General features: G+C 48.1%; 3 protein-coding genes across 3 annotated transcripts in view; all 3 read right to left on the bottom strand.

Moving 5' to 3' along the window:
- LOC137560880 (E3 ubiquitin/ISG15 ligase TRIM25-like) overlaps window positions 1–14,319 on the bottom strand; it is a 16,811-nt gene extending 2,492 nt beyond the window's left edge. Inside the window, exon 1 of the mRNA XM_068272037.1 lies at window positions 14,245–14,319. The gene's annotated coding sequence lies outside the window, so the exon portion shown is untranslated. The remainder of the gene's footprint in view (window positions 1–14,244) is intronic.
- Window positions 14,320–32,589: 18,270 nt separating this feature from the next.
- LOC137560879 (E3 ubiquitin/ISG15 ligase TRIM25-like) lies at window positions 32,590–52,661 on the bottom strand. The gene is made up of 2 exons (XM_068272036.1): window positions 52,584–52,661; window positions 32,590–34,811 (listed from the first exon to the last, which is right to left on the bottom strand). Exon 2 carries the CDS (start codon window positions 34,705–34,707, stop codon window positions 33,370–33,372), a length of 1,338 nt encoding a protein of 445 aa, XP_068128137.1. The 5' UTR covers window positions 34,708–34,811; window positions 52,584–52,661; the 3' UTR covers window positions 32,590–33,369.
- Window positions 52,662–66,023: 13,362 nt separating this feature from the next.
- On the bottom strand, window positions 66,024–68,813 carry LOC137560878 (E3 ubiquitin-protein ligase TRIM11-like). The gene has a single exon (XM_068272035.1). The coding sequence runs from the start codon at window positions 68,811–68,813 to the stop codon at window positions 67,239–67,241; it is 1,575 nt and encodes a 524-aa protein (XP_068128136.1). The 3' UTR covers window positions 66,024–67,238.
- Window positions 68,814–72,089: the final 3,276 nt, after the last annotated feature.

Here is a 72,089-nt window from a genome sequence, read left to right as displayed (position 1 = left end):
CCCCTCTCAGTGAAGGAAGACTGAGAGGGGCGGGGGAGAGGCGGAGATACGCGCTGACAGACGCGCGTGGGGCAGGGCTGCTGCGGTTAGCCCTGCCCCAACCAGGAAGCGCTCCCCCGCATTACGGAGGGGATTTGTGGGATCAGGGACCCCCGTTAAGCCGCGGGATAGCGGCGGTTTAGCAGGGGCACACATGCCCCTGCTATCTATGAGGTCTGAAGCGAGATTTATTCTCGCTTCACTCTCTTTAAGGCAGGTGGAGTGTCTTATACCTGACTCCACTCAGGTATGCCAGTAATCTTGGAGGCGGTCGCTCTCTTGTAGAAGAATCACATGCACTTTAACCCGTGAGGTGGGGGAATCCACTTCGGGTTAGGTGTACAGAACCCCCTTTACTAGACCGTAGAGGGGGCACCCGAAATGCGTAGCCTGTGCTAATTAAATAAATAGGTCTACTCAAAGCGAGTTGTCGTCTTTGAGGTAAGCCACCTCAATCTTTTGATTTGAGTGTTTTTAGCTGTTTTATACTTCCTGGGCGCCTCTTTTCCCTCTTTTGATACATGGTTGATGACATGACCAAGTTACAGCTTTGCATATTTGCTCTATGGAGGCTTACAAACTTTCAGACCATGAAGTGGATAGAGACCTAGTAGCATGAGCTGTAATGTCCTGCAGAATCTGCTGCCCTGAACTGCTGAACTAATAGCTTCCCTCAGCATCTAGCAATCGTGCATTTTTGAAACCTGAAGTCCTTTTGTGCCTGCAAAAGCTACTAAGAGGTGTTTTGAACATCCAATTTTGTGACCTCTAGATATGCAAGGATTGCTCTTCTAACATCTACAGTATCTAATCTAGTTTCTTTGTAGTTACCAGGGGAGTCACACAAAGAAGGAAGAACCACCTCCTGGGTCCTATGGAAAGCTGACCAAACCTAGGGCAAGTATGCTGGATCAGTTTTGAAGATAACCTTATCTGGAAATATCATTATGTATGGATCCTTTACAGAACGAGACTGTATGTCTCTGTGGGTAGAAGTGATGGCTACCAGGAAAGTTGTCTTTAGAGTAAGTAGAGTGAGGCCTGGGATAAGGGCTCAAGGGGTGGACCTGTGAGAAAGTTTAGTACCAAAGCAAGATCCTACAGGATGGAGTCTGTGTAAACCCTCTTCCGAGATGGTGGATGCCATAACCGCCCCTGATCCAGAGGTGTATGATCCCCGCACCATGTTAGAGCGGAAGCCACCTTCCCGGGAAAAGGGAGTCTCTGGAGAGATCCCAGCATTGAAGAAACCATCTTTGGAGTGTGTGTGTGAATGATACTGGGCACACAATACCGATACGATCGTAGAGATTATTGGACCCAACAGGGAGAGAGACTTTCTCAGGGATACATTCACCCCCTGTCCTGAGAGTTGGAATTCTGGAGATAAATCCAGCAGGTTTTCTTCTGGGAGAAAAAGTAATAATCCTGAATAGAATCCACCAGAAAGCCCACTCCTTTGTGCTGCGATCAGAATGGATTCCTCATAATTCAGCAACCAGCCCAGATAAGAGGAGCTGAATCGTGAGCACATGATCTAGGTATGGAATCATCTGGAACTGTAACTGATTAAGATGGGCCGTCACCTGACTCACCTCCACCACTATCGGAGGAGGGACCCAATCAGCATGCTTTTAACTTGGCTAAGCCCCTCCCTCACACATACTTCTACCCAATCATGACTTTCCTACTTTATTTCCCAGCCTGTGCTCTTACTGTAGCCAATCACATTGCACTTATAGTCATGGCTGACATTTGGTTTCACATCTCACACATATGATGTCAGATCTCACACATGCTCAGTCTCTACCAACACGAATACATTTTCTCTACTTTGAATGGGTCTGCAGAGGAATGGTGCAGTGCTGGATAGTGTACTGGTTAGAGATATCATCTTTGATATAGGAGACCAGGGTTAAATACTGGCTGGAATCAACATCTGCTCCGTAAGGAGTCCTTGGGCAAGACTCTGCAACGCTCCAGGGTGGCATACTGAGCGTGCCCTTTGTGGCGGCAATTGCTTTGAGCAGCAGAGGAGATGGATGAGGCCCCTTTTCTCGGGAGGTTGAGCCAAGCGCATGTCGGGCAGTTCTGCCTCCCGGTCACGAGCGGCTTCTGGCTGCAACTTCATGCAGGCAAACAGCAGCATTGGTGACACCAGGCATGTCATGTGACACACAGGGGTGTTACCCAAAAGCAAGACTATTGCATGTCACCTCTGAGGACGCCCCCACTGGCTCGCATGTAAACTCCATAGAGGTGACACTTCTCAATGGTCCATGCAGAGCTCTACCAAATACCCAGCTGGTGTACAGGAGCAGCTGACAGCCGGGAAATTTCACCCTCCCTAGGAAAAGGGGCCTAAAAGTGGACACTTCAACCCAACTTTATTTACAAGAGACACAAACACACAGACACACGGGAACATGCTGCTCACTGTCACACACATGCAGTGCTGCCCATAATTATTCATACCCCTGGCAAATTTTGACTTAACCACTTCCCGACCGCCCACTACACAGGGGCGGCGGGGAAGTGGAGCCCTGCAGGACGGCCTCACCCACAGAGGCGGCGGTCCATTTAAGGGCATGGGCGGAGCGATCGCGTCATCCGTGACGCGATCCTCCGCCGGCGCCTGTCACCGCTTGCTCGCCGCAACATCCCGCCGGCTATACGGAAGCGCCGGCGGATGTTAACCCCGCGATCGCCGCATACAAAGTGTATAATACACTTTGTAATGTTTACAAAGTGTATTATACAGGCTGCCTCCTGCCCTGGTGGTCCCAGTGTCCGAGGGACCACCAGGGCAGGCTGCAGCCACCCTAGTCTGCACCAAGCACACTGATTTTCTCCCCCCCCCCGCCCCAGATCGCCCACAGCACCCATCAGACCCCCCCCTGCCCACCCCCCAGACCCCTGTTTGCACCCAATCACCCCCCTAATCACCCATCAATCACTCCCTGTCACTATCTGTCAACGCTATTTTTTTTTTTATCCCCCCGCTGCTCCCTGCCCCCTCCTGATCACCCCCCACCCTCAGATTCTCCCCAGACCCCCCCCCAGACCACCCCCCCCTGTTTACTGTATGCATCTATCCCCCTGATCACCTGTCAATCACCTGTCAATCACCCATCAATCACCCATCAATCACCCGTCAATCACCCCCTGTCACTGCCACCCATCAATCAGCCCCTAACCTGCCCCTTGCGGGCAATCTGATCACCCCCCCACACCAATAGATCGCCCACAGATCCGACATCAGATCACCTCCCAAATCCATTGTTTACATCTATTCTCTCCTCTAAACACCCACTAATTACCCATCAATCACCCATCAATCACCCCCTATCACCACTTGTCACTTTTACCTATCAGATCAGACCCTAATCTGCCCCTTGCGGGCACCCAATCACCCGCCCACACGCTCAGATTGCCCTCTGACCCCCCCTTATCATTTCACCAGTGCATTAATTACATCTGTTCTTCCCTGTAATAACCCACTGATCACCTGTCAATCACCTGCCAATCACCTATCACCCATCAATCACCCCCTGTCACTGCCACCCATCAATCAGCCCCTAACCTGCCCCTTGCGGGCAATCTGATCACCCACCCACACCATTAGATCGCCCGCAAACCCGCCGTCAGATTACCTCCCAAATGTATCGTTTACATCTGTTATCTTCTCTAAACACCCACTAATTACCCATCAATCACCCCCTATCACCACCTGTCACTGTTACCTATCAGATCAGACCCTAATCTGCCCCTTGCGGGCACCCAATCACCCGCCCACACGCTCAGATTGCCCTCTGACCCCCCCTTATCAATTCACCAGTGCATTAATTACATCTGTTCTTCCCTGTAATAACCCACTGATCACCTGTCAATCACCTGCCAATCACCTATCACCCATCAATCACCCCCTGTCACTGCCACCCATCAATCAGCCCCTAACCTGCCCCTTGCGGGCAATCTGATCACCCACCCACACCATTAGATCGCCCGCAAACCCGCCGTCAGATTACCTCCCAAATGTATCGTTTACATCTGTTATCTTCTCTAAACACCCACTAATTACCCATCAATCACCCCCTATCACCACCTGTCACTGTTACCTATCAGATCAGACCCTAATCTGCCCCTTGCGGGCACCCAATCACCCGCCCACACGCTCAGATTGCCCTCAGACCCCCCCCCCCCCTTATCAATTCGCCAGTGCATTAATTACATCTGTCCTTCCCTGTAATAACCCACTGATCACCTGTCAATCACCTGCCAATCACCTATCACCCATCAATCACCCCGTCACTGCCACCCAACAATCAGCCCCTAACCTGCCCCTTGCGGGCAATCTGATCACCCACCCACACCAATAGATCGCCCGCAGATCCGACATCAGATCACCACCCAAGCGCAGTGTTTCCATCTATTCTCTCCTCTAAACACCCACTAATTACCCATCAATCACCCATCAATCACTCCCTATCACCACCTGTCACTGTTACCTATCAGATCAGACCCTAATCTGCCCCTTGCGGGCACCCAATCGACCGCCTACACGCTCAGATTGCCCTCAGACCCCCCCTTATCAATTCGCCAGTGCAATATTTACATCTGTTCTCCCCTGTAATAACCCACTGATTACCTGTCAATCACCTATCAATCACCCATCAATCACCCCCTGTCACTGCCACCCATCAATCACCCCCTGTCACTGCCACCCATCAATCACCCGCTGTCACTGCCACCCATCAATCAGCCCCTAACCTGCCCCTTGCGGGCAAACTGATCACCCACCCACACCAATAGATCGCCCGCAGATCCGACATCAGATCACCACCCAAGCGCAGTGTTTCCATCTATTCTCTACCCTAAACACCCACTAATTACCCATCAATCACCCCCTGTCACTGCTACCTATCAGATTAGACCCCTATCTGCCCCTAGGGCACTCAATCACCCGCCCACACCCTCAGAATGCCCTCAGACCCCAGCCCTGATCACCTCGCCAGTGCATTGCTTGCATCCATTCCCCCCTCTAATCACACCTTGAGACACCCATCAATCACCTCCTGTCACCCCCTAGCACACCTACCCATCAGATCAGGCCCCAATTTGCCCCGTGTGGGCTCCTGATCACTCGGCCAAACCCTCAGACCCCCTTCCGATCACCTCCCCAGTGCATGGATTGCATCTATTTTCCCCTCTAACCACCCCCTGAGACACCCATCAATCACCTCCTGTCACCCCCCTAGCACTCCTATCCATCAGATCAGGCCCAATACAACCTGTCATCTAAAAGCCCACCCTGCTTATGACCGGTTCCACAAAATTCGCCCCCTCATAGACCACCTGTCATCAAAATTTGCAGATGCTTATACCCCTGAACAGTCATTTTGAGACATTTGGTTTCCAGACTACTCACGGTTTTGGGCCTGTAAAATGCCAGGGCGGTATAGGAACCCCACAAGTGACCCCATTTTAGAAAAAAAAGACACCCCAAGGTATTATGTTAGGTGTATGACGAGTTCATAGAAGATTTAATTTTTTGTCAAAAGTTAGCGGAAATTAATTTTTATTAGTTTTTTTTCACAAAGTGTCATTTTTCACTAACTTGTGACAAAAAATAAAATCTTCTATGAACTTGCCATACACCTAACGGAATACCTTGGGGTGTCTTCTTTCTAAAATGGGGTCACTTGTGGGGTTCCTATACTGCCCTGGCATTTTAGGGGCCCTAAACCGCGAGGAGTAGTCTAGAAAACAAATGCTTCAAAATGACCTGTGAATAGGACGTTGGGCCCCTTAGCGCACCTAGGCTGCAAAAAAGTGTCACACATGTGGTACCGCCGTACTCAGGAGAAGTAGTATAATGTGTTTTGGGGTGTATTTTTACACATACCCATGCTGGGTGGGAGAAATTTCTATGTAAATGGACAATTGTGTGTAAAAAAATCAAACAATTGTCATTTACAGAGATATTTCTCCCACTTAGCATGGGTATGTGTAAAAATACACCCCAAAACGCATTATACTACTTCTCCTGAGTACAGCGGTACCACATGTGTGGCACTTTTTTACACCCTAAGTACGCTAAGGGGCCCAAAGTCCAATGAGTACCTTTAGGATTTCACAGGTCATTTTGCGACATTTGGTTTCAAGACTACTCCTCACGGTTTAGGGCCCCTAAAATGCCAGGGCAGTATAGGAACCCCACAAATGACCCCATTCTAAAAAGAAGACACCCAAAGGTATTCCGTACGGAGTATGGTGAGTTCATAGAAGATTTTATTTTTTGTCACAAGTTAGCGGAAAATGACACTTTGTGAAAAAAAACTATTAAAATCAATTTCCGCTAACTTGTGACAAAAAAATAAAAACTTCTATGAACTCACCATACTCCTAACGGAATACCTTGGGGTGTCTTCTTTCTAAAATGGGGTCATTAGTGGGGTTCCTATACTGCCCTGGCATTTTAGGGGCCCTAAACCGTGAGGAGTAGTCTTGAAACAAAAATGACCTGTGAAATCCTAAAGGTACTCATTGGACTTTGGGCCCCTTAGCGTACTTAGGGTGTAAAAAAGTGCCACACATGTGGTACCGCCGTACTCAGGAGAAGTAGTATAATGCGTTTTGGGGTGTATTTTTACACATACCCATGCTAAGTGGGAGAAATATCTCTGTAAATGACAATTGTTTGATTTTTTTACACACAATTGTCCATTTACATAGAAATTTCTCCCACCCAGCATGGGTATGTGTAAAAATACACCCCAAAACACATTGTACTACTTCTCCCGAGTATGGCGATACCACATGTGTGGCACTTTTTTGCACCCTAAGTGCGCTAAAGGGCCCAAAGTCCAATGAGTACCTTTAGGATTTCACAGGTCATTTTGAGAAATTTCGTTTCAAGACTACTCCTCACGGTTTAGGGCCCCTAAAATGCCAGGGCAGTATAGGAACCCCACAAATGACCCCATTTTAGAAAGAAGACACCCCAAGGTATTCCGTTAGGAGTATGGTGAGTTCATAGAAGATTTTATTTTTTGTCAAAAGTTAGCGGAAATTGATTTTAATTGTGTTTTTTCACAAAGTGTCATTTTCCGCTAACTTGTGACAAAAAATAAAATCTTCTATGAACTCGCCATACTACTAACGGAATACCTTGGGGTGTCTTCTTTCTAAAATGGGGTCATTTGTGGGGTTCCTATACTGCCCTGGCATTTTAGGGGCCCTAAACCGTGAGGAGTAGTCTTGAAACGAAATTTCTCAAAATGACCTGTGAAATCCTAAAGGTACTCATTGGACTTTGGGCCCTTTAGCGCAGTTAGGGTGCAAAAAAGTGCCACACATGTGGTATCGCCGTACTCAGGAGAAGTAGTATAATGTGTTTTGTGGTGTATTTTTACACATACCCATGCTGAGTGGGAGAAATATCTCTGTAAATGGACAATTGTGTGTAAAAAAAATTAACAAATTGTCATTTACAGAGATATTTCTCCCACCCAGCATGGGTATGTGTAAAAATACACCTCAAAACACATTATACTACTTCTCCTGAGTACGGCAATACCACATGTGTGGCACTTTTTTGCAGCCTAACTGCGCTAAGGGGTCCAAAGTCCAATGAGCACCTTTAGGCTTTACAGGGGTGCTTACAATTTAGCACCCCCCAAAATGTCAGGACAGTGAACACACCCCACAAATGACCCCATTTTGGAAAGTAGACCCTTCAAGGTATTCAGAGAGGGGCATGGTGAGTCCGTGGCAGATTTCATTTTTTTTTGTCGCAAGTTAGAAGAAATGGAAACTTTTTTTTTTTTTTTTTTCCTCTCAAAGTGTCATTTTCCGCTTACTTGTGACAAAAAATAATATCTTCTATGAACTCACTATGCCTCTCAGTGAATACTTTGGGATGTCTTCTTTCCAAAATGGGGTCATTTGGGGGGTATTTATACTATCCTGGAATTCTAGCCCCTCATGAAACATGACAGGGGGTCAGAAAAGTCAGAGATGCTTGAAAATGGGAAAATTCACTTTTGGCACCATAGTTTGTAAACGCTATAACTTTTACCCAAACCAATAAATATACACTGAATGGGGTTTTTTTTATCAAAAACATGTTTGTCCACATTTTTCGCGCTGCATGTATACAGAAATTTTACTTTATTTGAAAAATGTCAGCACAGAAAGTTAAAAAAATCATTTTTTTGCCAAAATTCATGTCTTTTTTGATGAATATAATAAAAAGTAAAAATCGCAGGAGCAATCAAATAGCATCAAAAGAAAGCTTTATTAGTGACAAGAAAAGGAGCCAAAATTCATTTAGGTGGTAGGTTGTATGAGCGAGCAATAAACCGTGAAAGCTGCAGTGGTCTGAATGGAAAAAAAGTGGCCGGTCCTTAAGGGGTAGAAAGCCCTAGGTCCTCAAGTGGTTAAAGTGGACTCAAATTAAAAATGCAAGATTTCAGAAATAAAATCTATTTTCTAAATTCTAATAATAAATAGCAGCCTTTTTTCAGCTGCATGATGACAAATATAAAATATTTTACATTTAGTGGAGGAATCCCTCCCTTCCTTTCAAATTACCGGGACAAAATACGGCAAACTGGTGGAGTAGGTGGTGTCCAGCAAAGGAGGAATTGCTAATGGCTGCCCCCAGTATAATCCTGGTTATGAAAAGAGAAGGGTGAAAAGCATGCACTGAAATGCTCATAGGGTTGAAGGAGTGTTTATTTATCTTTGTATGTGTCAGAGTGGTGCAACTAAATATTTTTAATTTAAAAAAATGTTTGGTTTGGGTCCACTTTAAATTTACTTTTATTCAACTAGCAAGTAATTTTTTGATGGGAAATAAGATAGGTGTCTCCCAAAAGATAATAAGATGATGTACAAGAGGCATTATTGTGGAAAAAAAACATTTCTCAGATATTATTTACATTTGAGCATAAAGTGTCCAGTCCAAAAATATTCATGCCCTTCTCCTCAATAATGAATAGAAAAGCCTTTATTGGCTACTACAGCAATCAAACAGTTCCTTATAATTGCAGACCAGCTTTTTGCATATCTCCATAGGTATTTTTGCCCATTCATCTTTAGCAATGAGCTCCAAATCTTTCAGGTTTGAGGGTCTTCTTGCCATCACCCTGATCTTTAGCTCCCTCCCCAGATTCTCGATTGGATTCAAGTCAGGACTCTGACTGGGCCACTCCAAAATGTTAATGTTGTTGTCTGCTAACCATTTCTTCACCACTTTTGCTGTGTGTTTTGGGCGATTGTCATGCTGAAATGTCCACTAAGCACAAGGCCAAGTTTCTCTGCAGACTGCCTGATGTTGTCGTTGAGAATCCTCATGTATTGCTCTTTTTTTCATGGTACCGTTTACTGCGATTAGGTTCCCTGGTCCACTGACAGAAAAAAAAACCAAACAAACCCCAAAGCATTAGGTTCCCACTACCATGTTTGACAGTGGAGATTGTGTTCTTTGGGTTGAAGGCTTCTCTTTTTTAATGCCAAATGATGGAAACATCATTGTGACAAAACAATTAAATTTTAGTTTCATCTGACCATAACACAGGAGACCAGAAGTCGTCTTCTTTGACCAGATGAGCATTTGCAAAGGCCAAGTGAGCTTTTGTGTGCCTTATCTGGAGAAGTGGCGTCCTCCTTGGTCTGCATCCGTGGAACCCAGCAGTGTACAGTGTCCGTTGGCTTGTCTACCTTGAGACATTACCACCAGCAGAGCCCAGATTCACCAGGATGGACTTGGTGGTGATCCTTGGATTCTTTATCACCTCTCTCACTATCCTCCTGGCCAGCACAGGTGTCACTTTTGGCTTCCGACCACATCCTCTGAGATTTTCCACAGTGCGGAATATCTTGTATTTTTTTAATAATACTTTGCACTGTAGCCACTGGAACTTGAAAACATTTAGAAATGGCCTTGTAGCCCTTTCCTGACTTGTTAGCAGCCACAATGCACAAGCTGCAGGTCCTTACTGGGCTCCTTTGTCTTATGCTGGGCATACACGGCACGTTTATGCGCCGGAATCGGGCCAGCGGCTCGATGCCGGCGCGTCACCGCTCGTCCGCGTGGATTGATTCATGCTCCGGGATGAAGCCGGGAATCGATCCATGCGGTGATCGGACATGTCGGAAATTATCAATCGAGCCATCAGCGGCTCGATAAGAAGAATCTGGGCTGTGTATGCCCAGCATTAAGGTGCATACACACATCCAATTTTGATTGGCCAATTACTGACCAATTTTACCACCTCCATGTAGTATGAGGTCCATATTTTGAATACAATGAAGAGACTGTGGGTAAGCTCTCATGCTACATGGAAGTAGTAACATTGGACAATCATTGGCCAATGAAACCATGATGTGTGTATATGACTTTAGCCATGACCAACTGCAGAGAGCTGCTGTTTTTCACATGTTGAGTTGATTAAAACAGCTGTTCCCAATTAATCAGGGTAATTAGGATGCTTTAGAACAGCTTGGACTATTTGGAATGGTACAGAACTTGGATTTTCCCGCAGATTATGACAGTTTGTGATGGCTATGCATAATTTTGGACTGGACACTTTTTGCTAAAATTTAAATAAAAGCTGAGAATTTTTTTTTTCCATAATAATGCCTCTTGTACATCCTCTTATCTTTTGGGAGACACCTATGTCATTTCCCATCAGAACATTTTTTGCATAATAAAAATTTGAATAAAAGTAACTTTAAGTCAAAATTTGCCAGGGGTATGAATAATTATGGGCAGCGTATTTATAGTTCATATTTCATACACCACACACACAATCTATACATTAAGCATTAGTAAGTCCCTGAGCACACGGTCGCCTTGTCTGCAATGCAGGTGACCCCCATATAGCCATCACTCTGCTACTTCCATCCCCTGTGCTGATATCTCCCATATGACTGTCCCTCCCCCCATGTGTGTCTGTCACTCTCTGTGTCTGTCCCCTACCCCCCCCCCCCCTGTGACACTGACCCCCATATGGCTGTCACTCTGCTACTCCCATCCCCCGTGCTGCTATCTCCCATATGACTGTCCCTCCCCCCATGTGTGTCTGTCCCTCTCTGTGTCTGTCCCCTACCCCCCCCCCCCCCTGTGACACTGACCCCCATATGGCTGTCACTCTGCTACTCCCATCCCCCGTGCTGCTATCTCCCATATGACTGTCCCTCCCTCCATGTGTGTCTGTCCCTCTCTGTGTCTGTCCCCTACCCCCCCCCTGTGACACTGACCCCCATATGGCTGTCACTCTGCTACTCCCATCCCCCGTGCTGCTATCTCCCATATGACTGTCCCTCCCTCCATGTGTGTCTGTCCCCTACCCCCCCCCCCCCTGTGACACTGACCCCCATATGGCTGTCACTCTGCTACTCCCATCCCCCGTGCTGCTATCTCCCATATGACTGTCCCTCCCTCCATGTGTGTCTGTCCCTCTCTGTGTCTGTCCCCTACCCCCCCCCCCCCCCCTGTGACACTGACCCCCATATGGCTGTCACTCTGCTACTCCCATCCCCCGTGCTGCTATCTCCCATATGACTGTCCCTCCCTCCATGTGTGTCTGTCCCTCTCTGTGTCTGTCCCCTACCCCCCCCCCCCCCTGTGACACTGACCCCCATATGGCTGTCACTCTGCTACTCCCATCCCCCGTGCTGCTATCTCCCATATGACTGTCCCTCCCTCCATGTGTGTCTGTCCCTCTCTGTGTCTGTCCCCTACCCCCCCCCCCCCTCCCTGTGACACTGACCCCCATATGGCTGTCACTCTGCTACTCCCATCCCCCGTGCTGCTATCCAGCACTCCCCCATGACAGAGCCTCTCCCTCTCTGTAACGTCTTTAGCCCCCCCCCCCCCGTCTCTCCTGTGTGTCACACCCCCAACCCCAAAGCCTGTTGTCTCTTCCTTTTAGCTTCACTAGCACCCCTATATGGCAGTCTCTACTTCTCAGCAAACTCTGTCACACTCGCAATTCCTACCGAACCCCCTGCCCCCCCAAAAAAACCATGGGTGGCTGTTTCTTCTTTCTGTGTGTCACCTTCCCTGTTGCTGTCTCTCTCTCTGTGTCACATCCACCCCCTCCCATGTCCTTCGGTGTCACTCACACCTCCTACAATGGTTGTTCCCCCACGTTGCTGACTCCTATTCTCTCCCCTCCCATTCATATGACAATCCCTCCCTCCCTCTAGTCTGTGATTTCATAAACTAATGAGTCAGATGAATTTCTGTACCGACTCCACAGCCCTGAACACTAAACACTATAGCAGCACTATAACACACCCCACTAGAATACACTGCAATATACAGACTTACACTATACTATATTACACCCCAGTATAACACACTGCAATATACAGACTTACACTATACTATATTACACCCCAGCATAATACACTGCAATATACAGACTTACACTATACTATATTACACCCCAGTATAATACACTGCAATATACAGACTCTATTATACCCCAGTATAACACAGCACCCTGTATTACACCCCACTATACTATATTACACCCCACTATATTATATTACACCCCACTATATTATATTACACCACACTATACTATATTACACCACACTATACAGTATTACACCCCACTATAATACACCACACTATAGCACATCACACTATAACACACCTCACTATAATACACTGCAATATACAGTCTTACACTATACTATATTACACCCCAGTATACAGTATTTCACCCCAATATAATACACCACACTATAGCACATCACACTATAACACACCCCACTATAATATTAACATTACAGTATATAGTCTTACACTATACTATATTACTCCCCACTATACAGTATTACACTCCACTATACAGTATTACACCCCACTATATTACACCCCACTATAATACACTGCAATATACAGTCTTACACTATACTATATTACTCCCCACTCTATTATACCCCAGTAGAACACAGCACCCTGTATTACACCACACTATACTATATTACACCACACTATACTATATTACACCCCACTATATTATATTACACCCCACTATATTATATTACACCACACTATACTATATTACACCCCACTATATTATATTACACCACACTATACTATATTACACCACACTATACAGTATTACACCCCACTATAATACACCCCACTATAGCACATCACACTATAACACACCTCACTATAATACACTGCAATATACAGTCTTACACTATACTATATTACACCCCAGTATACAGTATTTCACCCCAATATAATATACAATATATAGTCTTACACTATATTATATTACTCCTCACTCTATTATACCCCAGTAGAACACAGCACCCTGTATTACACCACACTATACTATATTACACCCCACTATATTATATTACACCCCACTATACAGTATTACACCCCACTATAGAGTATTACACCCCACTATAACACACCCCACTAGAATACACTGCAATATACAGCCTTACACTATACTATATTACACCCCAGTATAACACAGCACCCTATATTACACCCCACCATATAGTAGTACACCCCACTATACAGTATTACACCACACTATAATACACTGCAATATACAGCCTTACACTATACTATATTACACCCCAGTATAACACAGCACCCTATATTACACCCCACCATATAGTAGTACACCACACTATACAGTATTACACCCCACTATAATACACTACAATATACAGCCTTACACTATACTATATTACACCCCAGTATAACACAGCACCCTATATTACACCCCACCATATAGTAGTACACCCCACTATACAGTATTACACCACACTATACTATATTACACCCCACTATAGCACATCACACTATAACACACCTCACTATAATACATTACAATATATAGTCTTACACTATACTATATTACACCACAATATACAGTATTACACCCCACTATACTACATTACACCTCAGTATAACCGCACCATATATTACACCACACTGTATTACACTACAATATACAGCCTTACACTATACTGTATTCTCCTGCACTATAATGCACTACAATCTAACACTATACTATATTACACCCCACTATACTATATTACACCCCACTATACAGACTTACAGTAGGCTATATCTCACCCCACAATATCACCCTCCCCCCAGCAGTATAGAGCCCAGCAGCAGGCAGGGCACAGGCTGTATACAGTATATACCATAGAGAGCTATGCAGACGTCACACCACGAGGCTGGAGCTTCCCCAGTGACGCCTGTGCAGAGAAAGCCACGCCCACAGCGTAATGCCCCGCCCGCCCCAGCGCCGCTGTTTTCCTTTACACGCCAGTGACGTCGTTAGCTACGTCGCCAGTTCCTGCGCTCCATCACATGGGACGCATAGAGCTGTGTGCGCTCTGCTGCCATCTAGTGGCCAATATGTGTATTTTATATGCAAAGTTTTTGTTTCTGGCCATTCAAAGAGCATAGAAGTGAGAAAGACCCTCAGATTCCCCATCTTGTTGCCACAGCTTGTGAAGGGATGAATATGAAGGTTAGGGAAGCATATAAGGTCAGATATTACTGGGGATAGCATGTTACTATACAGAGGGGAAAGCAGGTTAGTGGATTACTATTCCTCATAGAAGTACATTACATCAATAATAATTCCCAATATGATTACATGTTAAAAAGAGAGGAGCTGTGCAAGGAAACGGCAAATTTGCCACAATCAGCAGCCGTTCTGCCATAGGCACCCATGTGAATAGCGGCTATGGGGGAAACTTAGGCACCCGCTAAATATTAGCGCTTGCGCCTGCTACTTGTAGCTCTATTCTGCATTCTGGGTCTCCGCAGCGCCTGATATTTAGCAGTTGCAAAAATTCCACCCAATGCCGCCATTTATTTGACAATAGTAAAATACTGGTAAAAGGTACCAATACTTATTCTCACCCTGAGCTCTCCCACTAACAATGCCTAACCTTAACTTTTTGTGGACCGCCCATAGTAGATCCTACGCCGCACTTGTGGCTGTTCTAGCCTGATGCGGCGTAGGATCTACGCCAGCTGCTATTTCCACTCCCGATACGATCGTGCGCACCCGAGATGGGAGATCAAGCTGTCATATGACAGCTGACATCTCCCTTAAGTGATCAGCAGCCATCGCGTATGGCTGCTGATCATGTGATCACTACGATCGCCGGCGGATCGTAGTGATCACTGGGACAGCTGCGGCGGTGGGGGGGGGGAGAAGAGAATCCACTCAACTCTCTGCCGTTCCCCCAACGGTCGGCGCTCCCGTACAAGTTGAGGCCAGTGCAGTTGCTTGTCCCTAGCTGCGTGCACCTTCGCTCCCGCACATGTTGCTGGAAGCATACTGCACAGGCGCAGTACAAGAAAACCTCATACTGCACAGGACGCTCTCGGCGAGGTGGCCAGGAGCGAGGACGCACGCGGCAAGGGCTGCACAGTGGCCTGCTGACCGATACAAGGAAACTGAGCCGCAGCGGGGTATGGAGGATGGTTTTGTTGCGGCGAGGGCATAGGATGTCTGCAGGGGCCGGTAGAAGCCCCAGATAAGTTTGTTTTTAACGCCTATAGGTGTACCTGAGATGAAAACTGCCTCTGGTCACACACAAACCGGGTGTTTCCTTAACCCCCCCTGGCTGTACAATTAATCTGCCAGGGAGGCAGCGCAGCACTATTTTATTTTTATTTTTTTTTAAATCATGTAGCTGGCCTAGCGCTAGCTACATGATAGCCGCTGAGCAGCAGCATCCCCCCGCCCCCTCCGACAATCAGGCCCATCAGGAAATCCCATTCTAAACGGGATTTCCATTAGGGCTTCCCCCGTCGCCATGGCGACGAGCGCAATGACGTCACCGATGTCGTGACGTCAGAGGGAGTCCCGATCCACCCCTCAGCGCTGCCTGGCACTGATTGGCCAGGCTGCGCAGGGGTCTCGGTGGGGGGCACCCTCTAACGCGTCAAGCGGCGGCGAGTTCACGCAGCTAGCAAAGTGCTAGCTGCGTGCAACAAAAAAAAATTATGTAAATCGGCCCAGCGGGGCCTGAGCAATCCTCCTGCGCGGCATAGCCCGAGCTCAGCTCGGGATTACCGCCAAGGAGGTTAAGCCCTTTGAGGCAGCTCGGCCCCTTGTCATCTCCCCGGGTTGCTCGTCCCCCACTGGATAGCCCGGTAGTCTATAATAATCTGATCTGAGTCTAGCCGAGTCCTGCTTTGTCATGCCTTCGTGGCCCGGCTGTGCCCGCCCTCACCTTGCGTTGACGGCACATCTGAGGCCAGGCTGTGCAAGCACGCAGAGCACAACTTGGCTAGGCTACTGAGCTATCCAGTGGGGACAAGAGCAACCCGGGGAGAAGAGGGTCAGAACTGCCTCAGTTTCTGGCTAGATTGGGAGACCGTGGGTATTGACTTTGGTGGGGGCAGGGACCCCAGGTTACCTTTGCCCCGGATCCCCCGTGGGGCTCAAACTGGCCCTGGTTATTCCATCCACTAACTCTATACCTAATCCATAACATATTTAAAGGACAAATTGGAGGAAAGGACCTATACTAGAATAATTTTCCATACTTTATATTAACCACTTCGCATCCAGACCTTATTCCCCCCTTACGAATTACATGAAATTTCACATCATTTTTTACCAGTTATGCATTGCGATTGTTATGAATGTACAGAGGTACGTGCACCATCCGTCCGTTGCTTATGGTGTTTATTGGTCAAAAGGCATCATAAAGGAAAACGTCACAATCTGACCTGTAAAGCAGTCATGGTGGTGGAGGTGGTTGGCGGGCACTGGTTTAGGGAAGGCAACGGACGTTTCGTGTTGCAAGACACTTGGTCACGCTGCGTTCCACCAGATTGTGACGCTTTCTTGACAACTGTACAGGTCTTCCTTTATGATGCCTTTTGACCAATAAACACCATAAGCAACGGACGGATGGTGCACGTACCTTTCCTCTGTACATTCATACTACAATTTCCTTCCTTCCAGATTTGATACGGAGCACACGTCCTAAGGTACTACAGAAGGCCGGAAGAACGTAGCACGAGCGGTGAGAGATTGCAGGTACAGCACACCCTTCTTGCTGCATAATTGAGAGTGACACACTTTTACTCCTTTCTCTTTTTTACGAAGATTGCGATTGTTATGTACAGCATACCACATTTGTGAAACGTAAGTGCTCCTGTAATTATGCAATTACGTGTAATTTTGCGTTCAATGTGTAAAAATATTTGCATCTATTCGCCATTGTACTGCGCATGTGCGGCTGTTAATTAAATACTTAATGCGAAAAATGCGTTCATGGGCATAAATAGAAATTGTGCCAATCAGCCAGTGTCTGCACATCCATGGCTATTAGTTATATATCCAATGTGAAAAATCCATTCGTAAGCTTAAAAACGTTTGTGTCTGAAATTATGCGAATAAAAATTCTGTGGCCTTTGCATAAATTATGCCCAAATACGTAATAATGTCTAGTATATTTTCACAAACAAAATTTTGCTTACATGTGTACTTATGGTTAGTGATTACGTTCACATGCTAAATATTTTATGCTTAATCCGCAAATATCGCATTATAATTAGGATACATAATTGCGAATTACAAAGTGTTTGTACGCATAGGAGTAATTTCTGCCAGAAACTAGTGGGCAGCCCCAGAGACAAGGAAGAAGGGTTTCCCCCACCTCCACAGCCCCCCCAGCACCTGTCATCGAGGTGCCAGCTTAGCAGAAGTCCTGTACCATCTTGGTAATATTTTATGATTGGATCCTTGGAAGCTGGAGGATAAAGAAGATGTGTGCACTAGGGAACAGAATTCCATGATGTCATCAGTGGATACCGCTCCTTGCCTTCCCATCTCCCATGTCCTTAGAAAGCACGGCATGCAGCCTCCACCTCATCAGCATACATCTTATATAATTTGGAGACCAGCTGCCTGTGACTCTCACTCCAGATAAACAGTTTCTAGAAATCTGTAGTTTCTTCGGTTGGACGCTTCACTGCCCTCTTAGCTTGCCAGAACGGTTTGAGTATGGATCCTCCAGTAATTCATTGGGAAGGGGCCAAATTCTGCCCTTAATGTTTGTAGGGGTTTTCATTATTTGTTGTTCATAAAAATGACCTACTAGACATGAAACCTTTCCTCCACATGTTCTGAAATAGCCAGGCTCATCACCTGGAGGGTAGAGGGGAACACCCAGCAAAGGAATTACAGGGAAAGTTCAGATGACCATTTCAACACATGGTAAAACCATCTCATGGTACAGAATAAGATTTTCTTGGGTCTTTCTGTGCTGGTTGTGTCCCCCTATAGAAAGTGGTTCAGCACCTCCAGAGACACGGGTGATGTATGCCAGCTCACTATACATGGACCACACATGGAGGGACGCTGTGCTGGTTGTGTAGCGCTATAGAAGAGCAGTTCAGCACCTCCAGAGACACGGGTGATGTATGCCCCCACTATACATGGACCACACATGGAGGGACGCTGTGCTGGTTGTGTAGCGCTATAGAAGAGCAGTTCAGCACCTCCAGAGACACGGGTGATGTATGCCAGCCCACTATACATGGACCACACAGAGGGTCATCGTGTCGGTTGTGTAACGCTATTGAAGAGCAGTTCAGCACCTCCAGAGACATGGGTGATGTATGCCAGCTCACTATACATGGACCACACATGGAGGGACGCTGTGCTGGTTGTGTAGCGCTATAGAAGAGCAGTTCAGCACCTCCAGAGACACGGGTGATGTATGCCGGCCCACTATACATGGACCACACATGGAGGGACTCTGTGCTGGTTGTGTAGCGCTATAGAAGAGCAGTTCAGCACCTCCAGAGACACGGGTGATGTATGCCAGCCCACTATACATGGACCACACAGAGGGTCATCGTGTCGGTTGTGTAACGCTATTGAAGAGCAGTTCAGCACCTCCAGAGACATGGGTGATGTATGCCAGCTCACTATACATGGACCACACATGGAGGGACGCTGTGCTGGTTGTGTAGTGCTATAGAAGAGCAGTTCAGCACCTCCAGAGACACGGGTGATGTATGCCAGCCCACTATACATGGACCACACAGAGGGTCATCGTGTCGGTTGTGTAACGCTATTGAAGAGCAGTTCAGCACCTCCAGAGACATGGGTGATGTATGCCAGCTCACTATACATGGACCACACATGGAGGGACGCTGTGCTGGTTGTGTAGTGCTATAGAAGAGCAGGTCAGCACCTCCAGAGACACGGGTGATGTATGCCAGCACACTATACATGGACCACACATGGAGGGACGCTGTGCTGGTTGTGTAGTGCTATAGAAGAGCAGTTCAGCACCTCCAGAGACACGGGTGATGTATGCCAGCTCACTATACATGGACCACACATGGAGGGACGCTGTGCTGGTTGTGTAGTGCTATAGAAGAGCAGTTCAGCACCTCCAGAGACACGGGTGATGTATGCCAGCCCACAATACATGGACCACACAGAGGGTCATCGTGTCGGTTGTGTAGTGCTATAGAAGAGCAGTTCAGCACCTCCAGAGACATGGGTGATGTATGCCAGCTCACTATACATGGACCACACATGGAGGGACGCTGTGCCGGTTGTGTAGTGCTATATAAGAGCAGTTCAGCACCTCCAAGTCCAGACACACGGGTGATGTATGCCAGCCCACTATACATGGACCACACGTGTAGAGACGCTGTGCTGGTTGTGTAGTGCTATAGAAGAGCAGTTCAGCACCTCCAGAGACACGGGTGATGTATGCCGGCCCACTATACATGGACCACACATGGAGGGACGCTGTGCTGGTTGTGTAGTGCTATAGAAGAGCAGTTCAGCACCTCCAGAGACACGGGTGATGTATGACGGCCCACTATACATGGAAAACACATGGAGGGTCACTGTGCTGGTTGTTTAGTGCTATAGAAGAGCAGTTCAGCACCTCCAGAGACACGGGTGATGTATGCCAGCCCACTATACATGGACCACACATGGAGGGACGCTGTGCTGGTTGTGTAGTGCTATAGAAGAGCAGTTCAGTACCTCCAGAGACACGGGTGATGTATGCCGGCCCACTATACATGGACCACACATGGAGGGACGATGTGCCGGTTGTGTAGTGCTATAGAAGAGCAGTTCAGCACCTCCAGAGACACGGGTGATGTATGCCGGCACACTATACATGGACCACACATGGAGGGACGCTGTGCTGGTTGTGTAGTGCTATAGAAGAGCAGTTCAGCACCTCCAGAGACACGGGTGATGTATGCCGGCCCACTATACATGGACCACACATGGAGGGATGCTGTGCTGGGTGTGTTGTGCTATAGAAGAGCAGTTCAGCACCTCCAGAGACACGGGTGTTGTATGCCAGCCCACTATACATGGACCACACATGGAGGGACGCTGTGCTGGGTGTGTAGTGCTATAGAAGAGCAGTTCAGCACCTCCAGAGACACGGGTGATGTATGCCAGCCCACTATACATGGACCAAACATGGAGGGACGCTGTGCTGGTTGTGTAGTGCTATAGAAGAGCAGTTCAGCACTTCCAGAGACACGGGTGATGTATGTCAGCCCACTATACATGGACCACACATGAAGGGACGCTGTGCTGGTTGTGTAGTGCTATAGAAGAGCAGTTCAGCACCTCCAGAGACACAGGTGATGTATGCCAGCCCACTATACATGGACCACACATGGAGGGACGCTGTGCTGGTTGTGTAGTGCTATAGAAGAGCAGTTCAGCTCCTCCAGAGACACAGGTGATGTATGCCGGCACACTAGACATGGACCACACATGGAGGGATGCTGTGCTGGTTGTGTAGTGCTATAGAAGAGCAGTTCAGCACCTCCAGAGACACGGGTGATGTATGCCAGCCCACTATACATGGACCACACATGGAGGGACGCTGTGCTGGTTGTGTAGTGCTATAGAAGAGCAGTTCAGTACCTCCAGAGACACGGGTGATGTATGCCGGCCCACTATACATGGACCACACATGGAGGGACGATGTGCCGGTTGTGTAGTGCTATAGAAGAGCAGTTCAGCACCTCCAGAGACACGGGTGATGTATGCCGGCACACTATACATGGACCACACATGGAGGGACGCTGTGCTGGTTGTGTAGTGCTATAGAAGAGCAGTTCAGCACCTCCAGAGACACGGGTGATGTATGCCGGCCCACTATACATGGACCACACATGGAGGGATGCTGTGCTGGGTGTGTTGTGCTATAGAAGAGCAGTTCAGCACCTCCAGAGACACGGGTGTTGTATGCCAGCCCACTATACATGGACCACACATGGAGGGACGCTGTGCTGGGTGTGTAGTGCTATAGAAGAGCAGTTCAGCACCTCCAGAGACACGGGTGATGTATGCCAGCCCACTATACATGGACCAAACATGGAGGGACGCTGTGCTGGTTGTGTAGTGCTATAGAAGAGCAGTTCAGCACCTCCAGAGACATGGGTGATGTATGCCAGCCCACTATACATAGACCACACATGGAGGGACACTGTGCCGGTTGTGTAGTGCTACAGAAGAGCAGGTTAGCACCTCCAGAGATACAGGTGATGTATGCCAGCCCACTATACATGGACCACACATGGAGGGATGCTGTGCTGGTTGTGTAATGCTATAGAAGAGCAGTTCAGCACCTCCAGAGACACGTGTGTTGTATGCCGGCCCACTATACATGGGCCACACATGGAGGGACGCTGTGCTGGTTGTGTAGTGATATAGAAGAGCAGTTCAGCCCCTCCAGAGACACGGGTGTTGTATGCCAGCCCTCTATACATGGACCACACATGGAGGGATGCTGTACCGGTTGTGTAGTGCTATAGAAGAGCAGTTCAGCACCTCCAGAGACACGGGTGATGTATGCCGGCCCACTATACATGGACCACACATGGAGGGATGCTGTGCTGGTTGTGTAGTGCTATAGAAGAGCAGTTCAGCACCTCCAGAGACACGGGTGATGTATGCCAGCACACTATACATGGACCACACATGGAGGGACGCTGTGCTGGTTGTGTAGTGCTATAGAAGAGCAGTTCAGCACCTCCAGAGACACGGGTGATGTATGCCAGCACACTATACATGGACCACACATGGAGGGACGCTGTGCTGGTTGTGTAGTGCTATAGAAGAGCAGTTCAGCACCTCCAGAGACACGGGTGATGTATGCCAGCACACTATACATGGACCACACATGGAGGGACACTGTGCCGGTTGTGTAGTGCTATAGAAGAGCAGTTCAGCACCTCCAGAGACACGGGTGTTGTATGCCGGCCCACTATACATGGACCACACATGGAGGGACGCTGTGCTGGTTGTGTAGTGCTATAGAAGAGCAGTTCAGCACCTCCAGAGACACGGGTGATGTATGCTGGCCCACTATACATGGACCACACATGAAGGGACACTGTGCCGGTTGTGTAGTGCTATAGAAGAGCAGTTCAGCACCTCCAGAGACACGGGTGATGTATGCCAGCCCACTATACATGGACCACACATGGAGGGACGTTGTGCTGGTTGTGTAGTGCTATAGAAGAGCAGTTCAGCACCTCCAGAGACACGGGTGATGTATGCCGGCCACTATACATGGACCACACATGGAGGGACGCTGTGCCGGTTGTGTAGTGCTATAGAAGAGCAGTTCAGCACCTCCAGAGACACGGGTGATGTATGCTGGCCCACTATACATGGACCACACATGGAGGGATGCTGTGCTGGTTGTGTAGTGCTATAGAAGAGCAGTTCAGCACCTCCAGAGACACGGGTGATGTATGCCGGCCCACTATACATAGACCACACATGGAGGGATGCTGTGCTGGTTGTGTAGAGCTATAAGAACATCCCACATCAGTTGGATGTTATTTCTTCCTGGTTAGAAAAAAACAAATGAAGGAAGCAATTTATGGAAGGAACCATTGCTGCACCGATATTTGAGAACCAGTATGCAGATCTGGTGAGCTGATCCCACTGGCTGGCTGCATGCTTGTTCCAGGCCTGGGACAGAGACCACCCAATCACACAGCTAGCCAATGAGATACTAATAACCCCAGCTTGTATGCAAACATCATGCAAATAATACACACCTCAGAACTGAGCCAAATCTGATGTGCCCCTTCTGGCTCGGATTGGCCCAGTTCATACAATTTGCATAGAAGCTGGGATTAATAGAATCTCAATGATCATTCCTACCCAGATATTAAAAAAAAAAAAAAATCAGCATTACAGCTAAAAAATAAATTGTATTTTAAAAAGGATAAATATGGCAGCCTCCATATCCCTCCCACTTGAAGGAGACAAACTTAATATATTTTTGTTTTAATATTTTTTATTGAACATACCAAGTTTAACATCAAATAACAAGAAACAACGTAACATTTATATATAACAACTTCCATGCATATTTCTGCAGGCTGTGGTGACAATATAGCATATCAGTGAGGTTACAGGAAGTGATGGCGGAGGGGGCGGGGCATTCTGCAGCTGCCCGGGGAGAACCCTTCAGTCAGCGCAGCCAGGAATTAGTTCCCCCCAATGTTACACATACTTGAAGTGCAGATTACATTCCAATATCATCGTAGCCAATAACATGTAGGCAAGTGGGCTCTTGTTAGTGGCTGAACATGTGCCGGCCTCCTCTATAGACCACCTACGGCTGCCACACAGAATGGGGCGGGGTGTCCATTATTCCAGCATCGTTGGGCTCATCAATCATTCTCTTATCCACACAAGACGTAATGCTGGGTAGAGGAGGCAGATAAGGAAAGTCCTCTAGGGCAGCATTTCCAAGATTTCCACGGGGGACGACCCACGGGTCTTCGCTTCAAAGGAATAATTAAACAGAAAGTCTCAAATAGAGGTGGAGATATTGAGAACGATCTTTATAAGATTGAAGCCACCTGGATATACAGATTGGGGACACGAATCCCTCAGGGTTTGAACACTGACTTGAACTTGGCATATTTCTTATAGAAACTCACAGAACTCTGATACATCTTTGAAAAGGCAAGATGAAATACTATTGTAGTATTCGGCGGTGTTCCCCTTTAAATACAGTGGAGTCAGTCCCAATATTTATGTTTAAACAACGTGATCCCTTTGTTTGGAGCGTTAGAAATATGGGGAGTCTCAATTTACTGTGCAACAAATAAGTGCTGTATAGCTATGCAGAGGCATTTATACTGATATTGTGAAAATGTGGGAAAGATTTAATTCCTCTTGAAGATAGGTATCAGAGAATTTATGTCCTCTTCAACAAGCCCAACCCCCTGAGGTTTTTAAATAAAAGGACTACCTAAATCACACAGTACAACCCTCCATAGCTTTGAAAAAGCCCCGTGGGCGGGGCGAAACGCGTCAGCGGGAGGAGCCAGAACTGCAGTGAGCGCTCACGTGACCCCGGACGCTAGGAGGACGGTTTCCGCGTCATGACCAGGCGCCGCACACGGAAAGGACTATGCACGCATTGGCCGGTCTAGCATCCACAGGGGCTCGCTCTTAGGAGCTGGAGCCGTGCTGATCGGCAGCGTGATTAACCACCCAAGACAACGGCCAAGGAACGAGGAGACCCTCCCCTGAAACATCCCACCCAGGGAGCCGTGAGTCACACCACTTAGCCTTGCGGGGTTTGCATATGACAAATGTGTTATGGAGGACTGTTCCCACGTAAACGTACAATCATTGCCATCTCAAGTGCAAGAAGAAGAAGCAGTGCACACATAGGGTTGATGCTGAAACAGAGGAAATAAGCAATTGAGAGACGGCGGCGGTTATTGAGCGGTTGAAAAACCAGCAGACAGTCATCCAGGGACAGTTTGAAGCATAAGTTGAACAGGGCAGCTGCTGTGACATAGAGGCCTCAGGGTGTGCGTCGGTGGTGGGTCCACCTATACACTCACTGTATCGGTGGCAGCCAGGGTTGGCATAGGCTCAGGCTGGGCGACCTTCGGCTGCAATAACCTGACAGTGAGAGGTGGTGTAACAAGGAAGGAGCGCTCCCTCCAGTTCTGTCTTTGATCTGTTTTAATGATTTTAATAGGGGAACCCAGCTGCTGTGTGATCAAATTATTTTTTGTACTAATAAAGCTTTCCAAACACGTGAAGGGCCGTCCAGGATTTCTATATGTTACAATTCTCATTTGGCTGGTCGCGCCTCCTCCCTACCCGGAGTGGTGTAGGAAAACTGATCTGCTCGCAATTTTTTATATATTGCCTAAAGTAATGCTGGGTACACACCATGCAATTTTCTGACAGATGTGCTGTCAGATCGATTATTTCCAACATGTTCCATCTGATTTCCAATCGATTTTTCCGATCGATTTTAGGTTCACTTCTATCAAAAATTGATCAGAAACCAGATTGAACATATTGAAAATAATCGATGTGACAGTAAATCTGTGAGAAGATTGCATGGTGTGTACCTAGCATAATACTAGCATAGCTCAAGGAGGTCAGTTTCCATTGAGAGGCAACCTGTGACTTTGTACAGGAGAAATAATGGTTACTTACCTCAGGAGGGGAGCCTATGACTCCTAAGGAGACTTCCCCCGTCCTCCTACATCAGCCCGCTCCAGCTCTGGAACCCCATAGAGTGGCCTCCCTGCGCACTAGCCCCGCCCCACTCTGGGTCCGCTGGAAATAGCCAGGATTGTGCTACAGCACAGGCGGCTCAAGCTTACAAAACAGCACAGACCAGATACAGTCCGGCTTTTCCCAAAGAAACCAGAGAAGAATGGTGCTGGTGCACCTGTGGGAGGAGTCATCAAGCAGCCACAAGCTCATTTTCTGAAGGTCCCAGTGCTGGAAAGGGTGTGCAGGAGGAAGAGACAGAAGACCAAGAATCAGATCTACAGATACACATATATTCCCACACAGGGGAACCCAACCAACACCCAACTGCAGAAAGGTGACCTCCAGCAGCATGCAAGCCTCCTGTACCGGGGTCTACACATCTATCTCTCCAGCCTCCTGTAACAGGGTGAGGGGGGGGGTCTACACATCTATTCCTACAGCCTCCAGCACCAGGGTCTACACATCTATTCCTACAGCCTCCTGTACCGGGGTCTACACATCTATTCCTACAGCCTCCTGTACCGGGGGGTCTACACATCTATTCCTACAGCCTCCTGCACCGGGGTCTACACATCCATTCCTACAGCCTCCTGTACCGGGAGGTCTACACATCTATTCCTACAGCCTCCTGTACCGGGAGGTCTACACATCTATTCCTACAGCCTCCTGTACCGGGGTCTACACATCTATTCCTACAGCCTCCTGTACCGGGGGGGGGGGGGGGGTCTACACATCTATTCCTACAGCCTCCTGTACCTGGGGGGGGGGGGTCTACACATCTATTCCTACAGCCTCCTGTACCGGGGTCTACACATCTATTCCTACAGCCTCCTGTACCGGGGTCTACACATCTATTCCTACAGCCTCCTGTACCGGGGTCTACACATCTATTCCTACAGTCTCCTGTACCGGCATCTACACATCTATTCCTACAGCCTCCCGTACCGGGGACTACACATCTATTCCTACAGCCTCCTGTACCAAGGTCTACACATCTATTCCTACAGCCTCCTGTACCGGGGTCTACACATCTATTCCTACAGCCTCCTGTATCAGGGACTACACATCTTATTCCTACAGCCTTCTGTACCGGGGTCTACACATCTATTCCTACAGCCTCCTGTACTGGGGTCTATACATCTATTCCTACAGCCTCCTGTACCGGGGTCTACACATTTATTCCTACAGCCTCCTGTACCGGGGTCTACACATCTATTCCTACAGCCTCCTGTCCCGGGGACTACACATCTATTCCTACAGCCTCCTGTACCGGGGACTACACGTCTATTCCTACAGCCTCCTGTACCGGGGTCTACACATCTATTCCTACAGCCTCCTGTACTGGGGGGGGGGGGGACTACACATCTATTCCTACAGCCTCCTGTACCGGGGTCTACACATCTATTCCTACAGCCTCCTGTACTGGGGGGGGGGGGGGACTACACATCTATTCCTACAGCCTCCTGTACCGGGGTCTACACATCTATTCCTACAGGCTCCTGTACCGGGGTCTACACATCTATTCCTACAGCCTCCTGTATCGGGGACTACACATCTTATTCCTACAGCCTCCTGTACCGGGGTCTACACATCTATTCCTACAGCCTCCTGTCCCGGGGGACTACACATCTATTCCTACAGCCTCCTGTACCGGGAGGTCTACACATCTATTCCTACAGCCTCCTGTACCGGGGTCTACACATCTATTCCTACAGCTCCTGTACCGGGGGGGGGGGGGGGGTCTACACATCTATTCCTACAGCCTCCTGTACCTGGGGGGGGGGGGTCTACACATCTATTCCTACAGCCTCCTGTACCGGGGTCTACACATCTATTCCTACAGCCTCCTGTACCGGGGTCTACACATCTATTCCTACAGCCTCCTGTACCGGGGTCTACACATCTATTCCTACAGTCTCCTGTACCGGCATCTACACATCTATTCCTACAGCCTCCCGTACCGGGGACTACACATCTATTCCTACAGCCTCCTGTACCAAGGTCTACACATCTATTCCTACAGCCTCCTGTACCGGGGTCTACACATCTATTCCTACAGCCTCCTGTATCAGGGACTACACATCTTATTCCTACAGCCTTCTGTACCGGGGTCTACACATCTATTCCTACAGCCTCCTGTACTGGGGTCTATACATCTATTCCTACAGCCTCCTGTACCGGGGTCTACACATTTATTCCTACAGCCTCCTGTACCGGGGTCTACACATCTATTCCTACAGCCTCCTGTCCCGGGGACTACACATCTATTCCTACAGCCTCCTGTACCGGGGACTACACGTCTATTCCTACAGCCTCCTGTACCGGGGTCTACACATCTATTCCTACAGCCTCCTGTACTGGGGGGGGGGGGGGACTACACATCTATTCCTACAGCCTCCTGTACCGGGGTCTACACATCTATTCCTACAGCCTCCTGTACTGGGGGGGGGGGGACTACACATCTATTCCTACAGCCTCCTGTACCGGGGTCTACACATCTATTCCTACAGGCTCCTGTACCGGGGTCTACACATCTATTCCTACAGCCTCCTGTATCGGGGACTACACATCTTATTCCTACAGCCTCCTGTACCGGGGTCTACACATCTATTCCTACAGCCTCCTGTCCCGGGGACTACACATCTATTCCTACAGCCTCCTGTACCGGGGTCTACACATCTATTCCTACAGCCTCCTGTACCGGGGCCTACACATCTATTCCTACAGCCTCCTGTACTGGGGTCTACACATCTTTTCCTACAGCCTCCTGTACTGGGGTCTACTCATCTATTCCTACAGCCTCCTATACCGGGGTCTACACATCTATTCCTACAGCCTCCTGTACTGGGGGGGGGGGGGGGGACTACACATCTATTCCTACAGCCTCCTGTACTGGGGGGGTGTACACATCTATTCCTACAGCCTCCTGTACTGGGGTCTACACATCTTTTCCTACAGCCTCCTGTACTGGGGTCTACTCATCTATTCCTACAGCCTCCTATACCGGGGTCTACACATCTATTCCTACAGCCTCCTATACCGGGGACTACACATCTATTCCTACAGCCTCCTGTACTGGGCGGGTCTACACATCTATTCCTACAGCCTCCTGTACCGGGGTCTACTCATCTATTCCTACAGCCTCCTGTATCGGGGACTACACATCTTATTCCTACAGCCTCCTGTACCGGGGTCTACACATCTATTCCTACAGCCTCCTGTCCCGGGGACTACACATCTATTCCTACAGCCTCCTGTACCGGGGTCTACACATCTATTCCTACAGCCTCCTGTACCGGGGCCTACACATCTATTCCTACAGCCTCCTGTACTGGGGTCTACACATCTTTTCCTACAGCCTCACGTACCGGGGTCTACTCATCTATTCCTACAGCCTCCTATACCGGGGTCTACACATCTATTCCTACAGCCTCCTGTACTGGGGGGGGGGACTACACATCTATTCCTACAGCCTCCTGTACTGGGGGGGTCTACACATCTATTCCTACGGCCTCCTGTACCGGGGTCTACTCATCTATTCCTACAGCCTCCTGTACCGGGGTCTACACATCTATTCCTACAGCCTCCTGTACCGGGGTCTACACATCTATTCCTACAGCCTTCTGTACCGGGATCTACACATCTATTCCTACAGCCTCCCGTACTGGGGGGGTCTACACATCTATTCCTACAGCCTCCTGTACCGGGGTCTACACATCTATTCCTACAGCCTCCTGTACTGGGGTCTACACATCTATTCCTACAGCCTCCCGTACTGGGGGGTCTACACATCTTTTCCTACAGCCTCCGGTACCGGGGTCTACACATCTATTCCTACAGCCTCCTGTACCAAGGTCTACACATCCATTCCTACAGCCTCCTGTACCGGGGTCTACACATCTATTCCTACACCCTCCTGTACCGGGGTCTACACATCTATTCCTACAGCCTCCTGTACCGGGGTCTACACATCTATTCCTACAGCCTCCTGTACCGGGGTCTACACATCTATTCCTACAGCCTCCTGTACCAGGGTCTACACATCTATTCCTACAGCCTCCTGTACCAGGGTCTACACATCTATTCCTACACCCTCCTGTACCGGGGTCTACACATCTATTCCTACAGCCTCCTGTACCGGGGTCTACACATCTATTCCTACAGCCTCCTGTACCGGGGTCTACACATCTATTCCTACAGCCTCCTGTACCGGGGTCTACACATCTTTTCCTACAACCTCCTGTACCGGGGTCTACACATCTATTCCTACAGCCTCCTGTACCGGGGTCTACACATCTATTCCTACAGCCTCCTGTACCGGGGTCTACACATCTATTCCTACAGCCTCCTGTACCGGGGTCTACACATCTATTCCTACAGCCTCCTGTACCGGGGTCTACACATCTATTCCTACAGCCTCCCGTACCGGGCGGTCTACACATCTATTCCTACAGCCTCCTGTACCGGGGTCTACACATCTATTCTAACTATTTACTGCATTTCTGCTACAACATTGCTTAAACTTTTTTTTTTTCCAAAACTCAACAAACAAAGTGAAGGCAAATCCTCAACAGAATTAAAATGAAACTTATATTTGTAGGTTTGGATCATTTGCTTCAGGTCGGGTTTGAGTTCAGTTCTGAGGCATTTGGCCATAATGACCGTATTGCCTGACCTTACGTTGCCTCTAGTCTCTAGTTTAAACAGAGGTGTTCTCCCCAGAATGTTCTCCAGCTGGGTGTCATAAAAAGTAGCCGGGGTGGGATGTGAGGAGGGAAATGCAGGACAAGCAATTCTGCTTACAGTATAGGAGAAGGATGAGGAGGTGAGCCGATGACTGCTCACCGGGTGCTCACCGAAAACAGCTTGAGGAGAACACTGAAGAGGATCTCCAAGAAAACAAAATCCTCTTGGGGATAATTACCTCGGGATGGGGAAGCCTCGATCCTAATAAGGCTTCCCCCATCCCCCCCCAAGCCAAAGGGATCCAGCTTGGGTTCCTCAATACCACAGCCGACAGCCTGCAGTAGTATTGCCTGCAATATTTACCTTCCCCCGACTCCAGTGCATGCGCAGTAGGGGCTCTCTGATGGGCTCAGGCAGAAATAGTTGGGTCCAATCGGGTCCGCAGTACTGCGCAAGCTACTCGCCTGTGCAGTAGAGGAGACCTGATTGGGTTTGGCTATTTCTGCCTCAGCCTGAGTGGAAAGGTTCTACTGCACCTGCACTGGAGACGGCGAAGGTAAATACTTACCTCTCCACCGTTCTAGGGGTGCCACCAAGGGAAGCCATGGCCAGAGGAGGACGGGGAAAGCCTCATAAGGAACCAGACGCTTCCCCCTCCTGAGGTAAGTACCCCCAGGGGACATTTTTCTCCTTACAGATCCTCTTTAAGGTATACAGAGTAAGAGCTGTGAGTTGAGGTATAAGAAAAAAGCACAAATAGAGGGCAGAGCAGGAAACAGACCAGCAGTGAGCTTCTATCTGCAGCTTGACAATTTCCCAACGCTAAGGAACTAAATAAGCTGCACAAATGTTGGTGGGCTCGTGCCTCAGTAATGTTTATATAGGGGAGACCGGAGTTCTTCTCCAATCTGGGAATAGTACCATCTATTAAAACAACTAAATATAAAACCAGACTTAGGGCAAAGGATTTCCAGGAAGAAGCCATCTCCTGTCTTGTGGGTCACCAGGCCTAAAGTTTCTAAGTAAATCCTCCCCCTTGTGGGAAACTTTCAAATACAAAAGTCTTAGCTTTGTGTTTATGTGTATCTGACAGGCACCTGTGATGTGTATTATGGATATACTGAGCTCAGGCAGCTGATAACACACCTCTCAGTGTGACACTCAGTGCCTCAAAGCAAGAACATGTAAATAAACAAGTAAAGCAGCTGTGCCTCACTAAAAAGACTCTACAGCGACCATATAAGAGTGTGGATTCCAATTCCTATAGATGTTCATTCATGTCAGAGTCTTTATAAGGTCGCAAGAACAGAAAGCGATAAGAAATACTCCCACAGGAGCACAGACAATAATAAAGGTTTGATAAGGACCTATTTGAAACTACTGTATATGAAAAGCTAAACAAAATCTTGCCTGGAGTCACCCAACATTAAAGTACCCCTAAATCGAGGTAAAAATAAGTGAAACCCATGGTGGGCTGGATGACCTCCTCCTCCTCACCCTCCTGGTCGTCTTCAGGGTCCCTCCCGCTCCCCGTTCCTCTTATTATTCAACTGGATCCCTCTGTTGAGTTCTGAACCGCGTGTGCACCGCAAAAGGAATCACTGTTCCCTGAGCACTTCCTGTCACTGCGCATGTATGCGGTTCAGAACGTATACATGCACAGATCAAAAGTGCTTGTTGCAGCTACGGGGGACTTCAGGCAGGCTGGGGAGAGGACTGGGAACAGGAAACGGGAGGGAGTCCAAAGACAGGGAGCAGCATGAGGATGCCAAGAATTAGGTAATCCAGTCCAAAATTGTCAATTATTTTCCCAATTCAGAGCTGCTTTTAAAGGATACCACAACTGACATGTGGCATAATGAGATAGACATGGGTATGTACAGTGCCTAGCACACAAATAACTATGCTGTGTTCCTTTTTTTCTTTTTCTGCCTGAAAGAGGTAAATATCAGGTATGTAAGTGGCTGACTCAGTCCTGACTCAGACAGGAAGTGACTACAGTGTGACCTTCACTGATAAGAAATTCCAACTATAAAACACTTTCCTAGAAGAAAATGGCTTCTGAGAGCAAGAAAGAGATAAAAAAGGGGAAATTCTTATCAGTGAGGGTCACACTGTAGTCACTTCCTGTCTGAGTCAGGACTGAGTCAGCCACTTACATACCTGATATTTACCTCTTTCAGGCAGAGAAAGAAAAAAAGGAACACAGCATAGTTATTTGTGTGCTAGGCACTGTACATACCCATGTCTATCTCATTATGCCACATGTCAGTTGTGGTATCCTTTAAGCAAGAGTCAGTTTTCATACACACCTATGTAGAGAGAAGAGTCTGGACACCATAGAGTCTTCCCGGTCCTCAGTCCGCCCTGTTTTCCCGACACCATCCTCCTCCTAGGTCTTCAGCACTTCTCAGGCAGCCTTCAGAACTATTCGCAATGCTGAGCATTTCCCAATAAGCGCATCTCTGTACTGCACATGTGCAAGCCCGGATCCATGCCCAGTACGAATAAGCTCTCCTTTGCAGCTGATCGGGGATTAACTTCAATAGGGGATGGCGCAAGAACGACGGGACAGAGCAAGGACTAGGAAGGCTTTATGGTATCCAGAGTCTTACCTCTACATAGGTATGTATTAAAACAAATAAATTTTTTGCTTCAGATACCCCGTTCATAAAAAAAAAAAACTCCAGAGAGAGAAGATGCAGGACAGAAGCCTCTGGCTATAAAGGGATGACATATAAAGCAGGGCTCCAGACACAGAGATGTGATAACATAATACTCATGAATGAGGTCAGCAGTGTCTGGGCAGATTTCTCACATCTCCGGCCTCCCCCCAGATATCTTTACACAATCACCCCACACACATAATGCAGCATGGAGGGGCTCAGTGAAGGTGGCAGTGAAGGTGTGGAGGTGTCTGATCGGGTCACACAGGGCGTAAAAGGAGATCTGCCCGGCCTTATAATCCAGATAGATCCTGAATCTTTCACTGGGGAACTCTGGTAACCAGATCTCTTCACGGTCATGTTTTCCTGTATAATCGTAGTCACTCCTCTCCAAAACCCAGGACTCTATTATCTCCAATCAGTGACTGATTTCCTCTCCTGGCTATACTGGGGTAGCACATCCCAACAGACCAGAATACGGATTCTCCAACATCCACTTCCCAGTAATATCGTCCTGAGGAGAAACTCTGGCTGCTCAACACCTGAGGCCTATTGTGAAACCTCTCTGCTGTTTGTGGGCGATTCTGGCTTGTGTCTGACTTGGATACAGATTTCCTGTCATGTGATATCTGTAGCTCATTATTAGCGGTGTTTAAATCCAGCAATATGTGTGCAGGCTGTAAATAGACCCCTCCAGTAACCCCAGACACAATATCATATAGTCCTGTGTGTAATGTGTGTGAGATGCCGGCCACATCCAGATGCCCTTCATGTGTGTCTCTTTCATCATTAACTCCCTCATGCATGAAACACAGGTCACCTTTGTTGATTTTCTTTAAGGCAGTCAGTGGGTCAGTCATACTACACAGCTCCTCAATGTGACGCATCTTCCTGGACAGCTCCTCCTTCTGTATTTGCAGCTCCTTGATAACATCATCACAGTATGACGAAACCAGCTCCGCCTGCCTGGGGATATCACTCAAGACCTTCTGCTCCAGATCTTCCAAGCGTCTGCTAAGGTCTTTGAATAGGGCAGTGACTCTCTCAGTTTCATCATCTGCTTTTTCTTGTGCTTTGCACCTCCATTCCTCCAGACTCTGGACTCTTTTCTCCATCTCCTCTCTGTGTGACATCACATCCTGCAGAACATTTCTCAGTTCACTCTTCCTACTTTCAGAGGCCTCAGCCAGAGACACCATCTTATGGCCAACATGTTCTCCAATCACGAAGCAGGACACACAAACACAGGCAGCATCCTGATTACAATAATACTCCAGAAGTTTATCCTTATGGATGGAGCATTTCCTGTTCTCCAGGGAAGTAGTAGGGTCACATAAGACGTGTTCTGGGGACTTTTTGTGGACTCTCAGGTGATTCTCACACAGAGAAATCTCACACAGCAGACAGGACTTCACAGCAGGTACAGAAGTGTGAATACAGTGACTGCAGAAGACCTGAGACTCCTCCTCACCTGGCTGAGCAGACAGGAAGCTCTCCACAATGTTACGCAGCTTTATGTTCCTCTGCAGTGCTGGCCGCTCCTGAAACTTTTTCCTGCATTCAGGACAGACATATCCTCCAGACCCCTCCTGTGTGTCCAGAACACTATCAATACAGCCCCGGCAGAAGTTGTGTCCACATCTCAGGGTTACAGGATCTGTATAAATGCTCATACAGATAGAACACTCCAGCTCCTCTCTCAGACCAGCAGACGCCATCGCTGACAGCAGAAGAGAATGGAGGGTGAATGTCAGTAACAGTCCTACAGAATGCAGCCAGGCGTGTCTCAGTACTTTGTACACCGCAAGTCCAATGCTGGGATCTGTAATGAAATCAGTGAGTTAAATAAGCTGGCCATACACATACAGATTTCCATAACACATTTTCCATCACTGCCTGTCTTCAGAGGAGCTCACTAATCCTACCATAGTCTCAGTCTAATGTCCTACCACATCTACCATAGTACCGGTTTAAAACTCATTCTAGGGCTGAAGAGGTGGCAGACAACTTCTAATGAATTCAATACAAAAATACTATGCTGCCGCTCTGAGATTACAAAATTTAATTACCTTTATTAATGTTGCAACATTAATAAAGGTAATTAAATTTTGTATTCTCAGAGCGGCAGCATAGTATTTTTGTATTGAATTGGGATTATGTATGTTCTATGAGCAGCTCCTGTGTATGGTTACGTATACAGTTTTGGGAACAAATACTGGTGAGTGAGACAAATAGGTATTGTGTATAGCCAACTGCTAATGAAGCCACTGACTCAACTTCCCCTCGGTTCACCTCCTAGAAAGTCACAACACCACCATTTACACTACAGAATGACTTAAGCGAGATACGCTTGCAAAATTAAACTTCGAGGAGGGTGATAACCACCTCTGCCAAGAATCCACTGTGTACTGCGGTCACCAATGCCCTTTGATGTGTCGCCTTATGATCCACAACACAGCTGAGTACTGGCTGAGGGCATTGTTCTTCTGACACCCCCCCCCCCCCCCTTTTCAACTGTTTGACTTCCTCTGCTCCAACCGCCCATCCTCCGACATGAGAATGGAAACCCTTGTTAGAACCCACTGGAATTTAACCTCCCTGGTGGTAAGCCCGTGCTGAGCACGGGCTATGCCGCCGGAAGGCACCGCTCAGGCCCCGCTGGGCCAATTTGCATAATTTTTTTTTGCTACGCGTGTGCAATCTGATCGCCGCCACTACCCGCCGATCCGCCGCGCCACAGCCGACCCCCCCCCAGACCCTGTGCGCTGCCTGGCCAATCAGTGCCAGGCAGCGCTGTAGGATGGATCGGAGTCCCCTTTGACGTCACAACGTCAATGACGTCATCCCGCCCGTCGCCATGGCGATGGGGGAAGCCCTCCAGGAGACCTTGTCTCGCTACATGAAAAAAAAAAAAAAGGATTTGCTGCCCCCGATTTTAGTAAACCGCCAGGAGGGTTAAACAAATCCCCCAGAATGACTGATACACAAGAGAAAATTGGCTCCTCCCCTAGAGGAAACACACAAGTCATTTGCATATTGAATAAAGATACCTCCTCCCCCTCCCGTCTATTACCTTTAGTTATGTAGAGTAACTAAGAAGGAAACAGACAAGAGAAGAAATCTAAAGATAAAATTTTGGGAGGCAACCAAGGTAGCCATGCTGGAGGACTTGTTGAAATACCACTACTGGTAAGATCTAACAAGACTTTCAACCCTTGTCATCCTATCTTAGGGAGGGAAGACATTCTGTAATGGCCAGTGCACACCAAAAACCTCTAGCAGATCTGCTAACGCTCGAGGTTTTTGAAGCAGATTTTCAGAGCGAATCCTAGGCATGTTTAGGAGAGGTTTTCTAAACATGCCTAGCGTGTTTGGAGCGGTTTTGTGTAGCAGATTTCATATACTGTTACAGATTCTGTAACAAAAACACCTGGAAAACTGCTATGATCTATCGTTTTTCAGAGCTGTTTTCCACTTTCCTATACTTAACATTGAGGCAGAAACGCCTCAGAAATCTAAAAAATGCTGCAGCCCCCGAGTTTGCGTTTGGGAAAAAAACAAACAGCTCAGGTGTGCACCATCCCATTGAAATACATTAGCCAAGCGGTTTTCTATCACCAAGCATTTTTAAAATCGCTCACGAACCGCTCTGGTGTGCACCAGCCCTAACACCTTTCTCCCAGAAAACAGATCTTGGCTGGAGGGCAGATCAACCTGGTAGTGCTTGATAGTTGATGACTTGACCAAGTTGCTGCTTTGCATATATGCTCTAGGGAGGCTTCCAAACTTTTAACCTATGAAGTGGATAGAAAGCTAGTAGCATGAGGTGTGATGTCCTGTGGAATCTGCTGCCCTGAACTGCTGAAAGCAACTAGCATCGATGGCTTCTGAAACCTTTTTTGTGCCTGCAAACGCTACAGAGAGGTGTTTTGAACGTCTAAAAGATTTTGTGGCCTCTAGATAGGTGAGGATTGCTTTTCTAACATCTTGAGTATCTGGCTAGGTTCACACTTTGCTCAGAGGTGCCAAGCATGCTTTAGACTCCCGTACTGTGTTTCACTCCTGTTTATTGCCTGAAGAAGCGGGACTTTGCCTGCGAAACGCGTTGCAACTGTTCTTGGGAGTATATAAATAAATAGTTTACTACTTTAACTGACAGTACTTGCGTCTGTCTTGGGTTGGCTGGTCCACCACCGCATCCCGAACTTTTTAAACATTTTAGCATATTTTATCCTACTGGCACCTCTGTACGACTGCGTATCAAGATATCCACCCTTAGTGGACGGGTGTTCTACCCTCTTCTTTCCTTCTATCCACAGAGAGCGACGTCTTAATCCTGAGTGGGGACAGGCTTGCTCTCCCCACCTGTCTTTTCAGTGGTTGCCTTTGAGGTAATCCTGGTTTGTAAGTATAATACTTACGTTTCACATTACTTTTCCCACCTTCCAATACCTACTACACTATATTGGGCTCTCGCTTTTCTACCTCTCACAAGTCAGGAAAGGGCTACAAGGTCATTTCTAAATGTTTTCAAGTTCCAGTGGCTGTATTATTAAAAAAACAAGACGTTCCGCACTGTGGAAAATCTCAGAGGATGTGGTCAAAAGACAAAAGTGACACCTGTGCTGGCCAGGAGGATAGAGAGAGAGGTGAAAAAGAATCCAAGGATCACCACCAAGGCCATCCTGGTGAATCTGGGCTCTGCTGGTGGCAATGTGTCAAGGCAGACAATTCAATGGACACTGCATACTGCTGGGTTCCACAAATGCAGACTAAGGAAGACACCACTTTTCCAGGTAAGGCACACAAAAACTTGCTTGGCCTTTGCAAATGCTCATCTGGACAAAAAAAGAAGACATCTGGTCTTCTGTGTTATGGTCAGATGAAACAAAAAAATGAATGGTTTGGTAACAATGAGGTTTCCTTCATTTGGTGTAAAAACGGAGAAGCCTTCAACCCAAAGAACACTATTCCCACTGTCAAACATGGTGGTGGGAACCTAATGCTTTGGGGGTGTTTTTCAACTAATGGACCAGGTACCCTAATTACAGTAAACAGCACCATGAAAAAAAAGCAATACATGAGGATTCTCAATGACAACATCATGCAGTCTGCTGAGAAACTTTGGCTTGGGCAGCAGTGGACATTTCAGCATGACAATGACCCAAAACACACAGCAAAAGTGGTGAAGAAATGGTTAGCAGACAACAACATTAACATTTTGGAGTGGCCCAGCCAGAGCCCTGACTTGAATCCAATTGAGAATCTGTGGAGGGAGCTAAAGATCAGGGTGATGGCAAGAAGACCCTCCAACCTGAAAGATTTGGAGCGCATTGCTAAAGATGAATGGGCAAAAATACCTGTGGAGAGATGCAAAAAGCTGGTCTGCAATTATAGGAAGGAATAAAGGCTTTTCTATTGATTATTGAGAAGGGTATGAATAATTTTTGACTGGACACTTTGTTCAAATGTACATAAAAGCTGAGAAATGTTTTTTTAATCACAATAATGCCTCTTGAATATTGTCAAAATTTGCCAGTGGTATGAATAATTATGGGCAGCACTGTATGTCTAGTATTTACTTTATGACAACAGTGGAAATCTCTCACTTGATCAGAGAAGCTTCTTTGAGAGATTCCTATTTAAGACCCAAGCCACTAGGGCAAATTTCTGGACGTTTGGATGCTCTCTCCCTCAGCTGCAACAAAAAGGTCGGCTCTGGATGGAAATATAGGTGCTTGGGAAAGAATACTTCTGACTTGGTATCCTGAGAAGATGCAAACAGGTCCACCACATGACTAAGATTTCCTGAAACACTTTCCAGTTTTGAGTCAATCTCTAGGCTTAGATTATATCCTAAACTATTTTTCAAACTTTTGATATGTATGGCTGAGAGAGACAGCACATTTCCCTCTGCAATCCAAATGATCTCTAGTGGGGACAGTAAATTAAAAATCAAAAACTATGCTACCTGATCCGAGGGGCTGGGCAGATCAGGTAGCAGCCAGTTTTGCCGCTTTAGTTTCAGTTTCATGACCTCTAGGGTCACGACTCTGGAAGGCGAGTGAGCTGCTCTCTCAACGTGCAGGGAGGCTGGGGAGGGGGCAGGGAAAGATAGCTGCCCAATGGCAGCTGGGAACAGCCTGCAAGAACGCCCCCAGTGGGCGTTTTGAGCAGGGAATCCCTCACCTACTTCCCCATTGAGATCGGCGACAATCATTGCTGCAAATTTTGGGGGTTGATAGCGTGGCAGTGGGGGCAGAGAGCGGTGGTGGGGAGGACACAGAGGCATGTCATGAGGCAGGGAACATGCCTCTGTGTCCAATCTGCCCCCACACTGCCTCGGGTACTCTTTCACGCTTTTTTTTCTCATCCCCCTGGCTTCGGAATGTATGAGATAGTCACCATATTGTGTAACCAGTGCTGTCTCCACCACTGGCAGTCTCCTACCAATGGGGGAGGCTTCGGAAGGCAATGTAGTGCACTCGCACGCTCTCTCGTGCACGTGCAGTACGGGGCCACCCATCTTCGGGAGCACTGGGGCTCCAGTGGCAGGGAATTTGAAGAGTGGACCATGAGAGGAACCTGAAGGCGCTAGTATCTGTTTTTTTTTTTTTTCATTCTTCAGGAAAGCTTTATTGCCACCCTTGTCACCAGCAGCTCCCTGAAGTTGGAGGATCTGCGTTGATTAGCTTAATCCCATTGCCCCTACCACCCCGATCTAGAAGAGTATGATCCCCCCACTACGTTAGAACAGATGCCACCTTCCTGGGAAGAGAGAGTCTCTGCATAGATCCCAGCATTGAAGAAACCATTCTTGTAGTGTGCGTGAATAATACTGGGCCCACAATACCCCTAGGATCGTAGAGGTTATTGGACCCAACAGGGCGAGAGACTCTCAGGGATACAGTCACCCCATCCTGAGAGTTGGAATTCTGGAAATTAAATCAAACAGGTTTTCTTCTGGGAGAACAAAAAAACATGCTGAATAGAATACACCAGAAAGCTCACTCCGGTATGAGAATGGATTCCTCCTAATTCAGCAACAGCCCCAGATAAGAGGAGCTGGAGGTGTAAATCTTGTAGTAGACATAGGGGGGTCCCATAAAATGAGCAGATCATCTAGGTCTGGAATGATCTGGAGCTGTAACTGATGAAGATGGGTCGTCACCTTCGCCACTATCTTCGTAAAAAATTAGAGGGGCTGAAGATATCCCGGGGAGGGCTCCGTACTGGAAATGACAGACTGAGTTTCGCAGTTTTACCACAAATCTCAGGAGTTGTTGGTATGCTGGTTATATAGGTACATGTAAATATGCATCTTGAAGATCCAAGGTCACCATGAATGGTCCCTGCGGAATCAGGTTCTGAACCTTTTCCACAATGTAGGGATTCAATTGTTTAACATTTAGGATAATTCTCTACTTGCCTGAGGCTTTTTGGATCATACAGACCGTGGAATAAAACCGCAGGTGGAACCGTCATGCTAGAATCCTGGCAATTCCTATCTGATTCAGAAAGGAGGAGAGTGATTCTTTCAGAGCAGAGGTTTTCTGGGAATCCCTGAGGAGACCTGTCAACATAACTTTCCTGGGAGGAGGGGAAGAGAACTCTACCTTGTACCCAGAGTTTACTAACTTGAGTTTACAGAAGGAGTCTTCCCCCACCAGACCCCCATCTATCTTCTTCTGGAGGAAAGAGGCTTATTAAACATGAAGGGGCACTTGCCTTCTCATGCATTGTAAACCCAATTTCCTTTGAGGTGTGTTGGGGGGAATGAAGCTTTGGAGCTTTATAAAAGGCCTCTCTACCCTGAAAGGCTTTACGGACTAAGGCTTTCTTCCATTTATCAGGAAATTGCTTACTCTACAGATCTAAAGATCTCTCAAAATTTTAATATCCTTTCCATCCTTACTAAAGAGGTGGTCTGCTTCAAATCTCATAGCACATAACCCTCGCTAGGACCCAACATCCTCCTCCATGTGTCCAGCTATACTGTCCATCTAGTGGTATAAATTGAAGCAGTAGTTCAGGCTGCAGCGCCAGTGGATTCTGTAGCTGCATCCGATAAGCCTGCTACAGAGCAAGCAATAACTGGGAAGGATTCCAAGATGTGATCCTGAGGGGCCCCTGGTACTAGGTGAGCTTTCAACCACGCAAGCCTTTTATTCAGATTCCGAGCATGGTAGACTGATGAAATGGCATGCTTAAAGGAAAACACTGGCTGACTCTCAGGCTCTTTTCAACATGGCTTCTGCTTTTTTTGCCCACAGGGTCTTTGAGATTAACCAGATCCTCGAAGGATAACATTTCTCAGGATCCTCCCAATTAGAAAGAATCTTTTGAAGAGAGTGGACTGGAAAGGTTCTACCTTCTAGATCAGGCATGGGCAAACTCGGCCCTCCAGCTGTTATGGAACTACAAGTCCCACGATGCATTTGCCTTTATGAGTCACGACTGTAGCTGTCAGACTCCTGCAATGCATTGTGGGACTTGTAGTTCCATAACAGCTGGAGGGCCAAGTTTGCCCATGCCTGTTCTAGATAAGTCCTTGATCAATATCATCTTGAGCACAGATGGAAGGAGTCAGTTCCTTGATTTGTTCTACACCATAAACACCTTTTAAAAGCTGTGATATTTTTCTCAGCACTAAATACTTAGTTGGTTTAGGAGTTTTAGAATCGGATTCTGAACCTGACTCTTGCTTTTTCTCACCCTCTTCCAGAAAGTCATCTGCAGAGGGTGATATTACACACCTCTGAACTTCTGAATGCTGAATCTCAACCACTCTATGCAATGGAGCTGGAGTAGGCACTAGTGCAGGGGGAGGTGGGGGAGGTAGGGGAGGCAGAGGAGGAGCAGCAGTAGTCATGACAGATCTGAAAGAGAGGTGGAGGTAAATGCCTTTCTCAAAACCTCCATGAACTTCATAACAGCTGAGGGATCTGGGCCCCTGGGGCACATTTCAGTGTTACTTCTCTAGCCCAGGAGTCTGCTAAATAAACATACACTAATAAGCCAGTGCATAGTCCCCTGCAATGCTTACAAAGCACTCCTGCTAGGACAATAGGGTCAATTCATAAAAGGATGTGTGGTAAAAAAAAAAAATATATGGTCAGGAAAATACAGCACTCGGTATTTTAGAGTTTTGTGTGCTAATTCATAAAAATCTTTACAGCTGCAACAGAAGTGCAGGGATTTACTGAACTAAACTAGCGGTAACATGAGAAGCTGCCTGAGATGTTAGATTTCTCTGTGCAGAGACAGCATTACAAGAGGCATCCCAACTTCCCATTAGATGCGCATGTTTTGTTATACTGCCTCTGCTTGCCCTAAATCTGCTCTGAATCTATTAGTCTTTATCAATCTTCTTAATTGACACAACTTAAAAGAACTTCACGAAACTTTACACATACCATGCTTTGTGATATTAACATCCAGCGCATAGACATCTCAAAAGCAGGAACCCAAGAGGTTAAACACACAAGCCTAAGGTATTCAGGGGAAGCCTTATTTGTTCCACTCTGCTGCTGCTGCCTGGGGGGAGAAGTCTCCATTAACATCACACAGTCCCGAGCTTGTCGCTCTCTTATCACCACTTCAAAGCAGGCGGTATGTTTCCGTGCCATTATCGCCTGCTCTAATCTTTATGAATTGACATTTACTGACGTGTTGAGGTAATTACCGCACAAGTCGGTAATTTATCTCACTGCTCGGGAATGTCAGCTTTTCATGCGGTAACTGCTTTTATGAATTGACATTTTCCTAAGTGCTCCTTAACCACCCTGGCGTTCTGATAAGATCGCCAGGGAGGCTGCGGGAGGGTTTTTTTTAAATTAAAAAAAAACTATTTCATGCAGCCAACTGAAAGTTGGCTGCATGAAAGCCCACTAGATGGCGCTCCGGAGGCGTTCTTCCGATCGCCTCCGGCGCCCAGAATAAACAAGGAAGGCCGCAATGAGCGGCCTTCCTTGTTTTGCTTACACCGTCGCCATAGCGACGAGCGGAGTGACGTCATGGACGTCAGCCGACGTCCTGACGTCAGACGCATCCGATCCAGCCCTTAGCGCTGGCCGGAACTTTTTGTTCCGGCTGCGCAGGGCTCAGGCGGCTGGGGGGACCCTCTTTCGCCGCTGCTCGCGGCGGCGATCGGGCAGCACACGCGGCTGGCAAAGTGCCGGCTGCGTGTGCTGCACTTTATTTGGGGCAAATCGGCCCAGCAGGGCCTGAGCGGCAGGCTCCGGCGGTACTGGACGAGCTGAGCTCGTCCATACCGCCCAGCTGGTTAAAGTGGACCCAAATTAAAAATACAAGATTTCAGAAATAAAATCTATTTTCTAAATTATAATAATAAATAGCTGGCTTTTTTCAGCTGCATGATGACAAATATAAAATATTTTACATTTATTGGAGGAACCCCTCCCTTCCTTTCAAATTGCCGGGATTTTTCCGGCAAACTGGTGGAGTAGATGGTGTCCGGCAATGGAGGAATTGCTAATGGCTGCCCCCAGTATAACCCTCGTTATGCAAACAGAAGGGTGAAAAGCATGCACTGATATGCTCATAGGCTTGAAGGAGTGTTTATTTATCTTTGTATGTGTCAGAGTGCTGCAACTAAATATTTTTAATTAAAAACATGTTTGGTTTGTGTCCGCTTTAAGGTCAGTCTGTTTTCTGCATTGCTGCATACGGTAATGCTTTATGAATCGAGGCCAATACATCTTATTCAAAGCAACGTCCACAGGTGTAACATATGCAATCTCACCTGCTCAGATATCTCTGCTGTAATCTTACAGGTGTCTGAGGGAGGAGCTTCTGACTGCTCCATTCCTTCTGACAGCAAGAACCAGCAAATAAAAGTCCAAACCCAACAAAACTTCCACCTAAAAAGCAAGTCTCCGCCTCCTCCTCTGCCTGCCCCTTCCTGGCTCCAATTGTGCACGCCGGTTACAGGCATACGCCCCCCTGGATACCTGAACTGTGAGCCGGGAAGCCGACAAATCTGGAAGTGTCCAGCCACCGCCGGTACCCGGAACATGATTCTCCATACCCAGAGAAAAAGAACTAAGGGGGAGAGGTAGAGGCGTGTCTTTATTTAGTATGCAGATTGATTGTGTGTTTCCTTTAGAGGAGGAGCCATCTTCCTCATCAGCCGTCCTGGAGGAAGAGGGGTGAAAACCGCTAGCCTGGAGGCTAGTGACACCTCTGTACAACTTCGGCCTTGCACTGGCGCCCGAAGGATGAAGTCCTGATCCTTCCCTGGCAACATGCCTACGTGTCTAAACAGCTTTAACTAGGGCTGTGGAGTCAGAGTCGAAGATACCTGGCGTCGGAGTCAGTGGTTTCATAAACAGGAGTCACAATCGACTTTTCGACTTCATTTTCAAGTCTGTGCTCTTACTGTAGCCAATCACATTGCACTTATAGTCGTGGCTGAAATTTTGGTTTCACATCTCACACATATGATGTCACATCTCACACATGCTCAGTCTCTACCAACTCGAAATACATTTTCCTCTACTTTGAATGGGGTCTGCACAGGAAAGGCGCAGTGGCTGGATAGTGTACTGGTTAGAGACATCATCTTTGATATAGGAGACCAGGGTTGTATACTGGCTGGAAGCAACATCTGCTCAGTAAGGAGTCCTTGGGCAAGACTCTGCAACGCTCCAGGGTGGCATACTGAGCGTGCCCCTTGTGGCGGCAATTGCTTTGAGTAGCAGAGGAGATGGATGAGGCCCCTTTTCCTCGGGAGGTTGAGCTGTGCGCATGTCGGGCAGTTCTGCCTCCCGGTCCCCAGCGGCTTCTGGCTGCAACTTCATGCAGGCAAACAGCAGCATTGGTGACACCAGGCATGTCATGTGACACACAGGGGTGTTACCCAAGAGCAATTTCTATTTCTCTGCACTTTATGTCACATTGACAATTCCTAACACCCCCAATACATGGGTGGGCGTTTCTTCCTTTTTGTGTCACCTTCTATGCTGCTGTCTCTCTCAATGTCACATCCACCCCCCTCCCACGTGGCGGTGTCCCTCGGTGCCTCGCACACACCCCCCCTACATTGTTTTTTTCCCCATGTGGCTGACTCTGCCTCTGTGTCAGCCCCCCCGCCCCTCCATACCACAAGCAACATGCATGTTATACAGCGCAAACAGTGCAGGCATAAATACTGGTACACATTCTATGTAATGCTCATATATCACATGTGCCATCAGTGCAGTGTACTTCATTGTGACACCGACAACTCCCCCATGTGCCCCACTCATCACTTCCTCCTCCTTTAAATCTCCCTGTCAGTTACCCCTCCCCTTACATGTGGCCACACCCCTGTATGATAACCTCCCCATACACTATAAATGCAGGCATGCAATACATTATAATACACTATACTATAACACACTATGCTATAACACGCCGCACTATATTACACTGCACTATTACACTACAACATACAGTATTACACCCCATTATAACACTCCCCACTATACATAATTACATGCCACTATAGCACCCTACAGTCCCCCAGCAGTATAGAGCCCAGCATATATACCATAGAGAGCTGCAGGGATATCAGTCACACCACATTATAACCCCTCAGCAGTATAGAGCCCAGCATATATACCATAGAGAGCTGCAGGGATGTCAGTCACACCACATTATAACCCCTCAGCAGTATAGAGCCCAGCATATATACCATAGAGAGCTGCAGGGATGTCAGTCACACCACATTATAACCCCTCAGCAGTATAGAGCCCAGCATATATACCATAGAGAGACCATAGAGAGCTGCAGGGATGTCAGTCACACAACACTATGACCCAGTATAACCCCCCCCCCCCCCCCAGCAGTATAGAGCCCAGCATATATACCATAGAGAGGCCATAGAGAGCTGCAGGGATGTCACACCACACAGTAGTACAGAGCCCAGCATATATACCATAGAGAGCTGCAGGGATGTCAGTCACACAACACTATGACCCAGTATAACCCCCCCCCCCCCCCACAGACCCCCAGCAGTATAGAGCCCAGCATATATACCATAGAGAGGCCATAGAGAGCTGCAGGGATGTCACACCCCACAGTAGTACAGAGCCCAGCATATATACCATAGAGAGCTGCAGGGATGTCAGTCACACAACACTATGACCCAGTATAACCCCCCCCCCCCCCCCACAGCCCCCCAGCAGTATAGAGCCCAGCATATAAACCATAGAGAGGCCATAGAGAGCTGCAGGGATGTCACACCACACAGTAGTACAGAGCCCAGCATATATACCATAGAGAGCTGCAGGGATGTCAGTCACACAACACTATGACCCAGTATAAACCCCCCCCCCCCCCCCCCCCCCACAGACCCCCAGCAGTATAGAGCCCAGCATATATACCATAGAGAGGCCATAGAGAGCTGCAGGGATGTCACACCACACAGTAGTACAGAGCCCAGCATATATACCATAGAGAGGCATAGACTGTATACAGTATATACCATATAGAGCTGCAGGGACATCAGTCACACCACACTATGACCCAGTATAACCCCCCAGCAGTATAGAGCCCAGCACACATACCATAGAGAGGCCATAGAGAGCTGCAGGGATGTCAGTCACACCACACTATGACCCAGTATAACCCACCCACAGCCCCCCAGCAGTATAGAGCCCAGCATATATACCATAGAGAGCTGCAGGGATGTCACACCACACCCCCCAGCAGTATAGAGCCCAGCATATATACCATAGAGAGCTGCAGGGATATCAGTCACACCACACTATAACCCAGTATAACCCCCCACAGCCCCACAGTAGTATAGAGCCCAGCATATATACCATAGAGAGGCCATAGAGAGCTGCAGGGATGTCAGTCACACCACACTATAACCCTTTATAACCCCCCCCCCACAGCCCCCCAGCAGTATAGAGCCCAGCATATATACCATAGAGAGGCCATAGAGAGCTGCAGGGATATCAGTCACACCACACTATAACCCAGTATAACCCCCCACAGCCCCTCAGCAGTACACAGCCCAGCATATATACCATAGAGAGGCCATAGAGAGCTGCAGGGATATCAGTCACACCACACTATAACCCAGTATAACCTCCCACAGCCCCCCAGCAGTACACAGCCCAGCATATATACCATAGAGAGGCCATAGAGAGCTGCAGGGATATCAGTCACACCACACTATAACCCAGTATAACCCCCCACAGCCCCCCAGCAGTACAGAGCCCAGCATATATACCATAGAGAGGCCATAGAGAGCTGCAGGGATATCAGTCACACCACACTATAACCCAGTATAACCCCCCCCCACAGCCCCCCAGCAGTACACAGCCCAGCATATATACCATAGAGAGGCCATAGAGAGCTGCAGGGATATCAGTCACACCACACTATAACCCAGTATAACCCCCCACAGCCCCCCAGCAGTACACAGCCCAGCATATATACCATAGAGAGGCCATAGAGAGCTGCAGGGATATCAGTCACACCACACTATAACCCAGTATAACCCCCACAGCCCCCCAGCAGTACAGAGCCCAGCATATATACCATAGAGAGGCCATAGAGAGCTGCAGGGATATCAGTCACACCACACTATAACCCAGTATAACCCCCCCACAGCCCCCCAGCAGTACACAGCCCAGCATATATACCATAGAGAGGCCATAGAGAGCTGCAGGGATATCAGTCACACCACACTATAACCCAGTATAACCCCCCACAGCCCCCCAGCAGTACACAGCCCAGCATATATACCATAGAGAGGCCATAGAGAGCTGCAGGGATATCAGTCACACCACACTATAACCCAGTATAACCCCCCACAGCCCCCCAGCAGTACACAGCCCAGCATATATACCATAGAGAGGCCATAGAGAGCTGCAGGGATATCAGTCACACCACACTATAACCCAGTATAACCCCCCACAGCCCCCCAGCAGTACACAGCCCAGCATATATACCATAGAGAGGCCATAGAGAGCTGCAGGGATATCAGTCACACCACACTATAACCCAGTATAACCCCCCACAGCCCCCCAGCAGTACACAGCCCAGCATATATACCATAGAGAGGCCATAGAGAGCTGCAGGGATATCAGTCACACCACACTATAACCCAGTATAACCCCCCACAGCCCCCCAGCAGTACACAGCCCAGCATATATACCATAGAGAGCTGCAGGGACATCAGTCACACCACACTATGACCCAGTCTAACCCCCCACAGCCCCCCAGCAGTATAGAGCCCAGCCTGTATATATACCATAGAGAGGCATAGACTGTATACAGTATATACCATATAGAGCTGCAGGGACATCAGTCACACCACACTATGACCCAGTATAACCCCCCAGCAGTATAGAGCCCAGCACACATACCATAGAGAGCTGCAGGGATATCAGTCACACCACACTATAACCCAGTATAACCCCCCACAGCCCCCCAGCAGTACACAGCCCAGCATATATACCATAGAGAGGCCATAGAGAGCTGCAGGGATATCAGTCACACCACACTATAACCCAGTATAACCCCCCACAGCCCCCCAGCAGTACACAGCCCAGCATATATACCATAGAGAGGCCATAGAGAGCTGCAGGGATATCAGTCACACCACACTATAACCCAGTATAACCCCCCACAGCCCCCCAGCAGTACACAGCCCAGCATATATACCATAGAGAGCTGCAGGGACATCAGTCACACCACACTATGACCCAGTCTAACCCCCCACAGCCCCCCAGCAGTATAGAGCCCAGCCTGTATATATACCATAGAGAGGCATAGACTGTATACAGTATATACCATATAGAGCTGCAGGGACATCAGTCACACCACACTATGACCCAGTATAACCCCCCAGCAGTATAGAGCCCAGCACACATACCATAGAGAGCTGCAGGGATATCAGTCACACCACACTATGACCCAGTATAACCCCCCACAGTCCCCCAGCAGTATAGAGCCCAGCATATATACCATAGAGAGGCCATAGAGAGCTGCGGGGATGTCAGTCACACCACACTATAACCCAGTATAACCCCCCAGCAGTATAGAGCCCAGCATATATACCATAGAGAGGCCATAGAGAGCTGCGGGGATGTCAGTCACACCACACTATAACCCAGTATAACCCCCCACAGCCCCCCAGCAGTACACAGCCCAGCATATATACTATAGAGAGGCCATAGAGAGCTGCAGGGATATCAGTCACACCACACTATAACCCAGTATAACCCCCCACAGCCCCCCAGCAGTACACAGCCCAGCATATATACCATAGAGAGGCCATAGAGAGCTGCAGGGACATCAGTCACACCACACTATAACCCAGTATAACCCCCCACAGCCCCCCAGCAGTACACAGCCCAGCATATATACCATAGAGAGGCCATAGAGAGCTGCGGGGATGTCAGTCACACCACACTATAACCCAGTATAACCCCCCACAGCCCCCCAGCAGTACACAGCCCAGCATATATACCATAGAGAGGCCATAGAGAGCTGCGGGGATGTCAGTCACACCACACTATAACCCAGTATAACCCCCCCCCCACAGCCCCCCAGCAGTACACAGCCCAGCATATATACCATAGAGAGGCCATAGAGAGCTGCGGGGATGTCAGTCACACCACACTATGACCCAGTATAACCCCCCCACAGCCCCCCAGCAGTACACAGCCCAGCATATATACCATAGAGAGGCCATAGAGAGCTGCGGGGATGTCAGTCACACCACACTATAACCCAGTATAACCCCCCACAGCCCCCCAGCAGTACACAGCCCAGCATATATACCATAGAGAGGCCATAGAGAGCTGCAGGGATATCAGTCACACCACACTATAACCCAGTATAACCCCCCACAGCCCCCCAGCAGTACAGAGCCCAGCATATATACCATAGAGAGGCCATAGAGAGCTGCAGGGATATCAGTCACACCACACTATAACCCAGTATAACCCCCCCACAGCCCCCCAGCAGTACACAGCCCAGCATATATACCATAGAGAGGCCATAGAGAGCTGCGGGGATGTCAGTCACACCACACTATAACCCAGTATAACCCCCCCCCCACAGCCCCCCAGCAGTACACAGCCCAGCATATATACCATAGAGAGGCCATAGAGAGCTGCGGGGATGTCAGTCACACCACACTATAACCCAGTATAACCCCCCCCCCACAGCCCCCCAGCAGTACACAGCCCAGCATATATACCATAGAGAGGCCATAGAGAGCTGCAGGGATATCAGTCACACCACACTATAACCCAGTATAACCCCCCCACAGCCCCCCAGCAGTACACAGCCCAGCATATATACCATAGAGAGGCCATAGAGAGCTGCGGGGATGTCAGTCACACCACACTATAACCCAGTATAACCCCCCCCCCACAGCCCCCCAGCAGTACACAGCCCAGCATATATACCATAGAGAGGCCATAGAGAGCTGCGGGGATGTCAGTCACACCACACTATAACCCAGTATAACCCCCCACAGCCCCCCAGCAGTACACAGCCCAGCATATATACCATAGAGAGGCCATAGAGAGCTGCAGGGATATCAGTCACACCACACTATAACCCAGTATAACCCCCCACAGCCCCCCAGCAGTACACAGCCCAGCATATATACCATAGAGAGCTGCAGGGACATCAGTCACACCACACTATGACCCAGTCTAACCCCCCACAGCCCCCCAGCAGTATAGAGCCCAGCCTGTATATATACCATAGAGAGGCATAGACTGTATACAGTATATACCATATAGAGCTGCAGGGACATCAGTCACACCACACTATGACCCAGTATAACCCCCCAGCAGTATAGAGCCCAGCACACATACCATAGAGAGCTGCAGGGATATCAGTCACACCACACTATGACCCAGTATAACCCCCCACAGTCCCCCAGCAGTATAGAGCCCAGCATATATACCATAGAGAGGCCATAGAGAGCTGCGGGGATGTCAGTCACACCACACTATAACCCAGTATAACCCCCCAGCAGTATAGAGCCCAGCATATATACCATAGAGAGGCCATAGAGAGCTGCGGGGATGTCAGTCACACCACACTATAACCCAGTATAACCCCCCACAGCCCCCCAGCAGTACACAGCCCAGCATATATACTATAGAGAGGCCATAGAGAGCTGCAGGGATATCAGTCACACCACACTATAACCCAGTATAACCCCCCACAGCCCCCCAGCAGTACACAGCCCAGCATATATACCATAGAGAGGCCATAGAGAGCTGCAGGGACATCAGTCACACCACACTATAACCCAGTATAACCCCCCACAGCCCCCCAGCAGTACACAGCCCAGCATATATACCATAGAGAGGCCATAGAGAGCTGCGGGGATGTCAGTCACACCACACTATAACCCAGTATAACCCCCCACAGCCCCCCAGCAGTACACAGCCCAGCATATATACCATAGAGAGGCCATAGAGAGCTGCGGGGATGTCAGTCACACCACACTATAACCCAGTATAACCCCCCCCCCACAGCCCCCCAGCAGTACACAGCCCAGCATATATACCATAGAGAGGCCATAGAGAGCTGCGGGGATGTCAGTCACACCACACTATGACCCAGTATAACCCCCCCACAGCCCCCCAGCAGTACACAGCCCAGCATATATACCATAGAGAGGCCATAGAGAGCTGCGGGGATGTCAGTCACACCACACTATAACCCAGTATAACCCCCCACAGCCCCCCAGCAGTACACAGCCCAGCATATATACCATAGAGAGGCCATAGAGAGCTGCAGGGATATCAGTCACACCACACTATAACCCAGTATAACCCCCCACAGCCCCCCAGCAGTACAGAGCCCAGCATATATACCATAGAGAGGCCATAGAGAGCTGCAGGGATATCAGTCACACCACACTATAACCCAGTATAACCCCCCCACAGCCCCCCAGCAGTACACAGCCCAGCATATATACCATAGAGAGGCCATAGAGAGCTGCGGGGATGTCAGTCACACCACACTATAACCCAGTATAACCCCCCCCCCCACAGCCCCCCAGCAGTACACAGCCCAGCATATATACCATAGAGAGGCCATAGAGAGCTGCGGGGATGTCAGTCACACCACACTATAACCCAGTATAACCCCCCCCCCCACAGCCCCCCAGCAGTACACAGCCCAGCATATATACCATAGAGAGGCCATAGAGAGCTGCAGGGATATCAGTCACACCACACTATAACCCAGTATAACCCCCCCACAGCCCCCCAGCAGTACACAGCCCAGCATATATACCATAGAGAGGCCATAGAGAGCTGCGGGGATGTCAGTCACACCACACTATAACCCAGTATAACCCCCCCCCCCACAGCCCCCCAGCAGTACACAGCCCAGCATATATACCATAGAGAGGCCATAGAGAGCTGCGGGGATGTCAGTCACACCACACTATGACCCTTTATAACGCCCCCAGCAGTATAGAGCCCAGCATATATACCATAGAGAGCTGCAGGGATGTCACACCCCACCCCACAGCAGTACACAGCCCAGCCTGCATATATACCATAGAGAGGCATAGACTGTATACAGTATATACCATATAGAGCTGTAGGGATGTCAGTCACACACCACGAGGCTGGAGCTTCCACAGTAACTCCTGTGCAGCAGAAGCCACGCCCCCAGCGTAACGGCACGCCCGCCTCAGCGCCTCCACTTTTCATGTCCACGCCAGTCGTCCGTACTTCCTGCATTCCATCACATGGAACGCATAGAGCTGTGTGCGCTCTGCTGCCATCTAGTGGCCAATATGTGTATTTTATATGTATAATGTTTGTTTCTGGCCATTCAAATAGCACAGAAGTAAGAAAAACACTCAGATTTCCCATCTTGTGGCCACAGCTTGTGAAGGGATGAATATGAAGGTTAGGGAAGCATATAAGGCCAGATATTACTGGGGATAACATGTTACTATACAGAGGGGAAAGCAGGTTAGTCTGGGGCGCCTCTTAGTCTAATAGCAATCGGTGTGTGACGGCTGGGGTGGGGTGGGGGGGAGGGCGCACTCTGGTGCCTCAGCTGGGAACTGGAGGACCGCTCTGAGGTTAGTGGATTACTATTCCTTATAGAAGTATATTACATCCATAATTCACAATATGATAAATGTTAAAAAGAGGGGCTGTGCAAGGAAACAACAAATGTGGTCGCCCACGATCAGCGATAGTTCTAGCAGCCATATAAATAGTGTCTATTTTGAAAACTAGGGCACTGCTAAATAATGGCCCTTGTGTCTGCTATTTGTAGCTCTATTTTGCATTTTGAGCAGCTACAGTTTCCAATATGAAGCCAGTTAAAAACCGGGTTTTTTACCTTCTATTTCGTTTAAGGATGTTGGTCACTGCTAAAACGTCGCATCCCCGTAGCAGAACAAATCCCTGGGCAAAAATCGGGGAGCGCTTCCTAGTAGAGGCAGAGCTTTGGGCTCTAGCTCTGCCTCTACTTGTGTCAATCTCCGCTGATTGCCACCTCTTCCCGCCCCTCTCAATTCTTCCACTGTGAGGGGCGGGGAGAGGCGGAGATCTGTGGGCAGATTGATGAGAATGGAGGCAGAGCTAAAGCCCAAAGCTCTGCCTCCCCGGGCAGCAAAATCTATGACCAGGAAAGTCGTGGATTTTTGCACTAGGATTTGGGGGTTATAAAACCCTCGTGCTGCCGTGGGGATGCGGCATTTTAGCAGTGACCAACATCCTTAAAGGAGTTATCAGGCTAATATACCAAAATAAGCGCTACTTACCCAGGGCGAGCTTCCTCCAGCCCCAAGCTCCCAGAATGTCCCTTGCCGCAGATCTGCACACGTGGCGGTGATTGACAGCGCCACTCGCGCAGATGCAGTACAGGCCGATCTGGAGGTCGGCCTGAAGTCATCGCAGGGGACCAGAAGGGAGCTGCGGCGAACGCCTGCGTACAGATCTGCGGTGAGGGACATGCTGGGAGCTTGGGGCTGGAGGAAGCCCCGGGTATGTAGCGCTTATTTTGGTAATATTAGCCTGATAACTCCTTTAAGAGAAATAAAAGGTAAAAACTTGTTTTTTAACTGGCTTCACAGTCTCTTTAAAAGTGCCCAAATTCCCCCCATAGCCGCCATGTTTCAATATTAAATAATAATAATAATCCGAACATGTATATAGCGCTTTTCTCCTGTTGGACTCAAAGCGCTCAAGAGCTGCAGCCACTGGGACGCGCTCAAGAGGCCACCCTGCAGTGTTAGGGAGTCTTGCCATGAACTCCTTACTGAATAGGTACTGATCCTAACCAGGATTCGAACCCTGGTCTCCCATGTCAAAGGCGGTGCCCTGGACCACTATCGTGAAAATTGTAAAATTTTAAGTACACGTAAGCATATACAAATGAGAAGTACATTTCTCCCAGAGTAAAATGAGCCATAAATTACTTTTCTCCTATGTTGCTGTCACTTACAGAAAGTAGTAGGAATCTGAAATTACCGACAGGATTTGGACCAGCAAGTCTCCTTATGGGGGATTCTCAGAGCTTTATTTATTTTCAAAGGAACTTCATGAATGGCAGTTGCTCCGTCCAACTTCCAAAAAAAGTGTACGGTGAGCAGGGAGGCTGGCTAGCATATTTGTATAAATCAATTTTAGGGATTTTCTTTGTTAAGCATAAAGGCCATGCAGAGATTCCCCCATGAGGAGATGAGCTGGTCCAAAGCCTGTCGGTTCTGTCAGATTTCTACTGTTGACTGTAAGTGACAGCAACATAGGAACAAAGTCATTCATGGCTCATTTACTAGGGGAAAAAACAACTTATTTGTATGTGTTTACATGCATTTTAAATTTTAGACTTTTTTGTGATAGTGGTCCTTTAAAATACCCCAATGCCTAACCTAACCCCCCCCCCCCTTTCCCCCGGCATCTAACTTTAAGCATCCCCCTAACCTTAACCAACCTCCTCCACACATAAGCATAACTGTCCCCCAGGGGGGAGGTTAAGGTTAGGTGTGCGGGGGAGGGTTATAGTTAGGTGTGGGGAGTGGATAAGGTTAGGCATGTGGGGGAGGTCAGTTAGGGTTAGGGGTGGGGTAACGGTTATAGTATACCCGAGATGAAAGCCATCTCAGGTTCTATACTTACCTGGGGCTTCCCTAAGCTCCCTTCAGGTCACTCAGTCCCATTGTCTCCCCGGGAGACAGCGAGGGACAGAGCGGCCTGAAGGGGCTGAGGGATGCCCCAGGTAAGTATAGAACCTGAGATGGCTTTCATCTCAGGTACACGTTAAGGTAAGGGGCGGGGAAGGTTAAGATTAGGCATCCGGGGGGAGTGGTTAAGGTTAGGCATTGGTATAGAGAGAGTTCAATGTGAGAATAGGGTAAATTTAGCTGTATTAAAATATCAGTATCTATAATTGATATTTTACTATTGGCATTAGGACTGCAAGAGTAGAATATTGGTAAATTTACCCATATTCTGCTATTGGCTATTTCTGGCACCCACATTCCCTGGCGCCCCTTTTTCATGTACGCCCTGTGCAAATCAATTGTGCCTCAGTTATTCCATCCACTAGCTTAGTGTCCCCAACCCAGCTTTTCAGAATAATGAGAAACAATGTAACATTTATAGATAGGCTCCATGCATATTCCTGCCGGCTGTGGTGAAAATATAACATATTAGTGAGGTTACAGGAAGTGATGGTGGAGGGGGCGGGGCATTTTGCGGCTACCCGGGGAGAGTCCTATAGTCAGAGCAGCCGTGAATTTAGCTCCCTGACCCTGTCAATGTTAGGGCCCTGACAAACTTTTAGGGCTCGTTTCCACTGTAGCGGTGCGGAATCGCCTGGATTCCACCGCTGAAGAAATCGCATGCGGCTGCGTTTCCGCATGCAGATTTACCCACGATTTCGCATGTGATTTCGCATGGCAAGGAGCCATGCAAATTTAACCATGTCACTGCCTGTGTTAAGTTCCATTGGCTTTCATGCGAAATCGCATGCGAAATCGCGAGGAAATCCGCATGACAAAGCCGCATGCGAATTTCCCTATTGAATACATTAGTGGCGATTCGCCCGCATTCCTGCCGCACGCGAATCTGCACGACCCTGTCGTGCAGATTTTCCCCGCACCGAAAAACGCCGCCGCCGCACACGTGGAAACAGCCCCATCCACTAACATTAAGTATGCGAATCCGCATGCAGTGCCCGCATGCAGATTCGCTATAGTGGAAACGAGCCCTTACAAGAAAAATCACTGCGATTTTTTGCCGCGATTTTACTGTAAGTCAATAGGCATCTCTAACACGACCTGCAAAACACTCTTTGGTTTGTCAGGGCCTTTACACACACATGAAGTGCAGATTACATTCCAGTATCACTGTAGCTAATTCCAGTCTTATCAGGTTTAAACCTGTGACATTCTACTGTTCAAAAGAATCTTTATTATGAGCATAAAGAATAAGTGTACAGCAGCATTCAGAGGAACAGGGTACGCTCAGGGGTTTTATAATAGCAATAAAGGAGTAATAACAGTAACATTACCATGGAAAGACTCGCTATGCACATGAGTAGAAAACAATAATCAGACTGCAGATAGGACAGTTCCTATCTACATAAAAAAAGAACTTCAACAACATGGTCACAAAGGTGCAAGAAGAAGTAAAGCTTATACTGCATGACCTGGTCTGGTGCTATAGCTACAGCAAGAACACTGGAGGGCAGGGCCGGTTTAAGCAACAATGGGGCCCCAGGGCAAAATAAACCTGGGGGGCCCCCCCCCAACATATACCCCGGAACAAAAATCGGCATTAAGAGACCTTTTTTGCAGCTGGTATAGTCAGGGTGTGAAGCCCCAATCAGTCAGAGCTCCACATTCTGGCTATTCCAGCCTGCATGGGGAACAAGGGGTTAAAAAGTTTCAGGAGGGGGGACCCCACAATTTTTTTTTTAAATTCCCGCACTCTAAACGTAAAAAAAAATAAAAAATGGGAAAATAGGAAAACATGCCAGGGATCTTCATACAGCCATATTGCGGCTGTATAGCGATCCCTGGCCAAAGCGCTGCGGCTGCGTATAGACCCCCTGGAAACCCCGTCAAGGAAATTTATTGCGCTTTCGTTTGATGCATGTAAAATTACACTACCGTTAGGTCTGCTACTAAAAGTGACATTTACCGCATTTAAAAGTATACTTTTTTCCTTCGAAACTTTAAAATCGATTTTCTCAAAAACTATAAGGTCTTTTTGAAAAATTGTTTTTTCCTCTTATTCCTAATGATCTCCTTAACATACCCTGCAAATTTAGGGTTTCTAGCATTTAAGGTGGATTTGCTATTAACCATTAAAGTCGGCAGGTTTTTAAATGTGTTTTTTTTCCTTTGAAACTTTAAAATCGATTTTCTCAAAAACTATAAGGCCGATTTTGAAAATGTTTTTTTCCTCTTGTAGCCACTGGGGGCCCCTACAAGCTCTGGGGCCCTGGGGCAGCTGCCTCCTTTGCCTTAATGGTAGCGCCGGCCCTGCTGGAGGGATTGTATGCGGTGTTTGAATGCACGTGGGCTTGTTAGTCGTTTAGTCGTTGAACACTAGCAGGCCTCCTCTATAGTCCACCCATTGGTTGGCACACTTTTTCAAAGTGGGACAGGGTGTTGTTTATATGTAGCATTGATACACTCAGAGATCATTTTCTTATCCACACAACACGTAATACTAGCATCAAGGAGGTCTGTTTGCAATGAGAGGCAACCTGTGACTTTTTAAAGGACAACTGTAGTGAGAAGAATAGGCTGCCATGTTTATTTCCTTTTAAACAATACAAGTTGCCTGGCAGCCCTGCTGATCTATGTGGCTGCAATAGTGACTGAGCCACACCAGAAACAAGCATGCAGCTAATCTTGTCAGATCTGACAATAATGTCAGAAACACCTGATCTGCTGCATGCTTGTTCAGGGGCTATGGCTAAAAGTATTAGAGACAGAGGATCAGCAGGACAGCCAGGAAACTGGTATTGCTTAAAAGGAAATAAATATGGCAGCCTCCATATCCCTCTCGTTTCAGTTGTCCTATAAGGCTAGTTACACACCAGGACGTTGCGTTTAGGGGACGTTATAGGGCACATAACGTGCCCCTAACACAACGCCTGGTGCTCTCTGATGTGGACGTCGGAGTAAGCCGCGTTGTGCAGCTCACTCTGGCGTCCGTGATGCATACTCTTGGACGCATGCGGCATCACGTGGTCCCGCTGGCCAATCGCCGCACAGAGCGGCCGCTCCAGGAAGTAAACACTGCACGTCACTGAGTGCAGTGAATATTAATTAGCCATGTGCCCGGCCGCTCTCCCCTCCTCCCCAACATGACTGAGCATGTGCAAACAATCTAACGCGGCTTAGCCGCAGAGAACGCACAGCATGCAGCACCTTGCTGCGTTACAATGTAACGCAACGTGGGCAGTGTGAACAGCCCACTTGTGTTACATTGCTGTGCATTGGGGGAGCGTTACAGGCTGCACTAACGTGCGCCTGTAACGTCCCTGTGTGCAAGAAGCCTAAAGGAGAAAAAAATGGTTAATTACCTCAGGAAGAGGAGCCTATGTATCCTAAGGAGGCGTCCCCCATCCTCGTACATCAGCCCGTTCCAGCTCTGGAACCCCACAGAGTCTCCTCCCTGTGCATGCGCATTAGCCCCGCCCCACTCTGGGTCCGGTAGAAATAGCCAAGCTCAATTGGGCCCGTGCTACAGCACAGGCGGCTCAGGGCCCGTTTCCACTAGCGCCAATTTGCAAGCATTTTCTGCAAGCAGATTTGCATAACCAATACAAGTAAATGGGCCAGTTTCCACTTGTCAGGAAAACTGAGCAGGAAAAATCTGCACAGCAGAGCCATCAGAATTTGCACACAGCACACATCGCTTGCAATTCGCATGTAGTGTATTTAATAGGAATTCACATTGCGGTTTCTCTATGCGAATCTTCCATGCAAATTCGCATAGGTTTTTGGTGTAAAATCAATGTAAAAGCACACAGGCACTGACATGGTTAAAATCGCATACTTATCAAAATACACGAAAATTCACATACAAACGTGTATGAATTTGCATCCGCATGCAAATTCATTTATGCGTTTTCTGCAAAGAAATTGCACCGCACTAGTGGAAACGGGCCCTCAAGCCTGCAAATTAGCCCAGATCAGATACAGCCCGGCTTTTTCCCAAGAAACCAGAGCTGGGTGGTGCTGGTGCGCCTGTGGGAGGAGTCATCAAGCATCCACAAGCTCTTTTCTGAGTGTCCCAATGCTGGAAGGGGCGCAGAGGACGAGGGGGCTTTCACCTGCTGAGATAAGTACCTTCTAAGGATTTTTGGCTTCAGAGTCACCTTAACATAAATAAAAATGCTTTAAGTCCCTCTGTACATGGAAGCCAGGCAATATCTATAGTCACACACCCTCCATAGCTTCCTATGGACGTAGCCAATGTACATCTATGTCTCTAATGGTCTATGGAAAGGTAGATACTAGATTCAAGGACACCCAACCTGAGGCACAGCTACCTAAGCTAAGCACAGAGGTAAGTTAATGCTGAATACATATGCCTTTGTGCATTGTCCGTTCCTCTCCTCATTCCCCCTGATCTCTGTAATCACTCCTTGAAAATGTTCACTTTTGGCTAAAGTCAAAACTTCAGACAGGAAGAGGCAGTCTTGCAGAGACGTTCCGTCCTTTCACCCTCCCATTCCCTCCTCTCTCCAGCACCATTCACTACCATTAAGAGATAGGAATGGAAGGGTGGAAAGCGGGGACATTGTCACAAGACTGCCTGTTACTGTCTGAAAATTTGACTTTAGCCAAAAGTGATTACAGGTACCGGTGCGGGGAAGGGGGAATGAGGTGAGCAACGGACAGGGCACAGAGGATTTGTGGACTGACCTGAGGTAGCTCTGCTGGCCAACCATCAGTAACCACACCTCATCTCCGCAGTAACTCCCTGCAGCAGGTTGTTACTGGTAATGACAAGGCGTGGCTACTTCTGATTGGCCAGCCGGTGGACGCTCCAGTCCAGCACTGTGCACTGTCTGTGCTCCACAGTCCTGATTTACTGAGGCTCCTCCAGGCAACCCCAATGGGGACATCATAAGTCATTCACCAAACAGGATGGGATTAGCTGACAACTGGCTGCTATGGAGTGGCTAGGATTTTTCAGCCTCATCTGGGTCATAACAGATCACAGTGAGAGGTGTTAGATGGTATGCAGATTAGAGGCTGTGTGATTGCAGTTACCAGCCACCACAGGTGCTTTATTAAGCCCAAGACAGCCTAAACTGATATAAACAAGAAGAAAAGATCACATTACAGACACCAGCATGAGGCAGGAATCACAACTGCTCATTTACTAACCTTTCTGCAGATCCTCACTATGTTACAATATGACCCAGATGAGGGCAGCCATCTTTATCCCCTAAAAGCAGAACTCCCATTCCGGGATTACCAGATCACTGCTGATAACCCTTCCTTCAGGCTGCATTCACAGTTGGGACATTACGGAGCTGCGATATAAAGTCTTATAATGCAGCTTACTTCACTGCAATGTTTATCCTATGGGACGTTCGCAGTGTTCACAAAGCCTGTAACCCTAACCACCTTCCACCCCAAGAGCAATACAAAAATAAAAATACCCAGATAATGAGCCCCAGCAGTGAGAACTCCGCAGAGTAATGGCGGGCAGCAGGTTGGGGGTGGGTCACAAAATCTTCTGTCAGACGGATGACTAAAGGGTGAGCTTCTCCATCAGCTCAGCATCCCATCTGCCAGTTGAGAGCACCCTTCCCTGCAATGTTGGAGCAGCTGAATGCCAGCGAGTGTAACCCCTGTCAGCATTTCACGCACAGCAGAGTAGGGCCTGTTTCCACTACACGCAGATTGGATGCAGAATGGATGCAGAAAAACTGACTCCAACGAATGCCTATGGGCCTGTTTCCACTAAAAGCGATTTTTCTGATGCAGATTTTCCCATAGGCCTTCATTGGAGTCAGTTTTTCTGCATCCATTCTGCATCCAATCTGCATCCAATCTGTGTGTAGTGGAAACAGGCCCTTAACCACCTTAGCGGTATGGACGAGCTCAGCTCGTCCAGTACCGCCAGAGGGTGCCGCTCAGGCCCTGCTGGGCCGATTTTGATCAAATAAAGTGCAGCACACGCAGCCGGCACTTTGCCAGCCGCGTGTGCTGCCTGATCGCCGCCGCTCTGCGGCGATCCGCCGCGAGCAGCGGCGAAAGAGGGTCCCCCCAGCCGCCTGAGCCCTGCGCAGCCGGAACAAATAGTTCCGGCCAGCGCTAAGGGCTGGATCGGAGGCGGCTGACGTCAGGACGTCGGCTGACGTCCATGACGTCACTCCGCTCGTCGCCATGGCGACGAAGTAAGCAAAACACGGAAGGCCGCTCATTGCGGCCTTCCGTGTTACTTTTGGCCGCCGGAGGCGATCAGAAGAACGCCTCCGGAGCGCCATCCAGTGGGCTTTCATGCAGCCAACTTTCAGTTGGCTGCATGAAATAGTTTTTTTTTTATTTAAACCCTCCCGCAGCCGCCCTGGCGATCTTAATAGAACGCCAGGGTGGTTAAAGCTAATGGGAATCCCGATGTAAATAAAAAAGAAGCCAGATACTCACCTAAGGAGAGGGAAGGCTCGGGTCGTACTGAGCCTCCCCTCTCCCGGTGCCCTCCGTGCTGCGCTGGCTCCTCCGTTCACATCCCCCGCCGAGGGGGCTTCGGAAATGCTTTGGGAGCCGAGTCCTCCCGAAGACAGGCGGCTCCACATTGCGTCATAGAGTCGTACGCAGTGTAGAGCGGCCCGTCTTCGGGAGCACTTGGGCTCCCGAAGCCTTTCTGAAGCCTCCCTTCGGCGGGGAAACAGCAGTATTTGACCGAAACGGTCGAATACTGCTACGGGGGAGCCAGGACAGCAGCGGGCACCGGGAGAGGAGAGGGAGTGCTCTATGGGACCCAGAGCCTCCCTCTCCTTAGGTGAGTATCTGACTTTAAAAAAAAAAAAAACGTGTTCCCATTCACTTTAACTGGCAGCAAAACAATGTTGTGTCTGGCCACACTCTGATGTCACTCCATGGGGGAGGGGCTGGCTCTCCATGGCCAGCCCCCAGCTGATGCACAGGAGCAGCTGACATGTGATGGCCTCACTGCTATCAGCCTCCTGTGACAAATAGGCCTAACCGGGATCTGCTGACACCTGGTGTCTCCTGTGTCTGGCTGCACCTCCTGGTGGGGAGGGTTGTGGGAAATATCTGCTGACTGATAGCAGCTGCCATGGTAAAAAGGGAGATATTTTTTACATACTTCAGAAAAGTTATAGGAATAGAGACTCCAGTGCCACCTTCTGGCCAGTTCTCAGGAAAGAATAACACAGAATAGTAAAAAATGGGATTTAGTCATGTCTGGCAGCCACTGCAGACAGATGATATACAACATGCAGAAGAAGCAGAATGTGAAGCAGATTTGCATGAAATAGGAGATATAAATTATTCTAGATCCTTCTGTGGCTCAGTTAGCAGCTCTGAGATCAAATTGCACCACACTGCAGTCTGACTAACGAGGAGGGACCCATCCCCCATCCCTTCAGCAAATACACCGCACTGCAGACTAGCACACGTGGAGGGACCTATCCCCTCAACAATACACTACACTGCAGACTGACTCACATGGAGGGACCCATCCCCTCAGCAATACACTACACTGCAGACTGACTCACATGGAGGGACCCATCCCCTCAGCAATACACTACACTGCAGACTGACTCACATGGAGGGACCCATCCCCTCAGCAATACACTACACTGCAGACTGACTCACATGGAGGGACCCATCCCCCATTCCCTCAGCAAATACACCACACTGCAGACTGACTAACGAGGAGGGACCCATCCCCTCAGCACAGTGACATAAATAGGGCACAGTATGATAGAAGGTTTGTCTAGGTACAGGGCCGACGCTACCATAGAGGCAAAGAGGGCAATCGCCCCAGGGCCCCAAAACCTGTTGGGCCCCCCAAGGTGTCTCCCCCATCTTAACTGTTGCTCCTTGTGTCCTCTGCAAAGTCTTTGGCAGAGACTCACCTGTGGCGGTGGGGAGGTGAGACACTACACTGCCAAGGAGGACTCTGCAGGGGCCCCAGGGAGCGCAGTTAAGTTGGGGGAGAGTACGCAGCTATCTCGGGGGCCCAGGAGTGAAATCTGGCTGCAATAAAGGGCCCCTAATGCCGCTTTTTTGAACAGGGGGTGTCTATTGGGGGCCCCCAGGCTAATTTTGCCCTGGGGCCCCATCGTTAGTAGAACCGGCCCTGTCTAGGTATGCAGCCTGTGCTGTGATGTTTTGATTGATAATCCCTTTTTATTGCCATTAGTGAGATATGCGACTGATCATTTCCTGTTCTGATGATCACTTATAGGAGAAAACGTTACAGGAAATTTTCAAATTAGGGGACACAGAAGCAAATATAAAGATAACTTTCCCCAATTTCCACATGGAAGATATGTTATTGCTGTCTGTGTCCTGCTTAAGGAGATTTTAGCTTCTGTTTGTATCAGCAACTATTAGTCTCAGGCAGGGCTGGATTTGTACTTTCCAGCGCCCTAGGCCCGCTGTCACCAACCGCCGCCCCCCCCCCATTCTGTCCAACTCTAACTAGTGATCACTGGGTTAAATGGGCTCCCCTCTGTTTTGCTGCTCTGCCCCCTGTTCAACAAAGAAGCAGTGCATGCTCTGGCCACTCCAGGGGCTTGATGCACAAAGCGGTGCTAACTGTTAGCACGCCTGTAAAAACCCCCTTAGCATGTCTAAACGAGCTTTTCGCGCGCAAAACTTTACACGCGCATTGCACAGAGCGCAGGGAGCTCCGCGCGAAGTGCCCATTAAAGCCTATGGAACTCAGCGCGCGCATAGGACTTTGCGCGTGCAAAACTTTGCGCGCGGTACTTAGCGCACCATCTGATTGAGAAAACCGTTGCTAACCTACTTAGCACCCTGGTTAGCATGCCTAAAGACTTTAGACGTGCTAAGTAGGTTAGCACCGCATAGTGAATTAAGCCCCATGTCATTTTGCACTCCTGTCTGAATGCACAGCAGCCGATTCTGGGCTTGCACACTTTAGAAATGATGCTCATGTGTGAGAAGCACTTCTCAAGTACGCATAACCCATAACACTCTTATTACATCCGTACAGGACTGCGAAATTACAAGGAGCCCGAGTGGACAGCGCTGCTTCTTTGTCCTCTGTGCGACTTGCTGCAGTCAGAGCCACAAACAGGTGATGGTGCAGCGCAATGGAGAGAAGCCCATCCATACCAGAGACCAGGAAAGTAGAAGGATCCGAAACTACACACGCTGGCATAGATGTAGTGTGATACTAGGTACACATGATGCAATTTTCTGACAGATTTAGTGTCAGATCAATTATTTCCAACATGTCTGATCTGATTTCCGATACATTTTTCAACTGATTTTCCATTCACTTCTATGTAAAAATCATTCAGAAAAACCATCGGAAAGCAGATCGGACATGTTGGCAATAGTCGATCTGACAGTAAATCTGTCAGAAAATTGCATCGTGTGTACCTAGCATAAGCTCAGGTGTACTTTACACAGTGACAATTTAGCACTTAGGGCAAGTTAAGGCAGGAAGTTTTGAAGTTTTGTAACAGAATTATACTATTTATTGACTAACCAAAAGAAAAACAGTGAGTCTTTGGCTAATAAGCCGTATTCATCCTTTGTTCCTGTATACAAGATTTTAGGGCACACAGCTATATATACAGTCAGCAGGAGATGCATAGATTGTTTTGTAAATATAAATAAATGTAATACAGTTATTCTGTTTCAAAACATCCTGCTTTCACTGATGGCTAACACAGTACAATGCTTTGCTGCTAAAAAGAAAGTCAGGAAAGAGTTAAACTGTAGCACAAAGAATGTTGCTGTCATTCCCTAGGGAAAAAAAACAAATGAAACAGGTTTGAGGTCTTTAACAGCTCTGATCAGTAATAAACAGCAGTCAGGGGAAGAGGAGAGCTGATAATTCCTGTCCATGAATGGTGCATGAAGAAACTAATCTGAACTCAAAAGTTCTGCTACTTGAGCCCATATATTTTTCTTCTCACAGCAGCTTGTTTGTCCCCAATCATCATACAGAGCACAGGATCATCAGGTGACAGCAGATGCTGACTGTCATCACACACACTCTGCACAACTGAGAGAGTTGCAGGGATCTCTGGAATTCAGGCAGACCAGAGCAAAGCAGGAGAGTTAATTTACTTTGACATGTGACCTCTTATCTCTCAAAGTCCTGTGCCCTGCTGAGTTTTATCATCCTAGGCCATGGCCTTTGCGGCCTTCTCAGAAATCCGGCCCCGGTCTCAGGGACAGAAAGCGAGAAGAAATATTCCCACAGGAGCCCACACCATAATAAAGGTTTAATAAGGACACATCTGAAACTATATCAAAAGCTAAACAAAATCTTGCCTATCCCATGGTGGGTTGGATTACCTTATCCTCAGCCATCCCATGCTGCTGGTCACCTTCGGGGTCTCTCCCACTCCCCATTCCTCTTCGTGTTTAGCTGAATCCATCTGCCGAGTTCTGAACTGCGTGTGCACAGCAAAAGGAATCACTGTTCCCTGAGCACTTCCTGTCCCTGTGCATGTATGCGGTTCAGAACTTGCACATGTGCAGATCAAAAATGCTTGTTGAAGGAATTCCGCCTATCCCCCCAATTAGCTTTACTAATGCTGGAGTTCTATAAAATTCCCAAGATGTCACAACCCATCATTTACCACACAATACTTGCAGCTCTACATTTGATTACTTCAAATTGGAAATCTTCAGAAGAATTTTCCTTCCCGCATCTATTATCATTAGTCAAAAAGAACCTAGATATGGAGATCAGAATCAGGAATAGAACCACAAATAATAGCAAAGGATATATACTCCCGGAGGAATGGTCGTCTTTCTCCCCGTAATAAGACACCCTCTTAGAACTTTCTCTCATCTTCCTCCCCCCCCCCTTTAGGTCGCACAAGCAAACGGCTTTGCCGTTCCTTTATACTTCACTGCCACAGGTGTATTATTCCCCTACATTTTGAAGCAGAGGTTATTTCTGGTTTATGTTAATGTACATAGTTAGCTAAGGTTATATTGTAAGTCTTCCACAGAACTCCAAAGGACTACCATCTGTTCTAAGGTCCTCCCTGAAGGTCCATCTGGGTTGAACAGTTAGGTTATATGATTCTACTACCATGTATCTGTTAGCCTCCCTGAGGTTATGTATGACAGTATCAGGTACTTCGGACTTCTGCACGTGTTCTGTATCTATAACAAGAGAAATCGGCTTACTAGAATCTAGAATCCATATTCTCTAGTGTGTGTCTATAGTAGTGTTATACTGTTCTATATATCATTATATTTGGAAATCTTATCTTGTTGTTATGCATGACTGTATATGAGTTAAAACAATAAAACTTGGATTATAATGAAAAAAAAATGCTCGTTGAAGGACTTCAGGCAGGCTGGGGAGAGGAGAGGACTGGGAACAGGAAACGTGAGGGCAAGGAACCCCAAAGACAGGGAGCAGCATCAGGATGCTAAGAATTAGGTAATCCAACCCACCATCATCAATCATTATTTTCCCATTTCGGGGTTTCTTTAAAGTAAATACATTTCAGTTTTCATCTATACCTATGTAGTGGGAAGGCTCTGGACACCATAGAGTCTTCCCGCTCCTCAGTCCCCCGTTTTCCCTGCCCCATCCCCGGTTGAAGTTACTTCTCCTCCTACGTCTTCAGCACGTCTCAGGAAGCCTTCTGAACTAGTCACGTTTCCGAATAGTTCCAAAGACCAGCAGCTCTTTACTATGCATGTGCAAGCCCAGATCCATGCCCAGTACGCATGAGCTCGTCTTTGAAACTACTCGGGAATAACTTCAATTGGGGTTGGCACAGTAACAACAAGATGGAGCAAGGAACAGGGAGACTTTATGGCATCCGGAGTGTTCCTGCTACATAGTTATGTATTAAAACTAGTTAATTTTTCTCTTTACATTCCCTTCAACATGAAAAAAAGAAAGAAACAAAAAACGAAGAGAGAGAGAGAAGCCTCTGGCTATAAACGGATGACATAAAGCAGGGCTCCGAGCACCGATATGCGATAATATATAATAAAATACTAATGAATGATGGTGTCACCAGTGTCTGGGCAGATTTCTCACATCTCTGACCTCCCCCCAGATATCTTTATACAATCTTCCCATACACCTAATGCAGCATGAAGGGGCTCAGTGAAGGTGGCAGTGAAGGTGTGGAGGTGTGTGATGATTGGGCCACACAAGGCATAAAAGGAGATCTGCCCGGCCTCATAATCCAGATACACCCTGACTCTATGACGGGGGATCTTGTCAGGTAACTGCATCCCTTCATTGTCATGTCTCACTAAATATTGATCACCAGTCCTGTCCAAACCCCAGGACTTGTTATTACTGCCAATCTGTGCCTGATCACCTCCCCTGGTTATACTGGGGTAACACATCCCGACTCTCCAGCCCTCTGATCCCCCAACATCCACTTCCCAGTAATGTCGCCCTGAGGAGAAACTCTGGCTGCTCAACACCTGAGGTCTATCCTGAAATCTCTCTGCTGTGTCTGGGCAATTCTGTCTGCCTGCCCAAGATGCAGATTTCCTGTCATCTGATATCTGTAAATAATCTCTAGCTGTGTTTACATCCAGTGATATGTCTGCAGCTTCCTGTGTGTAGAAGCATACATTCACTCCAGATATTATATCAGATAATATGTGTAATGTGTGTGAGATGCCGACCACATCCAGATCCCCTCCATCATGTATGTCTCTGTCCTCATTATCCCCCTCCTCCGTGTCACACATGTCACATGTGTGTGATTCCTGTAAGACAGTCAGTGGATCAGTCATGTTACACAGCTCCTCAATGTGACGCATCTTCCTGGACAACTCATCCTTCTTTATTTCCAACTGCCTGATTACATCACCACAGTGTGACGACACCCGATCTGCCTGTCTGGTGATGTCACTCAGGACTCTCTTTTCCAGGTTTTCCAGCTGTCTCCTGAGGTCTCTAAACAGGGCAGTGACTCTTTCTGTTTCATCATCTGCTTTTTCTTGTGCTGTTGTCCTTCGTTCCTCCAGACTCTGGACTCTTTTTTCCATCTTTTCTCTCTGTGACATCACTTCCTGCAGAACATTTCTCAGTTCACTCTTCCTGCCTTCAGAGGCCTCAGCCAGAGACACCATCTTATGGCCGACATGTTCTCCAATCACGCAGCAGGACACACAGACACAGGCAGCATCCTCAGTGCAGTAATATTTAAGCACCTCTTGATGGATTGAGCATTTCCTGTCCTCCAGGGAGGTGGTGGGGTCACATAAGACATGTTCTGGGGACTTTTTGTGGACTCTCAGGTGATTCTCACACAGGGAAACCTCACACAGCAGACAAGATTTCACAGCAGGTACAGGAGTGTGAATACAGTGACTGCAGAAGACCCGAGACTCCTCCTGACCTGGCTGGGTAGACAGGAAGTTCTCCACGATGTTACACAGCTTTATGTTACTCTGCAGTGCCGGCCACTCCTGAAACTTCTCTCTGCATTCAGGACAGACATATCCTCCAGACCCCTCCTGTGTGTCCAGAACACGATGAATACAGCCCCGGCAGAAGTTGTGTCCACATCTCAGGGTTACAGGATCTGTATAAATGCTCAGACAGATGGAACACTCCAGCTCCTCTCTCAGACTAGCAGAGGCCATCGCTGACAGCAGCAGAGAATGGAAGGTGAAAGTTTGTAACAGTCCTAGAGAATGCAGCCAGGCGTGTCTCAGCACTGTGTACACAGGGCGAGGCAGATACTGGGATCTGTGCCAAATTCAGTGACTCTCTGGAATGCAGGTCATACACTCACCTAAAGGATTATTAGAAACACCATACTAATATGGTGTTTGACCCTCTTTCGCCTTCAGAACTGCCTTAATTCTATGTGGCATTGATTCAACAAGGTGCTGAAAGCATTCTTTAGAAATGTCGGCCCATATTGATAGGAAAGCATCTTGCAGTTGATGGAGATTTGTGGAATGCACATCCAGGGCATGAAGCTCCCGTTCCATCACATACCAGAGATGCTCTATTGGGTTTAGATCTGGTGACGGTGGGGGCCATTTTAAGTACAGTGAACTCATTGTCATGTTCAAGAAACTAATTTGAAATGATTAGAGCAAGAGCATTGTGACATGGTGCATTATCCTGCTGGAAGTAGCCATCAGAGGATGTGTACATGGTGGTCATGAAAGGATGGACATGGTCAGAAACAATGTTCAGGTAGCCCGTGGCATTTAAACAATGCCCAAGTGGCACTAAGGGGCCTTAAGTGTGCCAAGAAAACATCCCCCACACCATTACACCACCACCACCACCAAGGCATGATGGATGTATGTTCTCATTCTGTTTAGGTTAAATTCTGACTCTGTCGAGACTCATCAGACCAGGCAACATTTTCCCAGTCTTCAACTGTTCAATTTTGGTGAGCTCGTGCAAATTGTTGCCTCTTTTTCCTATTTGTAGTGGAGATGAGTGGTCTTCTGCTGTTGTAGCCCATCCGCCTAAAGGTTGTAAATGTTGTGGCTTCACAAATGCTTTGCTGCATACCTCGGTTGTTACGAGTGGTTATTTCAGTCAACGTTGTTCTTGAATCAGTCGGCCCATTCTCCTCTGACCTCTAGCATCAACAAGGCATTTTCACCCACAGGACTGCCATATACTGGATGATTTTCCCTTTTCACACCATTTTTTGTAAATGCTAGAAATGGTTGTGCGTGAAAATCCCAGTAACTGAGCAGACTGTGAAATAATCAGACTGGCCCGTCTGGCACCAACAACCATGCCACGCTCAAAATTACTTAAATGTTCCAGGCATTCTTTCCCATTCTAACATTCAGTTTGGAGTTCAGGAGATTGTCTTGACCAGGACCACACCCCTAAATGTATTGAAGCAACGGCCATGTGATTGGTTGATTGGTTGATTAGATAATTGCATTAATGAGAAATTGAACAGGTGTTCCTAATAATCATTCAGGTGAGTGTACGTACAAGGTAATGATTAACCTTTTCGGGACCACGTGCATTAGATTCTACGCCGCACTTGTGGCTGTTCTAGCCTGATGTGGCGTAGGATCTACGCCGGCCCACAATTTCCGATCCCGACGCGATCGTGCGCACCCGGAGGGGGAGATTAGGCTGTCATATGACAGCAGACATCTCCCCCGAGTGATCAGCAGCCATCGCGTATGGCTGCTGATCACGTGATCACTACGATCGCCGTCTGATCGCAGTGATCAATTTGACAGCTGCGGCGGCAGGGGGGAAAAGAAGAGGATCCACTCACCTCCCTGCCGTTCCCGCGATGATCGGCACCCCCCTCTGCTCTGGCCAGCATCTGTGCTCCATCTGACGTCAGCGCCGGGTCCCGGCTTGATGACGTCATCAAGCCACGTCCCGGAACTGATCGTCAGACAGAACGGAGATGCCGGCCGGGTCCCGTGCGGCTTATCGCTGGAGCCTGGAAGGTGAGTGAAGGCTGCTGGCAGAAGGGGGGGACACCTGCCACCATGGGGGGACACTGCCCAGCCAGCCACAGACGGGATCCAGCCGCCTGACCCCCCCCCCCCCCCCCCCCAAACGTGCGCACCTCCCTCCCGCGCAAAATGCCTGGTCCTTAAGGGGGGGTAGGCGGCCGGTCCCGAAAAAGATTAAAAAAATAAAAATAATAATTTGCATAAAAAAATAAACAAATATCAGATATCCTTATATTTCAGGAAACTCATTTAATTGCAGAAACCATATCTAGTATTTGTAGACACTGGGTGGGTTGGTCCCAGCACTCTGTATATACTTCTAATTCTAGAGGGGTGTCGATACTAGTACATAAGCGAATAAAATGGGAACCTCTCTCCTTTAAATTGAACCCAGGGGAAGATATGTTTATGTCCATGCTATGGTAGATTCCCTTCCTTTGAAATTGTTAGCAGTATATTTACCCCCACCCGCTTCATTGGAGGTGCTCCGTCCAATCATTCCAATGCTGTTTAATCATAGTGAAACTCATGTGATGTGCATAGGCAAGGCAACTTCAATTGTACAATGAATGATGAGACAGATAGACTTCCATGTATTACGGGTAGACGGACTCACAGGCCCACACTATGTAACACGCTTACCTTCCAGCGGCAGGTCCCGCAGCATCTCCGGCGTGGTCTGCCGCGCTGGAATTCTCTGACGGCATCCCCGGCTCCCCTCTGGTGGTGTCTTCCGGCTCGCGCGCGACCCAAAGGTTGCATTGCGCACGCGCGAGTCTGAGTGAGCCTTATAGGCTCAGGAGGAGGGTTTAGGTGGTGAGCAGGGGGATGTCATTAGTGACATCACCAAAAGGGGAAGTGACTGTGGAATTAGGAGTTTGTATATAAGGCCAGGAGCTTCACTTGCTCACTGGCCTTGATACTAATCAGTTCGCTGGTTCTTGGCCTAGCTAGCTTCTTGAGCTACATCATATATGGTGGTACTCACCATATACTGTATATGTACTCCAGTAAGTCAGTTTCATTGATAGCTGTAAATTGTAATTTACTAGGAAATCACATCTATTGTATATTTATCTGTGTACCGACCTTTTGCCTGTCTTGACCTTGCTCCTGTCCAGTCCCTCTGTACGACTGTCCTCTGATTTACGTTACCGACTCGGCTTGCCCTTGACTCCGCTACTGTCTGATTCTTGCAATACGACTGACATCTGATACACGTGTATAACCCTGCTCGAATTTGACTACGATTAAGCTTAACGATTTTGTACCTCGACATTGTAACTTGTGCACAAGTTCTGACCCATAGATTATACCTTGTACCTTGTTGTGTATTATCCGTGTGTATTACCTCATCACGCACCAGCGTGATACGCTACTGGCTGATTAGGCAAGGTCTTTGGACTGGTCTGACGGATGGCAAGCTCTTAATCCAACTTCCTATGCATTTTCTTGCTA

This window comes from Hyperolius riggenbachi, chromosome 3 (assembly GCF_040937935.1).
Source record: "Hyperolius riggenbachi isolate aHypRig1 chromosome 3, aHypRig1.pri, whole genome shotgun sequence".
NCBI lineage: Eukaryota > Metazoa > Chordata > Amphibia > Anura > Hyperoliidae > Hyperolius > Hyperolius riggenbachi.
Note: the sequence above shows the minus strand (reverse complement) of the source record. Positions and strands in the feature narration are given on the sequence as shown.

Excerpts from the sequence above, each read along its gene's own strand:
- LOC137560879 (XM_068272036.1), bottom strand. The coding sequence starts at position 34,707 with ATGGCGTCTGCTGGTCTGAGAGAGGAGCTGGAGTGTTCTATCTGTATG.
- LOC137560878 (XM_068272035.1), bottom strand. The coding sequence starts at position 68,813 with ATGGCCTCTGCTAGTCTGAGAGAGGAGCTGGAGTGTTCCATCTGTCTG.